This window comes from Ornithorhynchus anatinus, chromosome 2, assembly GCF_004115215.2.
Source record: "Ornithorhynchus anatinus isolate Pmale09 chromosome 2, mOrnAna1.pri.v4, whole genome shotgun sequence".
NCBI classification, from domain to species: Eukaryota; Metazoa; Chordata; class Mammalia; order Monotremata; family Ornithorhynchidae; genus Ornithorhynchus; species Ornithorhynchus anatinus.
This window is the reverse complement of record NC_041729.1, coordinates 156,133,979-156,206,067: the sequence shown is the minus strand read 5'-3', so window position 1 is coordinate 156,206,067 and position 72,089 is coordinate 156,133,979. Positions and strand designations below refer to the sequence as shown.

At 43.5% G+C, this 72,089-nt stretch overlaps 1 long non-coding RNA gene and 2 other non-coding genes across 3 annotated transcripts; 1 reads left to right on the top strand and 2 right to left on the bottom strand.

Moving 5' to 3' along the window:
- Positions 1 to 11,263: 11,263 nt before the first annotated feature.
- On the bottom strand, positions 11,264 to 11,401 carry LOC114809736. The gene has a single exon (XR_003757513.1). It is a non-coding gene; the product is annotated as a small nucleolar RNA SNORA7 (small nucleolar RNA).
- A 22,963-nt stretch (positions 11,402 to 34,364) lies between these two features.
- On the top strand, positions 34,365 to 34,502 carry LOC114809450. Its single transcript, XR_003757234.1, has one exon. It is a non-coding gene; the product is annotated as a small nucleolar RNA SNORA7 (small nucleolar RNA).
- Positions 34,503 to 44,239: 9,737 nt separating this feature from the next.
- On the bottom strand, positions 44,240 to 48,386 carry LOC114809258. The gene is made up of 2 exons (XR_003757035.1): positions 48,191 to 48,386; positions 44,240 to 44,551 (listed from the first exon to the last, which is right to left on the bottom strand). It is a non-coding gene; the product is annotated as an uncharacterized LOC114809258 (long non-coding RNA).
- Positions 48,387 to 72,089: the final 23,703 nt, after the last annotated feature.

Below are 72,089 nucleotides of genomic sequence, written 5' to 3'. Positions count from 1 at the left end.
GAATCCCAGCTCTGCCACTTGTCAGCTGTGTGACTGTGGGCAAGTCACTTAACTTCTCTGTGCCTCAGTTCCCTCATCTGTAAAATGGGTATTAAGACTGTGAGCCCCACGTGGGACAACCTGATTCCCCTATGTTTACCCCCGCGCTTAGAACAGTGCTCGGCACATAGTAAGCGCTTAACAAATACCAACATTATTATTATTCTCTACAATCTTGTATTTCCTCCGGCATTCGGGGCATCTCTACTTGGATGTCCTGCCAACACCTATCTTGTCCAAAACAGAATTCCTCATCTTCTCACCCAAACCCTGTCCTCTCCCTGACTTTCCAATCGCCTTAAGACAATACCTCCATCCTCCCTGTCTCACAAGCCTGTAACTTTGCCATCATTCTCTACTCTTCTCTCTCATTCAACCCACACATTCATTGTCATGAAATCCTGCCAGTTCTACCTTCACGACATCCTTAAAATCCACCCCTTCCTCTCTATCCAGACTGGTTCCATGCTGATCCAAATACTTATCCTTTCCCACCGTGACCACTGCAATCAGCCTCCTTGCTGACCACTCTGCCTCCTGTTTCTCCCCTTTCTGTAATTTATTTTAATGTATGTCTCCCTCTGTAGATTGTAAGCTTCTTGTGGGCAAGGATTTTGTCTCCCAACTCTATTATGCTATACTTTTCCATAGTCCTTATTAGAGTTCTCTACATACAGTGAGTGCTCAATAAATACCATCGATTGCAGAGCACTGTACTAAGCAGTGAACAGGAACATTCAGATGGGGAATAAACATGGTCCATGTCTCTGAAGGATCACAATAGCAATAATAATAATAATGGTGGTATTCGTTAAGTGCTTACTATTGCCAGGAATTGCACCGAGTGCTGTCGGGGAATACAAGCAAATCGGGTTGGACACAGTCGCTGTCCCACCTGGGGCTCACAGACTTAATCCCCATTTTACAGATGAGGGAACTGAGGCACAGAGAAGTGAAAGGACTTGCCCAAGGTCATAGAGCAGATGAGAGGTGGAGGCAGGATGAGAACCCATGACCTTTGACTCCCAGGCCCATGCCCTGTCCACTAGGCCAAGCTGCTTCTCTACAGTCCTTCATGTACAGCAGGCATTCAGATACCACTGATGATGGTGCTCTTCATCCTCCAAGCATGTCTGAGGGCTAGCTTTTTGAAAGAAATGATCATCTGATGTCATGAGAATATTTTGACGTGATGGAATTTGCTGTGGGGGCGGTGGAAGTGTTGAATATTTTTGAATCCCCTCAACATGGCAGAATAACAGGGAGCATCTTTTATATTCGAAGAGCTCAAATTCCAAGGCGGAAGTTTATGGGTGCATATCGCACAGGTGTTATAACCAAAAGAGGAAGGAAAGAAGCATATAAAGTGCATTATTTTATAATGTGCCCATATAATGCATGTATTTATGAGTTTTGCCTTTAGAACACCCATGTCATATGAAATATTGTATTTCACACTTAGTACAGTGTCTGGCACATAGTAATCCCTTTTAAAATACCACATTTATCATTAATATCATTATTATTATCATTAAATTGGGTCCAAATTCTTTGGCCTTTCTTTTAGAGAAACGGGTCAGTGGTATTTTGAGGGATTTATGGAGTGTGAATGTTTCACTCTGAATCAGGAGTGTTGAATGTGGGATTCATTCATTCATTCACATGTAGTATTTGAGCATCTACTTACTGTACTACGGGCTTGGGAGAGGGCAATATAACAACAAATAGATGCATTCTTGCCCACAACTAGCTCACAGTCTAGAGGGGGTTGAGTGACTTGGGTAGACTCTGTAGGTTGACAAGGAGACCTCTACAAACTAGAGCAGTATTTAACAGTTCAGAAGAGTTTCAGCACAGACAGGGGAATGGATTAGATGACCTCTAAGTGAGTCCTTCCTTGTCCATGACCATATGAAATATCAAATACAATTTCACCCAGGGAACCTATTAGGCAAGACTATCTAGTTGTCCTTCAGGGGTCAGAGATGATGTTTCTAGGAGTGAGATTTTCTCAGTATGAGCAAGATAAACTAATAAACAGAAGGGTGACTGACAACATTTTCTACAAAGTGCGTGCAACGACCGTCCCTTTCTGGACTGCGGCGATGGCTACTTGATGCCAACCAACTCACTTTCCTCCACTCTCATCTCTCTTGCTATCAACCTCTTACTCGCACCCTATACCCTGCGTTAAACTTTCACTGCTTTCCATTCAGCAGTTCACTGCCCTTCCCCTCTTCACTGCCTGGCTAAACTCATCTCTTCCAGAGGTTTTCCCTGATTAGGATCTCATCCCCACCCTCCACTTTATTTCCTCCCCTTCTGCCACTCCAGCACTTCCAAACTCCTAAATACTAGATACTAAACTCCCTTACCCTTAATAATGATAATAATTAATAATTATGGTTTTTGTTAAGCACTTAATATGTGTCAGGCGCTTTACTAAGCGCTGGGGTCGAGTTGAACACAGTCCCTGTCCCACATGGGCACTCACAGTCTCAATCCCCATTTTATAAAGAAGGTAAATGAGGCCCAGAAAAGTGAAGTGCTTGCCCAAGGCCACAGAGCAGACAAGTGGTGGAACCAGGATTAGAACCCATGACCTTATGACACCCAGGCCTATGATCTGTTCAGATATATATATATATATATATATATATACATGCTTATATATATATATATTATATATAAACTGTTACTGCCTCCGGTGTCTCAAGTGGAAAGAACCTGGGCTAGGGAGTCAAGGGTCATGGCTTCTAATGTTGGTTCCACCACTTGTCAGTTGTGTCACCTTGGGCAAGTCTCTTCACTTCTCTGTGGTGCCTCAGTTACCTCATTTGTAAAATGGGGATAAAGACTGTGAACCCTATGTGAGACAACCTGATTACACTTAACAAATACCAACATTATTATTTCTCTCTGACCTCCCTTCCTCCTCTCTCGCCCCGCTCCAGTCTATTCTTCACTCTGCTGCCCGGCTCATCTTCCTGCAGAAACGATCTGGGCATATCACTCCCCTTCTTAAACAACTCCAGTGGTTGCCTATCAACCTCCGCTCCAAACAAAAACTCCTCACTCTAGGCTTCAAGGCTCTCCATCACCTTGCCCCTTCCTACCTCTCCTCCCTTCTCTCTTTCTACCGCCCACCCTGCACGCTCCGCTCCTCTGCCGCCCACCTCCTCACTGTCCCTCGGTCTCGCCCATCCCGCCGTCGACCCCCGGGTCACGTCCTCCCGCGGTCCCGGAACGCCCTCCCTCCTCACCTCCGCCAAACTGATTCTCTTTCCCTCTTCAAAACCCTACTTAAAACTCACCTCCTCCAAGAGGCGTTCCCAGACTGAGCTCCTCTTCTCCCTCTACTCCCTCTGCCATCCCCCCTTTACCTCTCCGCAGCTAAACCCTCATTTTCCCCTTTTCCCTCTGCTCCTCCACCTCTCCCTTCCCATCCCCATAGCACTGTACTCGCCCGCTCAACTGTCTATATTTTCGTTACCCTATTTATTTTGTTAATGAATTGTACATCGCCTCGATTCTATTTAGTTGCCATTGTTTTTACGAGATGTTCTTCCCCTTGACTCTGTTTATTGCCATTGTTCTCGTCTGACCGTCTCCCCCGATTAGACCGTAAGCCCATCAAACGGCAGGGACTGTCTCTATCTGTTGCCGACTTGTTCATCCCAAGCGCTTAGTACAGTGCTCTGCACATAGTAAGCGCTCAATAAATACTATTGAATGAATGAATGAATTACACCTGATTACCTTGACTCTAACCCCGCGCTTAGAACAGTGCTTGGCACATACTAAGCACTTAACAAACACCACCATTATTAATTTTAGCATCTCTCTCCCCTGTTAGATCATAAACTCTTCAGAAAAGTCCACTAATTTTACTGCATTCTCCCAACTGCCTGGTGAAATATTCTGTATGACGTTGTGTTCCATAAATACAATTGATGATTTATTCCTGATGTCTTTTTCTTCCTGTTTGAGAGATGATCATCTCAAGGTCTCTACTTAAAGAAAGTCATTCCATTTCTAATAGCTGTCTGAAAGAAAGCAGAGTGACCTAGTGGAAAGAGCCAGCATGTGTGACTTTGGGCAAGTCACCTCACTTCTCTATGCCTCAGTTACCTCATCTGTAAAATGGGAAATGTACACAAGTGAAGCAGGGATGGGAGTAGGGTGAACATCAAGAGGGATACAGATCCACATGCTTATGCGGCGGAGAAAGGAAGGTGATTAGGGGAAATGAGGCTTAATTGGGAAAGACTTCTTGCAGGAGATGTGATTTTAGGTGGTGAGGAGATTGATGGCCTGTTGGTTATGAAGATGGAGGGTATTCCAGACCAGAGGGAGGAATTGAGCATGGGGTTCACAGGGAGACACGTAGGCCCCCAATAATGGCTTTGCTTCCATTTATTAACTATATAAAATCTTTCTTCTTCCCATCTGGCTTTTGGCTTCTCTACTTAGCCTCACTGGGCAACAGCTATTTGGGTATCCCCTTCTAATCCAGAGATTGTGTGATTCACAGATAATGGTTGGGTATACTAACTCCAAGGTCTCGTGTATACTTTCTCCAATCAATCAGTGGTATTTGTTTAGTGTTTCCTATGTGCAGAGCACTGTATTAAGCACTTGGGAGTGTACAATACACCAAAACTAAAGGAAACGTTCTCTGCCCATAATGAGTTTACAGTCTTTTTACAGATGAGGTAACTAAGGCCCAGAGAAATGAAGTGAGTTGTCCAAGGTCACACAGCAGACAAGTGGCGGAGATGGAATTAGAACCCAGGTCCTTCTAACTTCCAGGCCCAAGCTCTATCCACTAAGCCATGCTGCTGCTTCTCTCCTCTTTCCCTTCCCTCTTTGATTCCTTTCCCAGTGGTGCCCCCATATTCAAAATTAAAATTACAAATTGGTACCCAGGACAATACCATAGAAACACATCTTGCCCCTAGGGCCTTGAAGCTTCATTGCAAATGAAGTTGGGTCCTCTCAATCGGTCACAGTATTAATCGTTTCCTTCCTATTTGAGACCACTGTTCTATGCACTTGGGAGAGTACAATACTACAGAAATTAGCTTATGGGCTAGAGAGGTAGAAAGACATTAATATAAACAAATAAGTAATTTACATTATATAATTTAAAGATATGCACTTAAGTGCTGTGAGTTTGAGGGGTGGGTGAATGACAAATGTTCAAAGGTCACAGATCCAAGTGCATAAAGGATGCAGTAGACCATGAACTCGTTGTGGGCAGGGAAATGTGTCTGTTGTTACATTGTACTCTCCCTAACACTTAGTACAGTGTCTTGCACACAGTAAGCGCTCAATAAATACAATTGAATGAATGAATGAACGAGAGTAAGTTGAGGAAAGAGGCCTTATTCGGGGATGCTCAATCCTAGCACCATGAAGGGTCAGTTGGTTGGAATCCAACTTCAGAATGTCAAAAACAGTGGAACTTTATCTGCAACTGATTCCATATGACTTTTCACAATAAACTGAGAAAGAAGCAGAAAAATAATTAGTCACTAGGAATGACACTTTTATTCAAACCAGAAGAAAATTCCAAGGAAATTTGTATCCCACTTCAAAACGCAAATAATTTTTCCAAGTTGCCTCTCTTATTAAAAGGCTCACGCTTCTGCAGGAAACACTGCTGTCCATGGAGCCAAGACTTTAAATATACAAGCCCCTTCATACCTAATGAAATCAAATTACAAAAGAGGAGAGAAATTTCTAAACAATTCCCCTTAGTGAATTGCCTATTAATACGCTAGGCAGTATGTAAAAGCTTCCATGCATATTATTTGCTGTGTATTTGTCACAGTATTTACAAATAATTTTAAAAGTGTCCCCGATCCTTTAAATCAAAGCTAGAGAAAAACAGAAGCAAAGGTCAAGGTTTAGATATCAAAAGCGAATAAAAACACATCGCTTTGGGTAAAATGCTGTGAAATCAGCTGTCAAAGTCCACTTTCTTCTATATGTTACACTGCAAGAGCGTGAAGGGAACCAAAGTGGCTGCTGATGGTTGTCTTAGATTCCAATACACCTAATCATTTTCACAATACTGCATTTTTTCATCACTGCAGGAGTCGACCGGTTTTTTTGACAATTCTGGGAAATGCTTTCAGATGGTCCCTTTGGAGAATTATTAATGTCTCACTGAGCACCACAGTAAATGCAATCAGTTTGTTTTCCACAGACACAGGTGCTGGCTTTTTTGATGCTTGGTGACTTTTTCTTTGAAGACAGCATTGTGGTTAATGGTCTTGGTGAATGCAAATTGCATCCATCAGTTAATCAGTAGTATTTACTGAGCACTCTGCAAGGAGCCTAATACTAAGCACCGGGAAAAGAACAACAGAATTAACAGACTGCCCTCAAGAAATTTACAATGTAGGCAGCAGAGATGGTCATTAAAATAAATTAGAGGATGGGGAAGTTTAAAAATGTATAGGTCAGTATTGTTGGCAGGAAGGAGTGGGGTATATACCGAGTGCTAAGGTGGTGCAGGAATAGGGAAATAGTTTGGAGAAAGGAGATTTGGTCAAGAAAGGCATCCTGAAGGAAATGTGATTTTAATCGGGTTTTGAAGATGGGAAGATTGCTGGCCTGTCTGTTGTAAGAGGGAAGAAGTTCCAGGTAAGAGGGAGAGCATAAGCGAGAGGCTGACGGCAAGAGAAACGAGAGGGTGGGTCAATGAGCAGGTTGGCAGTAGAGGCACTGGAGTGTGCATACAAATTATAATGAAAAATAGTTTCAGTTCAAAGACTAAATATGCTCTTCTGGTTTTCATAATTGTACCTGAATTTTTCCCAGGGAGGTGCCAAGTCTTTTCCTCATAGAATATTAAACTCACATCTTGGCTAGATGGGCAGAAGTAGAAAAAAATTGGCCTTCCCCATCAGCCAATCAATTAGAAGTAATTATTGAGCCAGTGTTTACTGAGTGAGGAACATCATATTGAGCACTTGGGAGAGTACAATGCGATAGACTTGGCAGACATGACCACTGTTTACAGTTAACCACTTGGGATGAAGTCTGAGAGTGCCTGCAGTTGGCAAATCATGCCTGGTAAAAGCAAAAGTATTATGGAAAGATGAGTATATGGGGAATCCGCGGTTTCAATCCCAAAGGATAGCTTTACCATTCTTAATTGTTCTTCACCCTGAGTCTCTCTAAGACCAGATGCTCAGAGAGGTAAGCAAAGTGCAGTGACCAGAGTAAGCCCATCCTTTTTTTTTTCTTTGCTTATTTTGTTTTTACTATGGTATTTGTTAAGCGCTTACTATGTGCCAGGCACTGTACTAAGTGCTGGAGTAGATATGAGCTAATCAGTTTGGACACAGTCCCCATCCCACGTGGGGCTCACCGTCTTTATCCCCCATTTACAGTTGTGAAAACTGAGGCACAGAGAAGTCGAGTGGCTTGCCCAAGGTCACACAGCAAAGTGGTGGAGTCAGGATTAAAACCCACGTCCTTCTGACTCCCAGGCCTGTGCTCTATTCTCTAGGCTGCTTTGCCTTAAAGGAGTGGGTGGTAGGCTGAGGTGCAGCCATAGAAATCCACAGTTACTTAAAATAATCTACCTTGGTGGATAAAACGGTAGTAATGTGATTACCCTGGATTCTCAACACCGTAGTTAGCAAAACTGTGATGGGTGAGGAAAGCCCATAGGTGATATCATTAAAGTAGGACCATCCGAGTCCTAATGGAAAAAAAAAATTACTAAGAAATTACCGAACAAACATCAGTTTTCTGGAGAATGAAAATATAATGTAAATCAGATTATACTGTGAACCTGAACCCCCCTTTCCCTCTGCTCCTCCTCCCCTCCCCATTGCCCTGACTCCCTCCATCTGCTCTCACACCCACCCTGCGCCACAGCATTTGTGTATATATGTACATATTTATCATTCTATTTATTTTATTAATAATTTCATACGGCTGGAATTTTTCCCCACTTTGAATTGAATTCAGTTGAACAGGTGTTGGAGTTGCCTATCGGGAACATTGGATGAACCTCATTACTGAGACTTTGGGTTTGACAATCGTCTGAGCTCTTAGTGTGCGCAAAGGACAGTACGAAGGGCTTGGGAGGATGCAGTACAACCAAGTTGGTAGAATCATTCCCTGCCCATGATATTTCCTGATCCTCATGACCCAACAGGTCCCTACCATAGAGGATCAGTGATGTCAATCAAGCAAAATGCCATTTGCTTCTTTCTGATAAGACTGTGGTTTTAACGATGAATGGATGCACTCGAGCATCTTATCTACACTGTAGCATCATTCTCATTGGTTTTCTTTTTCCCACGTTGAAATTCAGTACAGAAGAAGATTTACATCCTTTAGGTCAGTCTTTCTCCCTATATGTAGAAGAGAATAAATTACAGTTTGGGTATTTCCTCGGATTTCCGTGCCTCTTTACATATTTTGTTTCAGCCTCAGCCCGATACGCAAGCCATACGCTAACGCTTGGGAATTTTCTAAATGGCAATAGTTTCCTTAGTTTTTAAAAGTATAATATTAACGACATGGTAAATGGGTATATACATTCATAATTTTGAAATATTATGCTTTTACAATAGCTCACTTGATTGCTTTTCAAACTCTCATCATCCCCTCCTAATTTTCCTTCTTACTGCATCCCCCTTGAAGTCAAGTGCTTATTCCTCACACCCCATAGGTAAATCTCTTAATTCATGGTTACTTCAGCTGCCTATAATTCAATGTCTACCTCACCTGCTAGACTGTAAATTTCTTGATGGCAGAGATTGTGTCAGCTAACTCAATTGTACTCACCCAAGTGCTTAGTTCAATGCTCTCTATTCACTCAATACCACTGGAACTATGGTATTCATTCAATCGTATTTATTGAGCGCTTACTTGGTGCAGAGCACTCTACTAAGCTCTTGGAAAGTGCAATTTGGTAACAAATAGAGATAATCTCTACCTAACAACGGGCCCACAGTCTAGAATGGGGGAGATAGACAAGAAAACAAAGCAAAACAAGTAGACAGACATCAATAGAATCAATATAAATAAATAAAATTATAGATGTATATACATTATTAATAAAATAAATAGAATGATAAATATGTACATATATACACAAATGCTGTGGCGCAGGGAGGGTGCGAGAGCAGATGGAGGGAGTCAGGGCAATGGGGAGAGGAGGAGGAGCAGAGGGAAAGGGAGGTTCAGTCTGGGAAGTACCCAGTACCCAGAGGCTGTCTCAACTGAGAGCTTCTGAAATGTAACTTCATCTGGGGACGGAAAAAAATATTATTATTTAATATATTTGGCAACATTAAGAAAATAGGGCCAGTCAAGAAGTAAGGAAGTCATGTAATTCATGTCAGGAGAGAAGATACCTCTGGATTGGAATTTGACTAGAAAACAGAATTTGACAGCTTTAAAAATAAACATTGAAGGTTCTGTTATAATCATAAATATAAGTCCTGGAATTTCTGCACATAATTCTGGAAAATATTTTATCTTCAGCAGGACAATACTCCTGACTTCTCGGGTGCCTAATGGCAAGCAAAGATATCTGTGACCTAAACATCAAGACAATTTCATGTTGCAGTTGTGTTCCTACCAGAGGGCTTATCTTAATAAATTCCAATCCCACAAAATCTGTAAGATCACATCCCAGGGTGCAATTGTTAACAGCCATGAAGGAAAAATTCTCTTCCTTCCTTTTTATTTCTCTATTACCTTCACTGCAAGCCTGAGGCAGAATGCAGACAATGATAAGTAATTTTTCTTTTGGGGGGTAATATATTCAGTTTAAAAATTGCTGAGATACTATGACTTGAGGTTCTTTATGGGCAAGCATATCCATGCTTAATTGTAATAGAAGTGCAGTTGTATAAGACAAAAGAGAACTTAGAGGAGATATGTATATATCGGTATATTATATAGATCTATCTCTGTAGATAGATCTATATACATATATAGAGAGAAATAGATATGCATACCTAGTTTTTTTTTATTAGGGTGAAATATTTTAAGCAAAACTGATCTTGTTATCTTGATCTATCCCAGCGTTTACTGCAGTGCTTGGAATATTACAAGCACTTGCCAAATGCCACAGTCACTATTATGAAATATTTATAATAGATTTTGTTTCAAACCGAGGCTCTGACCTCCAGGATATATATTATTCTGAAGCAGTAAATTCATAGTCAGAAAATATCCAGAGTATTTGGATATGTATCACCATTCACAGGCATCATGCATTTCCATTAATGGAAAAGAAAACATTATGCTGTTATTTTTCTTATTTGATGTACACACCCCCTTGAATTATCTTTATACCTGAATTATAAATATTGGCTAAGAAACAAAGATAGGTTCAACACGACAGACACCCGCTAACACAACAAGGATTTATCCTTAGATGCAAAAGGGTGGGTCTAATGTGAAAGTTGATAATAAAGATAATAATGATGGTATTTGTTAAGCGCTATGCGTCAAGCACTGTTCTAAGCACTTGGGTGGACAAAAGGTAATCATGTTGTCCCACATGGGGCTCACACTCTTAATCCCCATTTTACAGATGAGGTATCTGAGGAACAGAGAAGTTAAATGACTTTACCCAAGGTCACACAGCAGACAGGTGGCAGAGCAGGGATTAGAATCCATGATCTCTGACTCCCAAACCTTTGCTCTTTCCACTAAGCCATACTGCTTCTCACTCCTTCCAGAGAGTTTAAATAAATTCCAATCCCACAAAATCTGTAAGATCACATCCCAGGGTGCCTCCACCCACAGTGAAATTCACCTCTGAGTGAGCTTATGAATGAAAAGATCGATGGATCGACAACCCACAGCGGAGACCTCACCTCACATACACAAAGTCACTTCTTCCTGTGTTGTCACAGTAGTTGTTGTCTGGGACTGGCGATCTTTTCTTTTCACCAAGGAGGGACAACCATCAAGTCAGTCAACCATATTCATTAACAGCTTACTGTGCCTTGTCTTGTCTTCTGCAGTCATGTCATCTCCTACCCGTAGCGATGCCGTGGACACATCTCTCCCAGAAGGACCCACTTCTAACTGCAATCATTCTGGGAGTGGATCCACAGAGTTTTCTCGGTAAAAATCTGGAAGCAGTTTACATTGCCTCTTTCTAAGCAGTAAACTTGAGTCTCCACCCTCGACTCTCTCCCATGCTGCTGCTGCCCAGCACAGGGGAGTTTTGACTTGTAGCAGATGGCCTTCCGCTCGCTAGCCACTGCCCAAGCTAGGAATGGAATTGATAGGTGTCTGCTTGACTCTCCCTCCAGTAGTCGAGACTGGTAGAGTACTGGAAACTCTCCAGGTGCTACCCTGAGAGGGGGTTTAGTGTGTACAGAACACTATTTTAAGAGCTTGGAAGAGTAATAATAATTATGGTACTTGTTATAAGCATTACTATGCACCAAGAACTATTCTAAGGGCTGAGGTAGATACAAGTCAATCAGGTTGGACACAGTCCCTGTCCCAGATTGAGCTCACATTCTTAATCCCCATTTTTTACAGATGAGGTAACTGAGGCACAGAGACGTTGAGTGACTTGCCCAAGGTCACACAGCAGACAAGTGGTGGTGCCGGAATTAGAACCCATGACCTTCTGACTCCCAGGCCCATGGGTTATCCACTAAACCATGCTGCTCCTACAGTATAACAGAGTTGGGAGACAGATTTTCTACCCAAAAGGAGTGTCTAGAGAGGGAGACAGACATTGATATACATAAATGAATTATGAATATGTACATGAGTGCTGTGGGATCGAGAGTGGCGTGAATAAAGGGGTCAAGTACAAGGGCAATGGAGTGGAAGAAGAGAAAATGAGGGGCTTAGTCGGGGAAGGTCTTTTGAAGGTGACATGATTTTAATAAGGCTTTGAATGTGGGGAGAGTGATTATTTGTCAGATATGAGGAGGGAGGGCGTTCCAGTCCAGAGGCAGGACATGGGAAAGGAGTTGGCGGTGACATAGATGAGACTGAGGTACAATGAGTGGGTTTGGCATTAGAGGAGTGAAGTGTGTGGGATGAGCTGTAGTAGGAAGTCAGAGAGGTAAAATAGAAGGGGGCAAGGTGATCAAATTCTTTAAGGTAAATGATAAAGAGTTGCTATTTGTGGAGGTGGATGGATAACCATTGGAGTATCTTGATGAGTGGAGAAATAACAACTGAATGGTTTTGCAGGAAAATGATCTGGGCAGCAGAGTAAAGTATGGACTGAAGTGTGGAGATTCAGGCATCAGGGAGGTCAGCAAGGAGGTGAAGTAGTAATCAGGACGCTATAGGATAACTGCTTAGATTGAAATGGCAGCAGTTTGAATGAAGAGGAAAGGGCAGATTTTAGTGATGTCGAGAAGGTTGATCTGACAGGATTTGGGGACGTTGGATATGTGGGTGGCATGAGAGAGGTGAGTCGAGGGTAATGACAAAGTTATGGGCTTATGAAACGGGGAGGAGGGTGATGCTGTCTACAGTGATGGGAAAGTCAGTGGGAAGACTAGGTTTGGGAGGGAAGATGAAGAGTTCTGTTTTGGACATGTTTAGTTATTGGGGTTGGTGAGATATTCAAGCAGAGGCGTCCTGAAAGCCGAAGGAGATATGAGACTTCAGAGAAGGAGAAAGATCGGAGTTGGAGTTGGAGATCTGGGAATCATCTACATGGAGATGGTAGTTGAAGCCATGGGACTAAATGAGTTCTCCAAGAGAGGTGGTATATATGCAGAATAGCAGGATACCCAGAAGTGAGCCTTGAGGTACTCCCACAGTTAGGGGGTGGGAAGCAGAGGAGGAGCCCGTGAAGGAGACGGAGAATGAGCAACCAGAGAGATAGAAGGAGAACCAGGAGAGGATAGTGTCAGATAAGCCCAGGTTGGATAATATTTCCAGAAGAAGGGGGTGGTCACAAGTGTCGAAGGCAGCTGAGAGGTCGAGGAGTATCAGGATAGAGTAGAGGCCAGTGGATTTAGCAAGAAGTGATTTTTGAGGGGGCTGCTTTGGTGAAGTGAAGGGAAAGAAAGCCAGATTGGAGTAGATCAAGGAGAGAAGTAGAGGAGAGAAAATGGAGGTAGCTGGTATAGACAATTCGCTCAGGGAGTTTGGAGAGGAATAGTAGGAGAGAGACAGGACAATACCTGGAAAGCGATGTGAAGTCAAAGGAGGTTGTTCTTTGTTTTTTGCTTTTGGGGGGTTTATTTGGATAGAGGTTAGATCCGAATTGTACTTTCCAGGTGCTTCGTACAGTGCTCTGCACACAGTAAGTGCTCAGTAAATACGATTGAATGAATGAGCTTGGGGAAGAAGCCTTTTTTCATGTGATTTGCTACCATGTTACTATGTGTTCAGCGCTGTTCTAAGTGCTAGGTGATACAAGTTATTCAGGCCAGATACAGTCCCAAGCCCTCATTCATTCATTCAGTCAGTCATAGTTATAAAGTGCTTACTGTGTGCAGAGCACTGTATTAAGCACTTGGGAAAGAATGGGAGAAAAAATATTGAGGAAACTTAGGCACAGAGAAATTAAGTGGCCAGCCCAAGGTCACACAGCAGGCAAGAAGTGGAGCCAAGATTAGCACCCAGGTCCCCTGGCTCCCAGCGCCATTAGGCCATATGACTTCCTACTGGAGAGTGAACAACTGAAGATGGTGGTTAGGGAGGGGAGAAGGGAGGGGCAAGTGTCTTGATAAGGTGCAAAGGGATGGAGTTGGAGGCACAGGAGGAGGGGGTGGATTTTAAGAGGAGACAAAAGATCTCCTTTTGAGATACTAGTAGAAAAGCTGGAAAAGTCCAAGAAAGGGCTCGTGGAGGGAGGGACTGGAGAAGAGTGGAGGAGATTTTAGGGAGATCACACCTGGTTGTTACCGTTTTTTCAGTAAAGTACTTGGCCAGGATATTAGGGGCAAGAGATAGTGGGTGGGAGGCCAGGGGTGTTGAGAAGGGAGATAAACATCTGAAACAACTGACAGGCCAGTCGGTGTGGAGAAATAATGTTGCCAGGCAGAGTTTAAGTAGGCAAGGTTGAAACAGGCTGGACAAGGTAGGCCCGATATCTGGATTTCTGTCATCAGCGTTCTGCGGCTCAAGAACAAGAGTGAAGGAAGTGGGCCGAGGAGGTGAGGGTTAGTGGTAAAAGATCAACGAAGGGATAGGGGAGCATGTGAGTTGGATTAAGTAGAGAGGGTGGTGTTGAAGTTGTGTCAATTTGATCATCAAGGAAAAGTAGTTTGGGTATGGAGACTAAATAGGGCATGAAGACTTGAGAAAATTGGTGTGGGTCAAAAGATGGGAGGTCTCTGTCAGGGAACAAGACAGATAATCTCACCTCCACCACTTGCCCGTTATGTGACCATGGATAAGTCACTCAACTTCTCTGTGCCTCAGTTTCCTTATCCGTACCATTGGGGTTCAGTACTCTTCTCTTTTCTCCTTTAAAGCACTCAATCAGCTCACCCCACTCTATCTCACTTCACTAATCTCCTGCTATAGCCCAGCCTGCACATTCCACTCCTCTAGCACCAGTTTATTCACTGTGACCCAATCTTGTCTATCTCACCACCAACCCCTTTCCCACATCAACACACTAGCCTGGAACTCCCTCCCCCTCCATTTATGCGAGACCACCTTTCCCTCCACCTTCAAAGCATTACTAAGGTCACATCTCCTCCAAGAGGCCTTCCCCGATTAAACCTTCTTTTCCATGGCTTTCTCTCCCTTCTGCATCATCTACGCACCTCAATCTGTGACCTTTGGACACTTGATATCCTCCCCACCCCCAATCTCACAGCACTTTCATTCATTCAATAGTATTTATTGAGCGCTTACTATGTGCAGAGCACTGTACTAAGCGTTTGGGATGAACAAGTCGGCAACAGATAGAGACGGTCCCTGCCGTTTGACGGGCTTACGGTCTAATCGGGGGAGACGGACAGACGAGAACGATGGCGATAAATAGAGTCAAGGGGAAGAGCATCTCGTAAAAACAATGGCAACTAAATAGAATCGAAGCGATGTACAATTCATTAACAAAATAAATAGGGTAACGAAAATATATACAGTTGAGCGGACGAGTACGGTGCTGTGGGGATGGGAAGGGAGAGGGGGAGGAGCAGAGGGAAAAGGGGAAAAAGAGGGTTTAGCTGCGGAGAGGTAAAGGGGGGGTGGCAGAGGGAGTAGAGGGAGAAGAGGAGCTCAGTCTGGGAACGCCTCTCGGAGGAGGTGAGTTTTAAGTAGGGTTTTGAAGAGGGAAAGAGAATCAGTTTGGCGGAGGCGAGGAGGGAGGGCGTTCCGGGACCGCGGGAGGACGTGACCCGGGGGTCGACGGCGGGATAGGCGAGACCGAGGGACGGCGAGGAGGTGGGCGGCGGAGGAGCGGAGCGTGCGGGGTGGGCCGTAGAAAGAGAGAAGGGAGGAGAGGTAGGAAGGGGCGAGGTGACGGAGAGCCTCGAAGCCTAGAGTGAGGAGTTTTTGTTTGGAGCGGAGGTCGATAGGCAACCACTGGAGTTGTTTAAGAAGGGGAGTGACATGCCCAGATCGTTTCTGTGGGAAGATGAGCCGGGCAGCGGAGTGAAGAATAGACCGGAGCGGGGCGAGAGGGGAGGAAGGGAGGTCGGAAAGAAGGCCGACACGGTAGTCTAGCCGGGATATAATGAGAGCCCGTAGCAGTAAGGTAGCCGTCTGGGTGGAGAGGAAAGGGCGGATCTTGGCGATATTGTAAAGGTGAAACCGGCAGGTCTCGGTAACGGATAGGATGCGTGGGGTGAACGAGAGAGACGAGTCAAGGATGACACCGAGATCGCAGGCCCGAGAGACGGGAAGGATGGTCGTGCCATCCACGGTGATGGAGAAGTCTGGGAGAGGACCGGGTTTGGGAGGGAAGATGAGGAGCTCGGTCTCGCTCATGTTGAGTTTTAGGTGGCAGGCCGACATCCAGGTGGAGACATCCCGGAGGCGGGAGGAGATGAGAGCCCGAAGGGAGGGGGAGAGTACGGGGCAGAGATGTAGATCTGCGTGTCATCTGCGTAGAGATGGTAGTCAAAGCCGTGAGAGCGGATGAGTTCACCGAGGGAGTGAGTGTAAATGGAGAACGGAAGAGGGCCGAGAACTGACCCTTGAGGAACTCCAACGGTTAAAGGATGGGAGGGGGAGGAGGCTCCAGCGAAGGAGACCGAGAATGACCAGCCAGAGAGTATATATCTTTAAATTATATCATGTAAATTACTTATTCATATTAATGGCTGTCTCCCCACCTGGACTGTAAGCTCATTAAGGGCAGGAAACGTGTCTGCTGATTCTGTTGTGCTGTTCTCTACCAAATGCTTAGTACAGTGCTCTGCACATAGTAAGCACTCAATAAATACAATTGATAGATTTATTAGCCCTAGCGCAATGCTTGGCATATTAGAAAAGCTTAACTAATACCACAATTATTCATTATTATGCTTATTATTACCCTTAATAATAATAATGTTGGTATCTGTTAAGCACTTACTATGTGCCGAGCACTGTTCTAAGTGCTGGGGTAGACACAGGGGAATCAGGTTGTCCCACGGGGGGGCTCACAGTCTTCATCTCCATTTTACAGATGAGGTAACTGAGGCCCAGAGAGGTTATCATGAATATTATCGGAAAACTGTAGCAGGACTCCCAAACCTGGATAGCATTTCCAGAAGAAGGACCTGTCCTTACTTGTCAAATAAATTAGGGAAGATTGGAATAGAGTCTGTTAAATTAGATGAGACAGAGGCTGTTGGTCACCTTGGAGAGTACCGTTTCAGTGGAGTGAATGGGATGAAAACTAGTTTGCAGGGGTTGAGGAACAGAAATAGAGAAGAAAACAGCATGACCTAATGTCCTAGAAGTCAGAGGAAATGGATTCTAATCCCAACTCTGCCATTTACCTCCAGTCTATTCTTCCTTCTGCTGCCCGGATCATCTTCCTGCAGAAGCGCTCTGGGAATGTCACTCCCCTCCTTAAAAACCTCCAGTGGTAGCCTATCAACCTCCGCATGAAACAGAAGCTTCTCGAATTGCCGAATTGTACATTCCAAGCACTTAGTACAGTGCTCTGCACATAGTAAGCGCTCAATAAATACTATTGAATTTACCTGCTGTATGACCATGGGTAAGGTCCTTAACTTCTCTGTGCCTCATTTGCCTCAAGTTTAAAATGGAGATTCAATATCTGTTCTCCCCACTACTTATACTGTGATTCCCATGTGGGACGATGTCTGACAATTAATTTGTATCTCCCCCAGCAGTTACGATGGTGCTTGACACGAAGTAAGCATTTAACAAATACCATATTCATCAAAAATTTGGACTTCCACCTCAATGTCAAAAAGCAAATATATAAAATTCTGCTTTCATAGATGTTTAAACTGATTAAGTTTCACAAAGTTTCAGAACAGGGTGTTAGCCAGCTCTAGCTCATGCTGACTCTTTTCCTCATCTTTTAATAGGAATTGAGAGTGTGAGCCCCATGTGGGACAGGGACTGTTTCTAACCTGATTAACGTATATCTGCCCCAGCATTTAGAACAGTGCTTGGAAATAGTAAGTACTTAAGTAACAAGTACAAGTATTATTATCATTATTGTTATTAATTAGCAATAAATTATAATGAATAATGCAATATAGGTTTTGAAAAAAATATGAGTGAGAAAAGCTAGGCCTGGTAACAACAGGTGTTCATAAGGGGAGAAATAGAGAGCAATTGAGCAGTCTAAATCATTTTAGCTCAGCACATCTTAAAGTTGAGATTTTAAATTTCCTAATTAGCATTTCTTCTCATTGACAGCTATGCCAGCTTTTAATTTATCTCTTTTCCTCAGAGAAAATCATTTCTTTTTGCTCAGCGTCAAGAGAATGACATCCTAGGTAGCATCTGGTGCAGAAAGCCCTAACCTACTTTTCACAATCTATCAATCAGTAGTATTTATTGAGCATTTATTTGCTGTAGAACATGGTACTATGCTCTTGGGAGTGTACAGTAGTTAAGAAATCAACCTACTATATGCAAGATTAATTACATGTTTCATGTATATATGAAAAATCAACATACCATACATGAGGTTTATTATATCTTTTATATACATATAATAAGTTGATTTCTTAACTACTGTACTCGCCCAAGACCTCTATAGCAATGTAGTAATTTGGTATAATTCCGTGTAATCCTAAATATATATAGATATATATATGCATATGTTGATAGATATATCTATATACATATTTAGGACTACACAGAATTACACTTAATTAAGACTTCGCTGTAACTCTGTATATGTGTATATATATGTATATACATGTGTATTTATACTCTGTGTATAAATAAATATATATATATATATATATATATATATATATATGTTTAGGATTACAAGGAATTTAGATTTAGTTCCCAAATGACATCACTTTGCTGAATCTTCCCCTAGTGTAGGCAGGGATTAGTTGAGGGGACATAGCTGCTAATCAAATTTTACACCAGCAAACCTGGTTTGAAGAGGAGATGTAAAAATCCCTCGATTGTCATGCATTTAGGCATCCATTCATAAGAATGCATACTACCGGGCACATATTGGGCAAGATATCTTGCAAAGCCAAAGGCGATTCTTCATGCTGTTGAATTCATGCAACTCCTGCTGCTATTCATAATACATGTCTGAATGTTCAGACAGGGGAAGTCGCTCTCTGTAGAAATGCTCGTCTTCTGTTCAAGTCAAAAGGTCACGAGTTCTCCAATTCCCAGTCAGTGGTAATTTCTCAGTCCACAAAAAATTCACCGGGAAAGATTGGTAGGTTGGTTTTGGCTTTAAATCAGCCTAGGTAATGCACATTACAGAGGGAAAGAAGGGTTAAAAAGAAGATGAGGAGAGAAAGCAAAACAGACTCTCCACAAGGATGAATGCCTTATCCCCATCCACCCTCCGGAAATGAAATGATTCTGACAGGGTTGGAGCCTCTGTTTGGCAAACCTTCTTAAATTAATTACCTTCTTGACATTTTCAAGGAAGGTTTCAGATTGTAAATTTAACCCAGACAAAGCATTCTTTTTAATCTTGTCAATATGCAAACTACTTTGCACGCGGTCTGTGAATTATTTATCTCAGGGATGACCCCAAAGGGTGAAAGGAGAAGCAGGCGGATTTGATCTAAGATGCTGCAACTAGATCTACTACTTTGCCTCAGATCCGTACCTGTTGCAACTGCTTAATTTTTTTCCATGTTTTTTACAAGAGCGTGTATATCTTTTATCTCAAAACCTTGATATCAAGGCAGAAAATGATGATTTGAAGCATATTAGTCTAGATTATTCAAAAATAGGTCATCATGAGTTTTATATGGCTGCCTGAATGTAGTAAGTGAAAGAAAAGCCATCCTCTTCTCCCACATCCTTTCACATTAGAAATGCTAGACAGGTAGCATTTAAACTTACTCTTGCGCCCAAGTGAAAATAGAATCTGCAGAGACTGATCATCAGGGAAATTAACTCTTCCAAGCAGCAATAAACTAGCGAACATAATTTTTCAAATAACATTAGCAGATAAGTTTAAGGCTTAAAGCAGGCCAGAATTTACAATGCCCAGAATCAATAAAATCAACTTATGGTGTGACTCTAGTATCCAGTGGTTCTTATATTAAATGATCTATGAATAAAAATACACAGGCTCGGTTATGCTAAGAAATTTTGAAGTATCATGATTAAGTGTAGAACTCCAATTCTGTTCTTCTCTCACCAGATTACAGTCCTGAATAGGCATTTTTAGGTCATGTATTGATCAAATATAAATTACTCTTTTTCTGGTTTTAATTTTTCACAAGTTGCTTGACCACCTTCTTTTCCCTCTTAAACTATCTCATTGCAACCGATGGGAAAAAAGCTGTTTTCATCTCATATATAGATGTGATTATGATTTTGATTTTTTTCAAGGGTTTGTGAAATAGGTTTTTCCCTAACTGGTCTTCATATCTAAGTGTCATACATTAATATACCATTCCACCAAAATTGGACACTTTATATGTAAACCAAACTAATAAAGATCACCTATAAATCGTAACAACTGTGATATTTGTTAAGCGCTACGTGCCAGGCACTGTATTTAGTGCTGGAGTGGATACAGGCAAATTGGGTTGGACAGAGTCCCAGACCCAAATGAGGTTCACAGTTTTAATCCCCATTTCACAGATGAGGTAACTGAGGCACAGAGAAGTGAAGCGACTTGCCTCGGGTCTCCCAGCAGACAAGTGGCAGAGCTGAGATTAGAACCCAGATCCTTCTGATTCCCAGGCCAGTACTCTATCCATTAGGCTATGCTGCTTCTCTAAATCATAGCTGTGATAAATGCATATTACAAAATAATTATTTTAGTCACTACTGAGGAACAGTATACTCTGCTAACAGTAGCTGGTAAACAACTGAGGTTTGGAATTCAATCTGCCCTCAGATGCACTATTGAGTGACCTGGAGAACAAAGCAAACTAATCTCTTGACATAAAGTGCTCAACCATATTAATTGTAATAACTAGGAACATTTGAGATTACTGCCGTTTATTCTTAGTGTTAAACAAATATTTACTGTGATATTGCAGATCCTTTCCCATAGAAACCTTATCAGTCAAGCAATCATTTAGTGGCATGTTTTGAGCACCTAGCTGAATGCTAAATGCTGAGAAAAAAAGGGGGACTTTACAAAGACACCTGCTCCCTTACCTCTAAAGTTTTAAGATCTAGCCGGAGAAACAGACGGGACTTATTTATAGAGAGTATAAATAATTTGCAGAACTGCATGCTCTAAAGGCAAGAAAGTGAACCTGGGAGTCAGAGGAGCCTGGTGCTAAACTCAGTGACAACATTGCCGGCTATATGTTACCTTGGATAAATCGGCACCTCAGTTTCCTCATCTCTAAAATGGGGATTTCATACTTGTTATTCCCTTGTAGGACAGCGACTGTGTCTGACTTATCTTTGCACACAGTAAGTATTCAGTAAATAATACTGATTGATTATTCAAATGATTGATTTAAAAATGAGGAAACAGGCACAAAGAAGTTGTGACTTCTCTAGGCTATAAGCTATTGAGAGTAGGAAATGTATCTTTCAACTCTGTTGTATTTTATTCACCCAAGCACTTAGATGTTCTGCACGTGGTAAACACGTAGTACCACTGGTTGATTTAAAGATGAGGAAATGGGCCCAAAAAGTTAGCGACTTACCCAAGGTCACGCAGTAGGCAAGTGCTAAAATAAAATACATTCGCTACATACATGCTTTTGTTTCAGTTATGAATTTTACAACTTGCTTTCTAAAATCACAAATTGTTCAAAACTGAAGATGTTTTATAGATATTTAAAAAACCCATAAACCTGTCTACTCAGATTCTTAGAGTAAAAGAGGGAAAGAGGTTTGGGTGGAAAATTGCCTCCCTTCTCCACTTCACAAAGCAGGTGTAATCTGGGCATGAAATATGTAAGGATAAGAAATATATTTTTATTTATCAAACTTTTCCTTTTGTAAAAGGCTTTTATAAAGCATCTGTAGTGGACCAACTCAGCACCCATATCACCTCACTGCTGACCTCCCTGCCTCCATACTCTCCTTTCTCCAGTTCATATCCACTTTACCATCCAGATCATTTTTCTAAAAAATGGTTCCGTGTAAGTCTCCCCACTTCTCTAAGATCGCCAATGGTCCCCATCCATAGAGAAACAGTGTGGCTCAGTGGAAAGAGACTGGACGTAGGAGTCAGAGGTCATGGGTTCTAATCCCTGCTCCACCAACTGTCAGCTGTGTGACTTTGGGCAAGCCACTTAACTTCTCGGTCCCTCAGTTACCTCATCTGTAAAATGGGGATTAAGACTGTGAGCCTCACGTGGGACAACCTGATTACCCTGTATCTACCCCAGTTCTTAGAACAGTGCTCAGCACATAGTAATCGCTTAACAAATCCCAACGTTATTATCATTATTATTATCTCACTCACAATTGGCTCTCTCATGCCTATCCTTGCACCTCTTCACTATAAACCGGCCTGAACATTTTCCTCCTCTAACACCAGCCTACTCACAATACCTCCCTCTCATTCTCATTCCCTTGTTGTCTCTCTCTCACCCTCTCTCTCTCTCTCATCTCCATCGAGCCCTTGCTCAGGCCTCCCCTCCCCATTCACACCTGACAGATCATCACTCTCCCCTTCTTCAAAGTCCTACTAAAATCACATAGTAATAATAATTACGGTTATTTGTTAAGCACTTAGTATGTGCCCTGTGCTGTACTAAGTGCTGGGGTGGATACAAGCCAATTGAATTGGACACAGTTCCTGTCCCACAGAGGGCTCATAGTCTTATTCCAGCGTGATTTAGTGGAAAGAACACAGACTTGGGAGTCAGAGGGCCTGGGTTCTAATGCCGGCTCTGCCACTTATCTGCTGTGTGACCTTGGGCAAGTCACTTAATTTTTCTGGGTCTCAGTGACCTCATCTGTAAAATGGGGATTAAAACTGTGAGCCTCCCCGTGGGACAACTTGACTACCTTCTATCTACCCTGGTGCTTAGAACAATGCTCGGCACATTGTAAGCGCTTAACGAATACCGTAATAAATATTATTCCCCATTTTACAGATGAGGAAACTGAGGCACAGAGAAGTGAAATGACTTGCCTAAGGTCACACAGCCAAGTGATGGAGCTGGAATTAGAACGTGTGACCTTCTGATTCACAGGCCCATGATCTATCCATTATGCCATGCTGCGTCCCCTCCAGAAAGCCTTCCCTGACTAATCTTTCATCTTCTCACCCCGCTCACCCTGTGTTCTGTGCTGGCTATATACTTGAATCCATATCCTCCATCCACCTTTGCATCAGCTGGATAATCTTTACTATATGCTTTAAAGCACTCAGTCACCTTGCCCTCTTTCTACTTACCTCATTTCTTTCCTACTAAAACTGAGCCTGCACACTTCGCTCCACTAATGCCAAACTACTCACTATACCTCGATCTTGTCCATCTTACTGCCGACCCATTACCCACATCCTGCCTCTAGTGTGGAATAATAATAATAATAGTATTTGTTAAGCGCTTACTATGTGCCAAGGACTATTTTAAGTGCTGGGAGAGATGCAAGGTTAACAGGTTGTCCCAGGTGGGGCTCAAAGTCTTAATTCCCATTTAACAGTTGAGGGAAATGAAGTAAAAAGAAGTTAAGTGATTTGCCCAAGGTCACACAACTGACAAGAGGTGGAGTTGGAATCGGAACCCACGGCCTCTGACTCCCAAACCCGTAACATGTCCAAGACTGAGCTCCTTATCTTCCCTCCCAAACCCTGTCCACTCCCTGACTTTCCCGTCACTGTGGACGGCACGACCATCCTTCCTATCTCACAAGCCCGCAACCTCGTTGTCATCCTTGACTCTGTTCTCTTATTCACCCCATACATCCAGTCCCTCACCGAAACCTGCCGGTCTCACCTTTCCAACATCACCAGGATCCTCCCTTTCCTCTCTTTCTGCCATTTCCAAACTGCTACCTTGCTGGTACAGTCTCTCATAATATCCCGACTGCAATACTTCATCAGCCTCCTCTCTGATCTCCCATCCTCCTGTCTCTCCCCTCTCCAGTCTATACTTCATTTCGCTACCTGGATTATTCTTCTACAGAAACGTTCTGGACATTTCACTCCCCTTCTCAAAAATCTCCAGTGGTTGTTTATCAAATTTAGCATGAAGCAAAAACTCCTCACTCTTGGCTTCAAAGCTGTCCATCCCCTTGCCCCCGCCTACCTCACCTCCCTTCTCTCCTTCTACAGCCCAGCCCGTACACTCCGCTCCTCTGCCGCTAAACCCCTCACTGTGCCTTTGTCCCCCCGTTCCGCCGTCGACCTCTGGGTCACGTCCTCCCGCTGTCCTGGAACGCCCGCTCTCCTCACCTCTGCCAAACTAACTCTCTTCGCCTCTTCAAAGCCCTACTGAGAGCTCACCTCCTCCAGGAGGCCTTCCCACACTGAACCTTCCCTTTCCCTCTGCTCCTCCTCCTTTCCCCATTGCCCTGATCTGCTCTCTTTACTCCCCTCCCCTCCCCACAGCACTTGTATATATTTGTGCATATTTATTGCTCTATTTTATTAATGATGTGCATTTATCTATGATTCTATTTATCTATTTTGATGGCCTCTCTACTTGTTTTGTTTCGTTGTCTGTCTCCCCTTTTACACTGTGAGCCCGTTGTCAGGCAGATATTGTCTCTGTTGCTGAAGTTGACTTTCCAAGCACTTAGTACAGTGCTCTGCACACAGTAAGCGCTCCATAAATATGATTGAATGAATGAATGCTCTTTCCATTAAGCCATGCCTACAGACGATCACTCTCCCCACCTTTCAAAGCCTTATTAAATTTGCATCTCCTTCCAGAGGCTTTTCCTGACTAAGCTCTCATTTCCTCTTCTCCTACTCCCTTATGCATTGTCCCTGCACTTAGATTTGCACCTTTTATGAATGAAAATAAAAAATGATTTATTTTTTCCCCTTTATCCACTCCACCCTCAGCCCCACCACACTTATGTACATATCCATAATTTATTTAGGAATATTACTCTCTGTCTTCCCCTCTAGACTGTCTGCTTCTTGTGTGAAGGGAATGTGTCAACCAACACTGTTATACTGTACTCTCCCAAGTGCTTAGTACAGTGCTCTACACTCAGTAAACATTCCGTAAATTCTATTGATCGGTTGATTGAAAATTCAGGAATTGTGTGTTTGTATGTAAGGTATATTTTTTTCTTTGAGAGGGGAGAAAGGGACAATAGTTCGGGAAGAAGGGGGTTAGGGTTAAATCTAACTACTGTTGCCGGAAATTAGCAAGGCACCCCTCTCCTGTGACGACGTGTGCTCTATTAAGCTGACGTCTTCTGTGAATCAATCAGTGGTTTTTATCAAGTGCATTCTGTGTGCAGAACACTATTCTAAGCACTTGGAAGAGTTCAGTATGACTTAGTTGGTATTTGTTAAGCGCTTACTATGTGCCGAGCACTGTTCTAAGCGCTGGGGTAGACATAGGGGAATCAGGTTGTCCCACGTGGGGCTCACAGTCTTAATCCCCATTTTACAGATGAGGGAACTGAGGCACAGAGAAGTTAAGTGACTTGCCCACAGTCACACAGCCGACAAGTGGCAGAGCTGGGATTCGAACTCATGATCCCTGACTCCAAAGCCCGGACTCTTTCCACTGAGTTGACATGTTCCTGTTCCACTTCATCAAAAGGGTAAACTTACGTGCTATACCTTTCCAAAGATTTTCCCTCAGGGTCTTGACAGCAGCTGCACCACAACATCACTTTCCAATCAACTCACAAAGAAATGCTACACCTTGGAAAACTGGACATCCCATTTCTCAAAACGAAGTTTACAGATTTTGACTGTGTGCACCATTGCATAACCAATCCATTGCATGAATGACCAAGTTCTCTCTGACGTTTTCTACCATTTCAGACTTCAAAAATTCCCCCCAAAGTGGCCAGTCATCTGACGTTGGATAAGGGAGTCCAAATCCGCCCCCCCTCCATCCCGCCACTCCCCAAGAGACACCTGAGTGACAGGTTAGGAGTGATGGCAGCCATGCAGGTGGTTGTTTTAACTATCCAGACTTCCTGTTCCTCAGTTTCAGTGATCAACTCTATGACTTTTTAATTGTGTATTTAAAAATAGTATAAGATAATAATAGTAATGATTTTAGTATCTGTTCTAAGCACTGGAATTGACACAGGCAAATCGTGTTGGACACAGTCCCCGTCCCACATGAGATTGACAGTCTTAATCCCCATTTTACAGATGAGGTAACTGAGGCTCAGAGAAGTTAAGCGACTTGCCCAAGGTCACACAGCAGGCACGTGGCAGAGCAGGGGTTAGAACCCAGATGCTTCTGACTCTCAGGTCCATGCTCTGTCCACTAGGCCACGCTGCTTCTCTTATTTCTCTTCTCTTCTTTGTTAAAAGCTTACTATATGCTAAGTACTGTGTTAAGCACTGGGGTAGATTCCAAGATAATCAGGTTGAAGGCAGTCCATGTCCCACATGGGGCTCACAGTCTTAATCCACATTTTACAGGTGAGACAACGGAGACAGAGAAAACTTAACTGATTTGACCAAGGCCACACAGCAGGTAAGTGGCAGAGCCGAGATTAGAAGCCAGGTCCTGTGATTCCCAGGCCTGTGCTCTCTCCACTGGCCCTTGCTTGTATTAATAATAATAATAATGGTATTTGTTAAACGCTTACTATGTGTGCAGCACTGTTCTCAGCGCTGGGGTAGATACAAAGTTATCAGGTTATCCCACGTGGGGCTCACAGTCTTCATCCCCATTTTACAGATGAGGTAACTGAGGCACAGAAAAGTCGAGTGACTTGCCCAAAGTCACACAGCTGATCAGTGGTGGAGCTGGGATTAGAACCCACGACCTCTGACTCCTAAACCCGTGGTCTTTCCACTACGCCAGCTGCTTCTCTATACTCAGTACAGTGCTCTGAACTCAGTAAATGCTCAATAAATGCCACTGAGTGAAAACTTTATGGGCACCCTCGCTTTACGTAACTTAAATGTCCTAAGGAATGTTATTATCTGGGTTAGCAAAGAACATATTTGATATCCTTTCACACCATCAGTAGCTACCCTAGTTTCAATCCCTTCTGAAATCCTCTAAGAAGCCAGTCCTCGGAACTGTTCCCTTCTTCCTGTGAAGGAGGCTTTTAATGTTCCATAAGAGAGGAGGACATCACATTTTATGATGTCTAAATTTCTCCAAGACACCTCATTTCCCTTACAAGGTCATAAAATGTCTGAATCTTGTAAGTAAAATTTTAATGATGCAACAGAAAATCTCCATGAAAGGTAGAGAGCACACAGATGATTTTGTGGCTACTAATTAGCAGAAAATGAGGTGAAGCAAGCTATATTCCCTTCCCATTCGCAACTGAACTATGGAAATCCACTTTTGTGTACTGAAAAATTTAGCAGAAAGGCTCTACAAGCATAAAATTGCTTGAGCTCACATTTGGGGCAAAATTTTCCACAAGGCCATTAAACTGTGAGTTTGTTTATTTACTTAAGCATTAAGTGGGTGAAAGATGGTAGAAAAATCAACGTTTCTTGTAGAGTGGATTAACCTTTTCCATGTTATGGGCTTCCTGCTGCATATAGCAGTTGTAGAGGGTATTAAATGTATTAAAAACCCTGATTAGATTGTAAACTCCTTGTGGTTAAGGAATATTCTTCTTACTTCTTGAGCTTGCCCTGCATCCAGTATTACGTGCTGCTTTCAGTAGGGTCCAAATATAAATTATTATTATTAATTGCATTTATTGAGCTGTTACTGTGCGCAAAGCATTGTACTGAGCGCTTGGGAGAGTACACTATAACATCATACCATGAGGATCATCAGGGCCTAGTGGAAAGATCTCGGACCCGGAGTCGGGGGATCTGGGTTCTAATCCCTGATCCATCACTTGCTATATGTATGAACCTGGCAAGTCAATTCTTTTTGCCTCAACTTCATCATTTGTAAAATGGTGATAAATGTGTGTTCTCCCTCCCTGTTAGACTATGAGCCTCATTCATTCAATAGTATTTATTGAGCGCTTACTATGTGCAGAGCACTGTACTAAGCGCTTGGAATGGACAAATCATAACAGATAGAGACAGTGCCTGCCCTTTGACGGGCTTAATGTGTTACGGGAACTGTGTCTGACCTGATTATCTTGTATCTACCTCAGCACTTAATACAGAGCAAAGCACATATTAAGAGTTTAACAAAGAACATAATTTTAATAAGTACCATTATTATTACTCTATTTGCTGATATTACTATTTCCAACTCCATCGTGCACTCTCTTTCGTCAATTCACCGGCATCTCGTATTTTTCAATTCAACCTTTTTCTAATCAGGATAGATATTATAAAGGAGATGGCAGATAAATGATTATGGTGGCTTTATTTTTGGCTGAAGCATTTTTTCTCCGATAATTAGTTTTGCTGCATCTGTGTTTACTTTAGAACCTGTGGCTAAGGTAATTAGCTGGCAGCTGGCTAGCTATTTGATAATAATGTTCCTGACATTTTGTGTATATCTTTTAAACAAATCATCTTTACTTTGTATTTCCTACATATTTAACCAACAGTAATGGGAAATCATCACAGGATTCACTGTAGCCTAGGAGATGTTTACCTTTATAAATCTGACTGAGTACAATGTGGAGATTTTAGTTTGGAAGTCAGTATGCGTATGTGCCTGATCTGTAATATATGCTATTTAGGGATAATATGTGTCCTGATTTGGTGGTGGATGTCAGTGAGGTTATGATAAGGTGCACAGATTTCCAGTCACTTTAGGAAGAACTACATAGGAAAGGTGGAAAAAAATAAGGCAAGGAAAAGAGGATGGAGAGTGTTTACTGTGTGACCTTGAACAAGTCACTTAACTTCTCTGTACCTCAGTTACTGCATCTTTAAAATGGAGATTATATCCTCCTTCCTCTGACTTAGACTGTGAGCCCCATGTGAGGTCAGGAACTGTGTCCAAACTGGGTATCTTGTTTGCACTCCAGCACTTAGAACAGTGTTTGTTACATAGTAAGCACTTAACAAATACCATAAAAAGGTGAAAGTGGAGAAAATAGAGAGAGATCGAAAGGAAAGGAAGGAACAGGGGATTTTTTTTTAATGGCATTTGTTAAGCATTTGAGAAGCAGCGTGGCTCAGTGGAAAGAGCACGGGCTTGGGAGTCAGAGATTATGGGTTCGAATCCCAGCTCTGCCCCTTGTCAGCTGTGTCACTTTGGGCAAGTCACTTAACTTCTCTGTCCCTCAGTTACCTCATCTGTCAAATGGGGATTAAGACTGTGAGCCTCAGTAAGACAGCCTGATCACCCTCTCTCTACCCCAGCACTTAGAACAGTGCTCTGCACATAGTAAGTACTTAAAAAATACCAACATTATTATTATTATTATTAAGCACTTACTATGCTCCAGGCACTGTGCTAACTTCTGGGTACGCACAGGCTAATCTGGATGAACACAGTCCACGTCCCACATGGAGCTCACAAATCTCATCCCCATTTTACAGATGAGGTAACTGAGGCACAGAGAAGTTAAGTAACTTGCCCAAGGTCACACAGCAGGCAAGTGGTGGATCTGGGCTTCGAACCCAGGTCTTTCAGGCTCCCAGGCCTGTACTCTCTCCAGAAAATGAAGACATTAAAAAGAGAGGTGTGGGGGGTGGTTCGGGGGGAAGAGAGAAGATGAAAAGGTAAGGAGGAGAGAGAGATTCATCATTATCAATCACTACTTCTGCTCATCATCAAACCTCTCTTCAGACCCTTCGAGTGGCAAGACAAAACATCTGTGTGGGTTACTTAGCCAGTATAGTTTCAACATTATGAAAGCCTGACCCTTTTGTGCTCATGATATTAGTTCACTTTCTTGACTACTACTTTTGATTCATTTTAATTCCAGAACTCCTAATAAAATCTGGTTCAACCGGGGAGTGTTAATGAATTTGTGTTTGAAAGACTCATAAGTTAATTGTGACAATTTTCTCTCCATGCCAGATCTTGAAATTGAAATTCTGTTTCATTGGAATCACGGGATTCTTGTTCTTCTATTAGCTGGGAGTAGAGAGGAGTTATATGAGCAAAGCAGTCGTAGCTCTGATCCATGACAAGTACATAATGCTGCTGTTGGCCCATGCCTCAGTTTCCTCATTGTATAACAGAGATTAAATGCTTAATCTCCCTCCCCCTTAGATTTTCGGTCTATCATAGTTATTGAGCGCTCACTGTGTGCAGAACCCTCCACTAAGCACTTGGGAGAGTATAATATAACAATGAACAGACACATTCCCTGACCACATAGAGGGCTTACAGTCTAGAGGGAGAGACAGACATAAATATAAATAAGTAAATTGCAGATATGTACATGTGGGACAGGGGCTGTACCCAGTTTGAGTATCTTGCATCAACCCGAGTACCTAGTATAATGCTTGGCATGGAGTAAGCACTTTTTAAATACCATAGTTATTATTGTTCAGTCATTCAGTTATATATATTAAATGCTTACTGTGTGCAGAGGACTATATCAAATGCTTCAGAGAGGACAATACAACAGATACATTCCCTACCCTCATTACTACTCTTCTCAGGTATGATAGCGGTTAAGTAGTTTTTAAACTCTTCCCCTCTCTTACTTAATCTAGACTAACTTGTTTCACTTAATAGCTCATCTGGAATTTCTCAAATTTGCTAATGCCGCTTTCAATTTTATGAATACTTTGGCCAAACGTACTTCAGTGAGCCAGTGTGCCAGCGATCGGCCCAGTATAGACCTGCCGTGAAGGACTCAATCATTATGACCCTTAGCCCATTTTGCAGTATTCATTCAATCATATTTATTGAGCACTTACTGTGAGCAGAGCACTGTACTAAGAGCTTGGAGAGTATAATACAGCAATAAATCCCTGCCCTCACTGGGCTCCCAATCTAGAGGGGGGCTCACAGTATTTAAGTGACATCAAAATATTCAAGTAAAGGTGATAAAGGTTGTGTAAGGAAGGTAAGGGGAAAATTGGACGTCTCAGTAGGTCACAATAATTTCACAGCACTCAGAGATATTCCTGGGCGAGGCCAGGCTCTCCCAAGTCATTTGGAAAGTTTTGCAGGGAATTCTCTGCTTTCCTTTTCAGATACTGGATCTGGCGGCAATGTTCTGCTTTGTTCTGAGACTTTGCCTGCAACGAGAAGCAGCACGGCCTAACTGATAGAGCACGGGCCTGGGAGCTGGGTCCTAATTCTGCCTCTGCCACTTATCGGCTGAGTGACCTTGGCCTAGTCACTTAACTTCTCTGGACCTCAGTTAGTTTATCTGTAAAATGGGGATTAAGACTGTGCATCCCTTGTAGGACAGTGATTGTACCCAACTTGATTTGTATGTACCCCAGCACTTGGTAGAGTGCCTGGCATATAGTTAATGCTTAACAGATACCAAAAAAAACTGTGGTGAGTTGCCTGTTCTTAATCTTTGCGGGGAAGGCTAATTAAGGTAATTAGGGGCTGGCTTACTTATTTTGTCCTATCTCTTTCTGGTGTGTAGTTTCCAGGTGACTTTCCTCCTGAATTCTTTTCAATTGTAATACTGATTAAAACATCATTTGTAGGCAGACATTTTGAATCAGAGTTTTCCAATTCTTTAAAAGACTCGGGCAGAGTTTTCTTTAAGATTCTGGCCCAATTTTGCATTTCCTCTGATTCTGATTCTGGAGGAAATTAGGGATCCTCCACCTTCTATTCCCAGTCCCTTCAGGGGGCCTCTTTCTTGCAAACTGAGTGGGTCTGATAGTGTTTCCAGAGAACTTTTAAATCAACCTACTGTGGGAAACAACTCCTGTTTATGGAGTGGCTGTCCTAACAATGAGCAAATCGTTTCCCTAATGTATAGAGAAATGAAGGCAGCTACTGGTCCCTTCACTCATCCAATATTAAGTCTGAGTTCTCCTGGATTAAGTCAATATCCACAATTAACTGGAGCAAGCTGTCAACCCACCATGATTCCTTGGCTAATCCTGAGATTCTGATCATACTCCCGATTGGATTTTGAATTGGAAGTGAAGCCAACTGAGTTTCTGCTGCCAAGATTCCGTGAAGAAAAGCCGCTTGTTCCCTGTTCACGGTAGTTCTGAAGAGTGATGCATCACTTCCAAGTCTTTGGACACTGAGAGGTAAGCAGCAATCAATCAATCAACCCTATTGATTATTTACTTTATGCAAAACATTGTATTAAGAGCTTAAGGGAGTTCAATGTAATAGAGTTAGTGGACATGTTTCCTGTCCCCATTGAGCTCACAGTCTAGAGATGCAAGCAGAGACATGAAGCTACTTCATCGGCCGTGATTCTCATTTTGGATACAAAGTCCGGGGGTGTAGGGGATGTCAGATGGTGGTAGCTGGGGCATCACAAGGAGAAGTAGATTGCTGTGAGCTCCTCCTCTAGACTGTAAGCTCATTTTGGGCAGGGAATATGTTGTTATATTGCTCTATTATACTCTCCCAAGCATTTAGTCCACTCCATTTTTGACTCCGCCGCCCAGATTATCTTTCTACAGAAATATTCAGGGCATGTCACCCCCCTCCTCAAAAATCTCCAGCGGTTGCCTTATCAACCTTCACATGAAGCCCAAACTCCTCACTCTTGGCTTCAAAGCTGTCCATCACCTTGCCCCCTCCTACCTCACCTCCCTTCTCTCCTTCTACAACCCAGTCTGCACACTTCACACTGCACACTGTGTCTCGTTCTCACCTGTGTCACCACCGACCCCTGGCTATGTCCTGCATCTGGCCTAGAACGCCCTCCCTCCTCAAATTTGCCAGACAATTACTCCCCCACTCCTTTCAAAGCTTTACTGAAGGCACATCTCCTTCCTCCAAAAGACCTTCCCAGACTAACCCCCACTTATCCTCATCTCCCACTCTCTTCCACATCTCTCTGACTTGCTCCCTTTGCTCTCTCCCCCTTCCAGCCCCATGACACCTATGTATATATCTGTAATTTTATTTACTTATATTGATATCCGTTTATTTGAACTGATATCTGTCTCCCACCCCCACTAGACTGTGAGCTCGTTGTGGACAGAGGTTGCCTTTCTTTATTACTGTATTGTACTTTCCCAAGTGCTGAGTACAGTGCTCTGCTCAGAATAAGTGCTCAATAAATATGATTGAATGAATGAACTTAGTACAGTGCCCTGCAAAGAGCAAGTTCTCGATGAATACAACTGACTGACTGACTGACTGAGACCTTACCCACCTTCTCCAGTTGTCCCCTATGTTACCCTACCTTTCAGTAAATTCCTCCCCTTTCCTCCTCTAAGTCCCAGATAAGGGCCCATCTAATTAAGAAGCAGCATGATGGAGTGGAAAGAGTTTGGGCCAGGGAGTCAAAGGACTTGTGTTCCAACTCTGGCTCCCCCACTTGTCTGCTGCATGGCCTTGGCAAGTCAATTCATGACTCTGTGTCTGAGTTCCCTCATTTGCCAAATGGGGATTCAATATCTCTTCCCCCACTACTTAGACTGTGAGCCTGGTGTGGGACCTTTTTATCTTTTGTCTATTCTATCCCTTAGTAATCAATCGATCAATCATATTTATTGAGCACTTTACTGTGTTCAGAGCATTGTTCTAAGTATTTGGGAGAGTACAGTATAGCAGAGTTGATAGAAAAGTTCTCTGTGCACAGTGGGAATATGAGGCTTTCTGATTTGGACCTGTTAAGCTTGAGGTAATAATAATAATAATAATAATGGGATTTTTAAGTGCTTACTATGTGCCAAGCACTGTTCTAAGCACTGGGGGGATGCAAGGTAATCAAACTGTACCATATGGGGCTCACAGTCTTAGTCCCCAGTTTACAGATGAGGTAACTGAGGCACAGAGAAGTTAAGTGATTTGCCCAAAGTCCCACAGCCGACAATAATAACGTTGGTATCTGTTAAGCGCTTACTATGTGCCAAGCACTGTTCTAAGAGCTGGGTAGATACAAGGGAATTAGGTTGTCTCATGTGGGGCTCACAGTCTTCATCCCCAATTTACAGAGGTAACTGAGGCACAGAAAAGTTAAGTGACTTGCCTAAGGTCACACAGCTGACAAGTGGCAGAGCCAGAATTAGAACCTGTGACCCAGATCTGACTCCCAAGCCAGTTGCTCTTTCCACTGAGCTAAACTGATTCTCTATGAGCTATATTTTTTCTCTGTGAGCTATGACTCTTTGTGAGTGAGACATAATAAAAATGGTATTTATTAAGCACTTACTATGTGCCAAGCATTGTTCTAAACACTGGGGCAGATACAAGGTTATCAGGTTGTCCCATGTGGGGCTCACAGTCTTAATCCCCATTTTACAGATGAGGTACCTGAAGCACAGAGAAGTCAAGTGACTTGCTCGTGGTCACACAGCAGACAAGTGGTGGAGCGGGGATTAGAACCCACGACCTCTGACTCTCAAACCCATGCTCTTTCTTGCTAAATTACACTTTTTGAAGTAGAATATAGGAGGAAATATGAGACTGCAGAGAAAGAGCAAGATCGGGGCTGGAGGTGTAGGTTGGAGAATTTTAAGTATAGAAGTGGTAGTCGAAACTCTAGGAGCAAATGAGTTCTCCAAAGGAGTGGTGGTGGGCGGCCAGAAAGACAGGAGGAGAACCAGATGAGGACAGTGTCTGACAAGCAAAGGTTAGATCTTGTCTGTCTTTCTGATTTCCCTCCCTGCTATCCGCCCCCCCTTCTCGGGGTGGCACCTGGAGAGTTTCCAGTCCTCTACCAGTCTCGACTATGGGAGGGAGAGTCAAGCAGAGGCCTGTCCATTCCATTCCTAGCTTGGCTAGTGGCTGGCAAATGGAAAGCCATCTGCTACAAGTCAAAACTCCCCCGTGCTGGGCAGCAGCGGCAGGGGAGAGAGTCGAGGGTGGAGACTCGAGTTTATTGTGTGGGAGAAGACAGTGGGAAATCATTTCCATATTTTTACCAAGAAAACTCTCTGGATCCACTACCAGAACGATTGCAGATGGAGGTGGGCGCTCTGGGAGAGATGCATCTTTGACGTCGCTATGGATCGGAGATGACTTGATGGCATAAGACAAGACATCCATCCCCCTCCCTGCTGATTCCATACACTGTAAAACCTACTCCTTGTCCTAATCGGATATTTAAAAACGTAGTTACCTTACTTTAATTAGAACTAAGGGATTGGCGTAGGAGTGTCATGAGGGAGAAAGCATCATTCTCTTGTCTAAGAAAGTTCATGTCGTTACAGGTGCTTTTTTAAGACAAAAAAATGTTTTAGACAAAACTGTTGCATATAATGCCTATTTCCTCAGTCATTTACAAAATCTACTGCTCAAAGAAAAACATAAAAATGTGGCTGCTGGTCATTATTTATGTCTTGAGTCAATAAATCTTGAAATTGATCAAAACCTAAATCATTTACTTTTCCATTCTTTCAGGCGGTAATAGTTCTGAATGCCTAGATTTTCACTGTAATTATTTCTTTTGTTATTGCATTTTGGCATTTGTTTTATGAGAATTTTAATTCAATCCCAGACACAGTTTGCCATATTGAGTATACTGTAATTTTCCAATTTTATCAGTTTTTCTTCTGTCAAGCAGGCATGTGAGGGAGATAAGCTATTAATGAGTTCTTCCTGTGAAGGTTAAAATTAAATAAAGTCATAGTACATGCAGTTGAAGAGATAATTGTTTCTCAGTGCACTCTAGTTTACCTGCCTGCCCCTTTCAAAAGTTCACAGTGCTTTGTAGACTTAACTTAGAAAATGTATGGGGCCAGATACTGAATTTCAAAATTGAAGTGAATAGAAAGGGACACAAGCAAGGAAGATTTCATTGCCTAATTCGAAATTGTTACCGATGTGGAAACTTTAAGATGTACATTAAAGAATTGTATTCCTTCCTTTATTCCTTGAGGAGACATTTATCATGCTTTCACGGCTTTGGCACGTAGGCTTTGCATATTAATTGTTATTTAAAGTGAAGCTCCTTATTTTGTACTTTTTTATTCAGCCTTTGATTGCATTTATCTCTCTGTTCTATTTGATTTAATTTATTCAAAAAATCAGGACACTTTAGGAGTGTGGGCAAGGAAATATTCTAAAAATATGAGAAATACAGTAGACGTGTTCAAACCATTAATAATTATTCTTTGTATTTAAGGAAAACCTCACTGATGGTGAAATTTACTCAGGGATTTAGGATGCGTTGATAAGGCTGAGGTGGAATTAGAGCTCCTCCCTCACTCTGCACAGACAAAGATTGTCCTGACTAGTCGTCATTTTTGTTGTTTGCTTTTGGAGTTGGTCCAATCATTTAATCGTCCCTAAATTTCTGCTCCAGATGGAGTACGTCTTTTAAGTCTTCGGAGTTCCCCCTGTAGATTGTATGCTCCTTCTGGTCAGGGAGTGTGTCCAACAGCTCTACTGTTCTGTCCTCTCCCAAGTGCTTAGAACAGTGAACCGCACGCAGTAATTGCTCAATACATATGTAATGCATATGGGAAGCGGCGTGGCTCAGTGGAAAGAGCAAGGGCTTGGGAGTCAGAGGTCATGGGTTCTAATCCCGTTCTGCCACTTGTCAGCTGTGTGACTTCGGACAAGTCACTTCACTTCTCTAAGCCTCGGTTACCTCATCTGTAAAATGGGGATGAATTCTGTGAGCCCTACGTGAGACACCCTGATTACCTTGTACTACCCTAGCGCTTAGAACAGTGTTTTGCACATAATAAACGCTTAACAAATGCCATCATTATTATTATTATTTATGCAATTCTTAAGATTAATTGATTGTAAGCCCAAAAAGAAAGGGGTCCCGCCCGGTCATCTCTAAACTGTGCACGCTATTCCTTCATTTATTCAATCGTAATAATTGAGTGCTTACCGTGTGCAGAACACTTTACTAAGTACCTGGGAGAGTGTAATACAACAATAAAGACACATTCCCTGCTCACAACTCTATGAAGGCAGGAATCATGCCTACCAGCAGTGTTTTAAAATACTTTCCCAAGAACTAAGTACAGTACTCTGTACCCAGCAAAGTGCTTGATAATTTTTGTTTTTTTAAAAGGCATGTGTTAAGTGGTTACTATGTGCCAGCAACTATATTAAGTACTGGAGTAGGTACAAGCTAATCAGGTTGGATGCAGTCTATGGAGTAATAATAATAATAATAATAATAATTACGATACCTGTTTAATCCTTACTATATGCCAAGCACTGGGATAGTTACAAGTTAATCAGGTTAGACAGTCCCTGTTGGACACAGCCCCAAATGGGGCTCAAGTTTTTATCCCATTTTACAGATGAGGTAACTGAGGGACTGAGAAGTGAAGTGACTTGCTCAAAGTCACACGGCAGACATATGGTGGAGTCAGAATAAGAAGCCAGGTCCTTCTGACTCTCAGGCCCATGCTCTTTCCACTAGGCCAGGCTGCTTCCCACATCCCACATGGGGCTCACAGTCTTAATCCCCATTTTAAAGATGAGGGAACAGAGGCACAGAGATATTAAATGACTTGCCCCAGGTTACATAGCAGCCAGGTTTAAAACCCAGGTCCCTCTAACACTCGGGCCTGTACTGTATCCACTGGAAAACATTGCTTCTCAGCTTGATTGTTTGATTCAATCAGTGGTTTGATGAAGAATTAGCTCTGTGCGGAAACCTGTACTCGGTGCTTGGGAGAAAACTGTAGAGCTGGGAGACATAGTCCTGATCTCCAGGAAGCAACATAGATTAAAGTTACGTATATAAGAGCTGTGGAAGACGGGGCAGGAAAAAGTAGACAAGCACTTAGGAGTGAAGACTCAAGTGAAAAGGCAGTGGTAGGTGGAGTGGGCGATGAGAGAGTAGCCAGGGAAGGCTTCCTGAAGGAAGTGTGATTTCAGTGGGGCTCTGAATTTGGGCACTATGGCGGTCTGCTGGAGATGAGAACAGGAAGGAGTTGCAGGAAATTAGGAGGATGTAAGAGAGAGAAGCAGTGTGGCTTCTGGTCAAGTGGCTAGAGCATGAGCCTGGGAGTCAGGAGGACCTAGGCTCTAATCCCGCTTGGCCACTATCAGCTGTGTGACCTTGGGCAAGTCACTTCACTTCTCTGTGCCTCAGTTCCCTCACCTGTAAAATGGGGGATAAGACCGTGAATCCTCTGTGGGACAGAGACTGTATCAAACCATATTAACTTGTATCTACCCCAGGGTTTAGTACAGTGCCTGGCACCTACTAAGGGTTTAACAAATACCATTATAAAAACAAGAATCCCCCTCTAGACTGTCATTCTGGGCAGGGAATATGTCTACCAATTCTGTAATACTGACCTCTCCCAAGCGCTTAGTACAATGTCCTGCACACAATAGGTGCTCAATAAATAAATACCATTGATTGATTGACTGATTGAAGAGAGAAGCAACCTGACTTGGTGGATAGAGCATAGGCTGAGAATCAGCGGACCTCATCCCAGATCTGCCACTCATCTGCTGTGTGACCTTGGGCAAGCCTCTTAACTTCTCTGTGCCTCAGTTACCTCATCTGTAAAATGGGGATAAAGACTGTGAGGCCCATGTGGGACAACCTGATTACCTTCCTTGTAACTACCCCAGAGCTTAGAATAATGATAATGTTGGTATCTGTTAAGTGCTTACTATGTGCAGAGCACTGTTCTAAGCGCTGGGGTAGATACAGGGTAATCAGGTTGTCCCACATGAGGCTCACAGGCTTAATCCCCATTTTCCAGATGAGGTAACTGAGGCACAGAGAAGTTGAGTAACGCCCACAGTCACACAGTTAAGTGGCAGAGCTGGAATTCGAACCCACAACCTCTGACTCCCAAGCCCATGCTCTTTCCCCTGAGCCACACTGCTTCTCAGCAACTTAGAACAGCCCATGGCACCTAGTAAGCGCTTAACAAATACCATTATTATTATGAATTCCAACTGCACTATGTGGCTGCTGTGTGATCTTGTGCTGATCCGGCATATAAGGCATTGAAGGCATGATATTACAAGGGATTAGACCGTCATGGTGGTAGTTTGGATGGAGAGGAAGGACCAGATTCTTCAGATGCTCTGGAGGTACAACCAACAGAGTTTAATGGCAGATTGAATATGTATTTGGGTCGAATGAGAAGCAGCGTGGCTCAGAGGAAAGAGCCCGGGCTGGAGAGTCAGAGGTCATGGGTTCGAATCCTGGCTCTGCCACTTGTCAGCTGTGTGACTGTGGGCAAGTGACTTCACTTCTCTGGGCCTCAGTGACCTCATCTGTAAAATGGGGATGAAGACTGTGAGCCTCATGTGGGACAACCTGACTACCCCTTGACCCCACTTCCCCCTCCAGTGATCGCCCTATCTCCCTACTACCCTTCCTTTCCAAAATCCTAGAACGAGTCGTCTACAATCGATGCTTAGAATTCCTTAACTCCCATTCTCTCCTAGACCCCCTCCGATCTGGCTTCCGTCCCCTCCGCTCTACCGAGACCGCTCTCTCTAAGGTCACCCGTGACCTCCTTCTTGCCAGATCCAAAGGCTCCTACTCCATTCTGATCCTCCTTGACCTCTCTGCTGCCTTTGACACTGTCGACCATCCCCTCCTCCTCCATACCTTATCTCACCTTGGCTTCACGGACTCCGTTCTCTCCCGGTTCTCCTCTTACCTCTCTGGCCGGTCATTCTCGGTCTCCTTCGCCGGAGCCTCCTCCCCCTCCCATCCTTTAACTGTTGGAGTTCCTCAAGGGTCAGTTCTCGGCCCTCTTCCGTTCTCCATTTGCACTCACTCCCTCGGTGAACTCATCCGCTCTCACGGCTTTGACTACCATCTCTACGCAGATGACACGCAGATCTACATCTCCGCCCCGTCCTCTCCCCCTCCCTTCGGGCTCGCATCTCCTCCCGCCTCCGGGACGTCTCCACCTGGATGTCGGCCCGCCACCTAAAACTCAACATGAGCGAGACCGAGCTCCTCATCTTCCCTCCCAAACCCGGTCCTCTCCCAGACTTCTCTATCACCGTCGATGGCACGACCATCCTTCCCGTCTCTCGGGCCCGCGATCTCGGTGTCATCCTTGACTCATCTCTCTCGTTCACCCCACACGTCCTATCTGTTACCGAGACCTGTCGGTTTCACCTCTACGATATCGCCAAGATCCGCCCTTTCCTCTCCACCCAGACGGCTACCTTACTGTCGCGGGCTCTCGTTATATCCCGGCTAGACTACTGTGTCGGCCTTCTCTCTGACCTCCCTTCCTCCTCTCTCGCCCCGCTCCGGTCTATTCTTCACTCCGCTGCCCGGCTCATCTTCCCGCAGAAACGATCTGGGCCTGTCACTCCCCTTCTTAAACAACTCCAGTGGTTGCCTATCGACCTCCGCTCCAAACAAAAACTCCTCACTCTAGGCTTCGAGGCTCTCCATCACCTTGCCCCTTCCTACCTCTCCTCCCTTCTCTCTTTCTACCACCCACCCCGCAAGCTCAGCTCCTCCGCCGCCCACCTCCTCGCCGTCTCTCGGTCTCGCCCATCCCGCCGTCGACCCCCGGGTCACGTCCTCCCGCGGTCCCGGAACGCCCTCCCTCCTCACCTCCGCCAAACTGATTCTCTTTCCCTCTTCAAAACCCTACTTAAAACTCACCTCCTCCAAGAGGCCTTCCCAGACTGAGCTCCTCTTCCCCCTCTACTCCCTCTGCCACCCCCCCTTTACCTCTCCGCAGCTAAACCCTCTTTTTCCCCTTTTCCCTCTGCTCCTCCACCTCTCCCTTCCCATCCCCACAGCACTGTACTCGTCCGCTCAACTGTATATATTTTCCGTTACCGTATTTATTTTGTTAATGAACTGTACATCGCCTCGATTCTATTTAGTCGCCATTGTTTTTACGAGATGTTCTTCCCCTCGACTCTATTTATCGCCACTGTTCTCGTCTGTCCGTCTCCCCCGATTAGACTGTAAGCCCGTCAAACGGCAGGGACCGTCTCTATCTGTTGCCGACTTGTTCATCCCAAGCGCTTAGTACAGTGCTCTGCACATAGTAAGCGCTCAATAAATACTATTGAATGAATGAATGAATGAATACCCCAGTGCTTAGAACAGCGCTCTGCACATAGTAAGCACTTAACTAATACCAACATTATTATGAGAGAGATGTGTTGAGGATGATGAAAGGCTGTGGGCTTGGAAGACAGGAAGGATGGTGGTATCGTCTATAGTGATGGGAAAAACGGGGAGGACACGTTTTGGGTGGGAAGATGAGGAGTTGTGTTTTGGACACATTAAATTTTAGGTGTTGGCGGGACACCCAATTAGAGACATCCTGAGCCCCATGTGGACACAACCTGTGTCTCCCTACACCGTCTCTACTTGCAACTGTGTTACATCCATTCAGAAATGCACTGTGGGAGGAACACTTCCTTATTCTTTTTTTTTTTTTTGCATCCTATCCAACTGATGAAATGAAGACACGAGGGAGCAGAACTGACTGCATTTCTTTCTCTAAAAATATAACAAGAGATACCTGCTTTTTGACTTTATCAGAAAATTAAAGTTGCAGTTGTCAAGCTAATCCAAAGGGGACAAACAGGGTTAAATCGTTTCTGCAATCCAGATGAAGCTGGATGGAAGTCTTTGCTCTCTTCAAAGGTAAGGAGAAGGATCATTATCTTGCTACAGAGGAGCTCAGAAGATGAAATAAAAGATAAAATACCAAGAATAATGACATTTTAACAGTAGAGTGATGGTCTCCATTTGGCAGGTAACCAGAGAATGGTTTTAGACAAGGTGCTGCAAATGCGAAAGGTGCTGCAATTCTTTGTTAGAATAATCAGGTAGCACATGTTTACGCCTTCAGAGTATTTTAGGTCATACCATTTGGAAAGAAATTCAATAGTATTTATTGAGCGCTTACTATGTGAAGAGCATTCATTCAATAGTATTTACTGAGCGCTTACTATGTGCAGAGCACTGTACTAAGCCCTTGCAATGTACAAATCGGCAACAGATAGAGACAATCCCTACCCATTGATGGGCTTACAGTCTAATCAGGGGAGACAGACAGACAAAAACAATAGCAATAAATATGTCGTTGGGAGAATTTTTTGTCTTGGGATACTGAGATTGAAGATCTAGTGAGGTCTTAAGTGTGAGACCTACCCGTAGGTCTCCCATTCGTTTCTCTATCCTCACTTTTCTTCCACTACAAGCCAAAGCACACACTTTCTTCCTCTAATGCCAACTTATTTATCGTGTCTCATTCCCTTTTTCTCATCAGTGACCCCTTGCTCAGATCCTCCCTCCTACCTGGAATTCCATCCCCCTTCACATCTAACACACCACCACTGTCCCCATCTTCGAAGCCTTCCTAAGATAATATCTCTTGCAGGAAGTCTTCCCTGACTAATCTCTCACCTTCCTACTCTAGTTCCCTCCCTCCTGCCTCACCTATATTTTTAAGTCCTTACTTCCTAAGCCCTTAAATACCCAGCCGGTTCTGTCTCCCCACAGCACTTGTGTATGTATCTTTATAGTCGGCTGCTTCCCTACCTGTAATTTCTTTTTGTACTATCTCCCTGATAGATTGTAAGCTCGTTGTGGTCAGGGAATGTCTCTACTAATTCTACTGTCTCGTATCCTCCCAAACACTTAGTACAACACTCTGCACACAAGAAATGTTCAAAATACCATTAAAGGATAGTCCTCTCTTTGGACACAATGCCATCAAAGTGGAAGATTTGAGGAGCAGTTTTATACAGTTTTGTAAAGAGCACATGTGGAACTCACATGGAGCAGGGCTTGGATCTGATCTGATTACATTATTTGAATTCTGGTACTTCTTAAGCACTTACTATGTTCTAAGCACTGGGGTAGAAAAAGTCAATCATGTTGAACACAGTCCCAGTCCCATGTGGGGCTCACATTCTTAATCCCCAATTTACAGAAGAGATAACCAAGGCCCAGAGAAGTTGTGACTTGCCCAAGGTTACACAGCAGACACACGGCGGGGTCAGGATTGGCACCCGGGTCCTTCTGTCTCCCAAGCCCGTTCTCTGTCCTCTAAGTCATGCTGATTCTCCTGTAGCCATCCCATTGCTTAGAACAGTGCTTGGCACATAAGTCATTTCAAATCCAAAATCATTTCTATAAGTATTCAGTTTTGAGAGGTGTACTGTATTCCACAGATGAAACCGAAGAGACTGCCCTTCAAATGAATATTAACTGAGAATCTTTCCAGCACTTATTCTTGATGCTCTGGAACTCAGCCCAATTCACAGTTCATTTTTCATCTGGACACCAGGTCTTGTCTGGGGATCAATAATGAACAAAGTTGCAAGGAAATGGCAGGGGTCTTGTCACTTGGTTGAATAAAAAATTCAATCAGATGGATCTGATTGATTCTGTCAAACTCTGCTCAACCTGAAATTTCCCTTCAGGTTGGGAAGGGTGGAAAGAGGAGGGAGGATGAGGATGAGAAGGAATTCAGGAAAGGTGAAGAAGAGGAAAGGGGAAAAGCAGAGTGGTCTAGTGGACAGCATGGGCCTGGGAGTCAGAAGGATCTGGATTCAAATCCTGACTCCACCATTTGTCTGCTGTGTGACCTTGGGCAAGTCACTTCACTTCTCTGTGCCTCATTTACCTCATCTGTAAAATGGGGATTTAGATTATGAGCCCTATGTGGGACAAGGACTGTGTCCAACCTGATTAGCTTGTATCTACTCCAGTGCTTAGTACAGTGCCTGGCACATAATATTAATTAAAATAGTAACAATGATAATAATATTTGTTACACACCTACTATGTATCAAGCCCTGTTCTAAGCTGTGAGCCCCTTGTCCCACATGGATCTCACAGTCTTAATCCCAATTTTACAGATGAGGTAACTGAGACCCAGAGAGATAAAGTGACTTGCCCAAGGTCACACAACAGACAAGTGGCTGAGACCTTAACAAATACCATAAAAAGGGAGAGGCTCTTCTTCCTGGATGCAGTGGAGAATGTGAAGGGGAAGGAAGGCAGGTAAGTGAATAATAATGTTGGTATTTGTAAAGCGCTTACTATGTGCAGAGCACTGTTCTAAGCGCTGGGGTAGACACAGGGGAATCAGGTTGTCCCACGTGGGGCTCACAGTCTTAATCCCCATTTTACAGATGAGGTAACTGAGGCACAGAGAAGTTAAGTGACTTGCCCACAGTCACACAGCAGACAAGTGGCACTGTGGTAAGTGAAGAGGCATTGTCATCACCACCAAAAGCTATGTTTATTGAGTACTTACTCTGTGCAGAGCACTGTACTAAGCACTTAGGGGAGTTCAATACAAAAGACATGGCAGATATGCTCCCTGCCAACAACAAGTTTACAGTCTAGAGGCAGTTACTTTGAAAAAAGCAGTTACCTTGCCAACACCTCACCCCTACAAGTCTTTCAAACTAAATATGTGATGCTGTTTCCATGTGGCTTTTGACAGGCCCTGCGGGTTAGGAGAGGACCTTGGCTGTTAAAACATTATTGAACTCAAAGGAAATTTATGCCGTGGCAAAGCGTACTGCTGAAAACGAGTTGCTAAACCAACTGTGTCATTAAAGTTTCATTTTTTGAAGAAAGGACACTGTAACACTCTCTCTTCAACAGTTCAGGGTAAAGATGTTTTATTACTATCTTGACAACTTGGTCAGGAACTTTTGAAATGCTTACGATAGTGTCCGACATTGAATTTAGGAAGTGATGACTATAGACAGTATTACCTTCTCTCCTTGTTTTTCTTCTTCTTTTCTCCTTTCCCCTTTATTTCTCTCCTTCCCCCCACTTCTTTGACCTTCTACTCATCCCTAGTTTTATTTCCTATTCTTCTGAACCCTTCTCGAGCTCCACCCCCATCTTGCTGAGGTGACACAGGATCTGTGGATGGCACATTCTCTGACTCCTTCCTCCTCCCCTGAAGAAGAAAGAAGAGCAGGTGGGTCAACATTGTTCCTTGTCTCTCATCTTTTTTTCCCACGGGTGTCTAGGGGGATCTCTGGGTAGATGTGTAGGTTCAAAGTTCAAGTACAGAGCTCTGCACACAGTTCGTACTCAATAAATATCGCTGATTGATTTACTGGATTTTTTTTCATGCACAAGTGTTTTATAATAGGGTACTACTGGGTATGTATCATGGCCTAAAGGATATTGACCAAGCCTGGGAGTCAGAAGGATCTGGGTTCTAATTTTTGGTTTGCCACTTATCTGCTGCTCTCACTACCTCCTTCTGTCTCTCCCCACACCACTCCATACTTCACTCCGCTGCCCTGATCATTTTTCTAAAAGATCATTCAGTCCACATCTCCCCAAGAACCTCAAGAACCTCCACTGGTGGCCCATCTACTTCCACATCAGTCAGAAACTCCTTACCACTGGCTTTTAAGTAGAGAAACAGTGTGGCTTAATGGAAAGAGCCCGGGCTTGGGAGTCAGAGGTCGTGGGTTCTAATCCCAGCTCCATCACTGATCAGCTCTGTGACTTTGGCCAAGTCACTTAATTTCTCTGGGCCTCAATTACCTCATCTGGAAAATGGGGATTAAGACTGTGAGCCCCATGTGGGACAACCTGATCACCTTGTATCTACCCCAGCGCTTAGAACAGTACTCTACACATCATAAGAGCTTAACAAATACCATTATTATTATTATTATTATCATTACTCAATCAGCTTGTCCCCTCCTCACCTCACCTCATGGATATCCTACTGTAACCCAGCCTACCTACTTTGCTCCTCCACTGCCAACTTGCTTACTCTGCTCTAATCTAGTCTAACTTGCCTCCACCCCCTTTTCCACCTTCTCCCTCTGACATGAACCTTCCTCCTCCTCTATACACTCTACACCACCACTCTCCCCACCTTCAAAGCCTTATTAAGGTCACATCTCCTCCAAGGGGCCTTCCCTGATTATGCCCTCCTTTCCTGACTCCCTCTCCCTTCTACATTTGGATCTGTACTCTTTGGGCACTTGGGGTTCATTCCCCCCCCCCCACCAACTCACAGCACTTAAGTGCAGAGCTGTAATTTATTTGTTTATATTGATGTCTCTTTCCCCCTCAAAAACTGTAAATTTATTACGGGCAGGAAGCTTGTCTACCAACTCTGTTGTATTATACTCCCCCAAGAACAGTTAGCTGCCAATAAATACTTCTTTTTCCTCTCCCTCCTTTCTCCTCCACCTCCTTCTCATTTTTCCTCCTCCTCCTTTTTTCTCTACTCCTCTTCCTTCCTTTTCCTTCTTCCTCCTCCTCCTTTTTCTTCCCCGTCTTTCTTTTTCCTCCTTATCATATATTTCCTCCACCTTATCCTATTCTTCCTCCTCCTTTTTCCTCTTCCTCCTCTTCCTCTTCCTCCTCTTCCTCTCACTACTATTTCTCTGTGGCTCATGGAAGACACCGTTCCTTAGATGGAGTTTTGTATTCTGTCCATGGAGTGATGGAGGGAGCCTTTTCATAAATGAGTTCATTTTCATTATTATTAACCATGACAGGTGTGCATTATGATGTGCAGCAAAATAAGCAAGAGTGGCAGAAACTTCCTATAGATTCGACACAGTGTTTCCCTTGAGGTCCCCTTGTATCCTGCTGACATATCTCAATCGTTCTTTCTTTCTCCCTTAGGGTCAGGAAATCAATTTGTTGCTAAGAGCCTTGACAATCTTGTTCTACTTCTTAACTTTCAAAATTACAGTGACATCATTTTTCCTGACAGGAACATATAGCTTCCTGGTTTATCTTTGGATTTTTTTTCTTCTGATCCCGGTTTCAGAACATTATGTTCGTTTCTTCATTTAGGGGGAAATCAGGCTATCACAAAGAGTTTCCAGCCCTCTCTAGATGCCTTTTAATAATTACCGTGGTATTTGTTAAAAGTTTACTATGTGCCAAGCACTTTATTAAACACAAGAGTAGAGTCAAGGTAATTAGGTTGGCCACAGTCCCTGTCCCACATGGTCTCACAGTCTAAGTAGGATGGAGAACAGGGATTAATTCCCCATTTTGTAGATGAAGCTACTGAGGCAGAGAGAAGTGAAATGTCTTGACCAAGGTCACACTGAAGGCAAGTGACACCGCCAGAATTAGAACCTAGGACCTCTGATTCCCACACCCTTGCACTTTCCCCTAGGCTTTGCTGCTTCTTAACTGACGTAGCTGAAGTTGACCAGTTGTCAAAATCTCAAAAATAACAAAATACAAAAACAAGTTAATATTTGCAAAGGGTAGTCCTTGGATACACCTAGAAAGGCAGCTCTTAGTTGGCAACATCTGTACCCTTCCCATCATTTCAAACATTCTGCCTGCCCTCCGCTCTAGCAGAGGGTGGGGATAAGGTCTCCTGATGTCCAACAGGAGGATACGAGAATAGTCAGAATTATCATGGTATTTATTTAGTGCTGATTATGTGGCAAACACTGTGGTTAGCAGAAACAGCCTGGGGTAGGGAATAGAGCATGGGCCTGGGATCCAGAAGGACCAGGGTTCTAACCCTGGCTCTGTCACTTGTCTGCTGTGTGACCATAGCTAAGTCACTTCAGTTCTCTGCACCTCAGTTCCCTCACCTGTAAAATGGGGATTGAGACTGTGAGCCCCTTGTGGGACAGTGACTGTATTCAACCCGATTTGCTTGTATCTATCCCAGTTCTTAGCACAGTGCCTGACACATAGTAAGTGCTGAAAAAATACCACACTCATCTATTATTATTATTGTTATATTAATAATGTTGGTATTTGTTAAGCTCTTACTATGTGCAGAACACTGTGCTAAGCGCTGGGGTAGATACAGGGTAATCAGGTTGTCCCACGTGAGGCCCACAGTCTTAATCCCCATTTTACAGATGAGGGAACTGAGGCACCAAGAAGTTAAGTGACTTGGCCAAAGTCATTCATTCATTCATTCAATAGTATTTATTGAGCGCTTACTATGTGCAGAGCACTATATTAAGCACTTCACACAGCTGACTGGTGGTGGAGTCAGAATTAGAACCCATGACCTCTGACTCCTAAGCATGGGCAACTAGTATCCACCCCAGCACTTAAACAGTGTGTGATACATAGTAAATGCTTAAAAAATGTTATTATTATCATTATTATTAAGGTTCCCTGCCCTCAAGGAGTTTATAAGATAGACTAGACCCAGTCCCTGCCCCACACAGAGCTCGTATTCTTTTTTTCCTGATTGCCGGTCTTTTGGGTAAAGTCATCATCATTCTTTAATGATTGTTTTTAGGACTTCGAATGAAACTTAAAGTCTGTTAAGTTGGATGTTTCCCAGAGATTCAGTGACATACTTTAACTCCCACATTCTAGTCTCCTGTTTCCTCTTCTGGCCTGACTGCATAGAAGAGCTTCCACACAATCTTACGTGGTAGTCTCTTTTTCATCTCCGTGAATATGCTTTTAAAAATGTCCTGGCTGCCTTCTATTATATGGGGGAATTTTTACTGAAAATTTTGACACCTAATCTATCAGAAAAAATAATGGAATCATTAAGAAAATGGCCCTTTAAAGCCATCTTTATCTACGGGCAATTACAAAAGTTCAGTTTTATAAATCAAACCTGCAGAAAGTGTGGAATGTGAATCAATGGCATGACCTCCATTCTCCCCTGGCTGAGCATGCAGGGAACAAATCCAGTTGGTATTCTGGGAAATGTTGTCACGTTCACTACAAATCTCTCTCGAAGGATCCTTATGACTCTTAGACTTGTAAATTGATGGGAAGGGGGTGGTGAGGGGGTCGGGGGGAGGAGGTCCACACCCTTAAACCCCAAATAAGAACACTTTTGAAATTCCATTAAACTCTAGACTGCTTCTAGATTGTGAGATCTCTATGGGCAAGGAACTTATCTATCATCTCTGTTGTATTCATTCATTCATTCATTCATTCAATAGTATTTATTGAGCGCTTACTATGTGCAGAGCACTGTACTAAGCGCTTGGGATGAACAAGTCGGCAACAGATAGAGACGGTCCCTGCCGTTTGACGGGCTTACGGTCTGATCGGGGGAGACGGACAGACAAGAACAATGGCAATAAACAGCGTCGAGGGGTAGAACATCTCGTAAAAACCGATGGCAACTAAATAGAATCAAGGCGATGTACAATTCATTAACAAAATAAATAGGGTAACGAAAATATTAGCCCAAGTATTCGCCCAAGTGCTTAGTGTACCATGCTCTGCACACAAAAACTACTCATAATTACCTTTGATTGATTCACATATTTCACATTTATTCAGTATTAGTCATCTTGCATCTAGCTCAGCACCTAGTATAGTACTTAGCATCTAGAAGCAATGTGATCTAGTGAAAAGAGCACAGGCCTGGGAATCTGTTTACTTTTTTTGCTGTCGCCCCGCTTCTAGACTGTGAACCTCTTGTGGGCAGGGATTGTCTCTTTGTTCCCAAATTGCACTTTCCAAGTGCTTAGTACAGTGCTCTGCACACAGTAAGCGCTCAATAAATACGACTGAATGATTGAACGGATCATTCAATTCATTCTAATCTCATCTCCGCCACTTGTCTGCTGTGTGACCTTGGGTAACTGACTTGACTTCTCTGTGCCTCAGTTATCTCATCTGGAAAATGGGCATTAAGACTGGAAGCCCTATGCGGGAAGGGACTGTGCATAACCTACTGATCTTGTATCTAACCTACTGTTGGGTACAATGCTTGGCACACATTAACTGCTTAACAAATACGATAAAAAACATTGTGTCATTAATACCAACATTTTTGTAACAGTAGTCGACGAGTATTTGATGAGAGGATCTACTACCTCCAGCGTGGGTGGGTGTTATTTAAATGCCCTCACAGCCACACAGGCCACTGGTATAACCCTACCATAAATATCAACTCACATACTCCGCTTCCTCCCCCAACCATGGAAGTAGTTATTCATCGACACATCCATTTTTCCTCTCTCCTCTTCAGCCTGTGAATTATTTAGTCTTTGCCTTCCCTGCTAGACTAAAATCTCCTTGAGGGAAGGGACCACGTTTTCTAACACTATTGTCTTCTACCTGATGTTTAGTACAGTTGTCTACTCAGAACAGCTGCTCAATAAATGCTATTGATGAAGTGAAATTAGTTGACCAATGACAAAACAGATTTTCCTAATGTAAGGAATGTTTTTCTTGGAGTGGCTGCCTGCCTGCTGGATGTCTCTTTGGGATCACGTAGATGCACTGACTGCATCTACTATTTTAGGGAGGTTGAGATCAGGTTTCTAGGAGGTCTCAGAAAGCACCCCTAAAAAGCCCCAAGTCATGGGAGGGACCTGAGATGGGGAGAATAAACGATTTGGCCCCAGATCTTCCCAGCTTGCTATCCACTTGATCCCTCTTTTCAATTTAAGACACCATATTAGAAATGTCTGTCTATAATGATCATAATAATGGTACTTGTAAAGCACTTTCCGTGTGCTAAACACTGTTCTAAACCCTGGGGTAGATACAAGTCGATCAGGTTGGACAGAGTCCTTATTCCGCATGAGGCTCGTACTCTTAATACTCATTTTCTGGGTGAGGTAACTGAAGCCCAGAGAAGTTAAGTGACTTGCCCAAAGTCACACAGCAGTCACGTGGCAGAGCTCTTTATCTAGATACACTGTATACTATTATAAACAGTATACATACACTATAAATTGTAGCATATGTATTATATTAATATATTATCCGTATTATACAGTATAAATTATATACAATATATATGGTATATAATAATGTAATCATAAATCATTATATACAATTCATTCCAAACAGAATATAGCAGTATATCTACATCTAGCAGTTAGACATATATATATATATACTGGTTTTGTTTTTTGTTATTCTTCCTTCTTTCCATACAGTGGAAAAGGCCATTTTGCACATTTTTCTAAAGTAAGTTCTGTACGAGAATTGCTTTTATTTATAAGTATGGAGCTGGTGTTTTAGCCTTAATATTTGACATGATATTGAATAAATCAATGAGCGTGAGGCTTGCTTAGCTCCCGAGAGTCGTGTGAAATATGATGTTCCATAAAAAATGCATGAAGAGAAAATTTGGATATTTTAAACCAAATAATCTCAGGGACTGGGAAGGCTGTTTCTGAACATGCAGCCATTATACCCGGGGGCTGGAGTGTGTCACGTTCTGCTGCCAAAGAAAAGAGCCATTGCATTCTGCCTAATATTCTTGTGTGCCTCGTGTCCTATTTCCCAATGAGCCTATTTAATCGGTGGAAACATAAGTTGTAGAATGAAGCTCTGTTTTAAGGAAAGTTTCATTTCCTTGCAATCCTATCAGTTGGTTCAACGAAGGAATGATGAATGGCATGGATGATTCATATTCATTTTTTCCTATTATAAACTCACTCGGCAATGAATTTTCACAGAGACCTGGCACAAAAGTTTTTCTAGATGTCAAAATGGTGCCTCACCCATGTCAAATTCATTAACTGCCCAAATAGTGTTTCTCAGATTCCAGTTGCAGGGAGTCTCCAACCCTGTGAACTAATGGGAAGAACCTGGGAGAGGATCTTGGAAGACCATGTTCTAGTCTTAGCTCTGCATCTGGGGCTCTGGGTGATATTACATAAATTGCTTCACTTCTTGGAACTCCAGCATCCTTATCTGTAAGGTGGAAAGTCAGTGTCTCCTCTCTTTCCTCTTCGATTATCCCCTCACTTGGGCGAGGACAAGGGAGAGGACAATCCAACGGAGTTGATAGCCATATTCCCTGACCAGAATGAGTTTACAGAACTGGGGTAGAGTGTAGAGACACTTAGCCAAAACCTGGAGAAACCTGGACTGAAAGTGACAGGGAGTGGTCTTGTTGTGTTGTATTCTCTTGAGGTCATGATGCAGCGCTCTGCACCCAAGAAGCACTCAGTAAATACCATTGATTGATTAACTGAGAGATCAGGTAAGAGTCTAGTCTGCTATTAGAGCGGGCCGGGGTGGGGGGTGGGGGAGGCACCACCTTGTGCTCATTCACCACACCTGGTTCACGAGTCCTACTGTAGTCTCTTCTTGTCTTGTCTTCTGCTGTCGAGTCATCTCCAACTCATAGAGACGCCATGGACACATCTCTCCCAGAAGGCCCCACCTCCATCTGCAATCGTTCTGCTAGTGGATCCAGAGAGTTTTCTTGGTAAAAATCCGGAAGTGGCTTACGATTGCCTCCTTCTGTGCAATAAACTCGAGTATCCACCCTTGACTCTCTGCCTTGCCTCTGTTGCCCAGCACAGGTGGGCTTCCAGTTGTAGCAGATTGCCTTCAACACTCTAGCCACTGCCCAAGCTAGGAGTGGAATGGGCAGGCCTCTGCTTGACTCTCCCTCAGCGTGGCTCAGTGGTAAGAGCATGGGCTTTGGAGTCAGAGGTCATGGGTTCGAATCCCAGCTCAGCCACTTATCAGCTGTGTGACTGTGGGCAAGTCACTTAACTTCTCTGCGCCTCAGTTACCTCATCTGTAAAATGGGGATTAAGATTGTGAGCCCCACGTGGGACAACCTGATTCCCCTGTGTCTACCCCAGCGCTTAGAACAGTGCTCTGCACATAGTAAGCGCTTAACAAATACCAACATTATTATTATTATTGTTATTATTATTAGTCGAGACAGGTAGAGTATTGAGAACTTTCTAGGTGCCAACCTGAGAGGGGTAGTCTCTTCTACTAACTGAATGCTTAGCAAAGTGCATACATAGAAAGAGCTAATGAATACCATAACTTAAAATTGTTATATATAATTATACCTTTTCTCATGATCATATGATCATTTTTTATATTCTATCACGTCATAAGGTGTTTTTCATATTACAATTTAATACTATGATGATCATAGAAGATAGCTATTATATACTGACTCCCCACTTCGAGTTTATGCTCCTTCTGTGAAGGGAAAAGTGTCACTTCTTTACTCTGTACTACTTGAACATCTAGTACAGAGCACAACACCAAATGGGTGTTCAGTAAATGCTATTAGTATTATTTACCACTACTATGATTGTCTTTACATAGAATTGGAATTTTGAAGAATAATAATGATAATAAATATGGTACTTGTGCCAAGCACTAGTCTAACTGCTGGAAGAGTTATAGACAAATCAATCAGGTCGGACACAGTCCCTGTCCCACGTGGGGCTCACAGCCTAAGTAGGAGGAGGTAGGATTTCTCCCCATTTTACAGATGAGAAACTGGAGGCACATAGAAGATAAGTGTCTTGCCCAAGGTCATAAACAGAAACTCCTCACCGTTGGCTTTAAAGCACTCCATCACCTTGCCCCTCCAACTCTTCTATTCCAACCCAGCCCCGTACACATAGCTCCTCTAATGCCGACTTTCTCACTGTACCTCTATCTTGTCTATCTTGCCACCGACCTCTGGTCCACATCCTGCCTCTGACCTGGAACACTCCCTTTTCTCATATTGATCAGACAATTACTTTCCCCCTCTCCTAAGCATGATTGAAGGCATATCTCCTTCAAGAGGCCTTCCCTGACTAAGCCCTCCTTTCCTCTTCTCCCACTCTCTTTTGCGTCTCCCTGACTTGATCCCGTTATTCATCCCCTCTCCGAGCCCCACAGCACTTAATGTACATATCTGTCATTTATTGATTTATGTGAATATCTGTCTTCCCCTCTAGACTGTAAGCTTGTTGTGGGCAAGGAATGTGTCTGTTCATTATTATATTTTATTCTTCCATGCACTTAGTACAGTGCTCTGCACTCAATAAATAAATACAATTGACTGACTGACGGCTGACAATTGGCGGAGCGAGGATTAGAGCTCAGATCCTCTGACTCCGAGTCCCCTGGTCTTTCCATTAGGCCACGCTGCTTCTGTGCACTAAACCGGAACTATCAGAACACTTTATCAAAGAATGGTAGAGATGCCAATTTTAAGGACTCTGTGTGGACCAACCATTTACTTTCTTCATCAATTTGATGATGTGCTCTGATTTTATCAAACTGTTTTTTCACGAATATGTAATTCCAAAACCTTTCTGCAAAGGAAAGCAATATCCGTGGAGGAAGAAGGAAAGTCATTTTGGTCTCGATCAATAATCCTTCTTCCAAGTCCCAACCCCTGAATTCATCCTTTTTACTAGTGAATTATTATGGGATGAGCAAAGAGAGGAAATCCAGCACCCAAGCTTGCGTTTCTCAGCAGAAACTAGAAAAACTGAATGAATGATCCCAGAGTTGAAGTATTTTGTCTCGACATGCCGGTTTCTACATTAATGAATCTCTTCTTCGGATTTCCAGCCCAGAGATTAAACAGCAGCTGAGGAGTTGAAGCTTTTTACCACATAGCAGCTGAGGAGTAATGTGGTCAAAAGCTAAAAAAAAAGCTAAAACCTAGTGCATGCTGTGGAAGATGAAGAGAGATGAAAGTGCAGTTTATCTTCTGAAATATAATCAGCCTAGAGCACAATGGGCAAACACGTTAATATCATTATAAGGGCGCAAAGAAGAGTTTTGGTCTTGGATTTGTTATGTTACAGGTGCTCTCTGGAGGAAGAAAAAACAGATCTTTGTGTGAGCATTGGAATAATTTCATATGGAAGCCACATGCCTTTTCCTACAGGCAAATAGTATAACCCTCTGTGCCTACATTTCCTTGAATGAATGTTTATATTAACGTCTATCTCTCCCTGTAGACTATAAGCTCACTGTGGGCAGAGAAGCAGTGTAACTTAGTGCATAGAGCACAGGCCTGGGAGTCAGAAGGACCAGGGTTCTAAACCCGGTTCTGTCAATGTCTGTTGTGTCATATTGGACGAGTCACTTCACTTCTCTGGGCCTCAGTTACCTTATCTGTAAAATGGGGATCAAGAGTGTCAGCCCCTTGTGGGACAGGGGCTGTGTCTAACCTGATAAACCTATATCTACCCCCGTGCTTAGAACAAGACTTGGCATATAGTGAGCACTTAACAAGTACTATTATTATTATTAATAATATTATTGTTATACTGGACCCTCCCTAGTGCTTAGTACAATGTCCGGCACACAGTAAGATCCCAATAAATATGGTTGACTGCCTGACTGAATTAATGGCATTTAATCTCACTTGAAGTATCTGCATTCTAGAAGCAGCGTGGCTCAGTGGAAAGAGCATGGGCTTTGGAGTCAGAGATTATGGGCTCGAATCCCCGCTCTGCCACTTGTCAGCTGTGTGACTGTGGGCAAGTCACTTAACTTCTCTGTGCCTCAGTTCCCTCATCTGTAAAATGGGGATTAAGACTGTGAGCCCCACGTGGGACAACCTGATTCCCCTGTGTCTACCCCAGCTCTTAGAACAGTGCTCTGCACATAGTAAGTGCTTAACAAATACCAACATTATTATTATTATTATCATTACCTCAGGCTTTCATCTCTCCTATATTGTGTCCGTGATTTGTTCGACCTACATGTGAGCCAAATATTTCCCTTGTGAATCTGATCTGTTCTCAGATTGTTTCAAATGTTCTCAAAAATCGATAAGGAAAGGAGAACTGTGGTAGCATTACCATGATAAACTATCTCCCATGTGCTCAACATTCTGAAGTTGTGGAGAACTGAAATGGTGGGTGGGGTAAATGCTCCTTAATTCTGGAAGCTTTAAAAAAGGTCTTTTATTTGGCCATGGCTAGCTTTTCAGACAAATAACAGTGTTATCATTAATGATTGAGGCATGTATAAATATATATATATATGTATTTGTTAAATGCTTAGTATGTGCCAAGCACTGTTCTAAGCACTGAGGTAAATCAAGGTAATCAAGTTGACCCATGTGGGGGCTCAGAGTCTTAATCCCCATTTTACAGATGAGGTAACTGAGGGCCAGAGAAGTTAAGTGACTTGCCCCAAGTCACCCAGCTGATAAGTGGTGGAGCCGGGATTAGAACCCAATTCCTTTAACACCCAAGCTCAGGGTCTTTCCACTAAGCCACTCCACTTCTCTATATGCATGATAGTTTTATAGTATGTTTATGAAAGCTAAATTTTTGGTTAATGTGAAATGATACATAACTGAAAAATCTTTAATTAGTCAATCAGTGGAATTTACGCTACTTGTGGACAAGGATCATGTCTACCAACCCTATCTTAGTGTACTGTCCTAAGCGCTTAGTACAGTGCTTTGCACATAGAAATTGACCAATAAATACCACTGAGTCCTTACTCTAGGTATAGCACTGTATTCAATGCTTGGGAGAGGCCAATAGAGTAAGCAGACACAGTTTCCTCCCTTGAGGATTTTATAATCTAGTGGGAAGCTAGGAGTTTAACAGTTCTTCAAGAAACTTAAAAATCTTCTTAGGGGTTTAGTAGCCAAACAACATATAATGCTATCCATCTCCTAGTTCCTTTTCTTCAAATGCCATTTTCTGGCCAAATATATAAAAAAATAATCCTGTGCCAATCAGTCAATTAATGTGATTTACTGACTGCTGACCATGTGCAGAGCATTGTACTAAATGCTTGGGTGAGTGCTTGTTGGGAAGCAGCATGGCTCAGTGGAAAGAGCCCGGGCTTGGGAGTCAGAAATCATGGGTTCGAATCCCCACTCTGCCACTTGTCAGCTGTGTGACTGTGGGCAAGTCACTTATCTTCTCTGTGCCTCAGTTTCCTCATCTGTAAAATGGGGATTAAGACTGTGAGCCTCACGTGGGTCAACCTGATGACCCTGTATCTACCCCAGCGCTTAGAACAGTGCTCTGCATATAGTAAGCGCTTAACAAACACCAACGTTATTATTGTTATTATTATACAACAAACTTGGTAAACATATTCCCTGTCCACAGGGAGTTTACAGTCCAGAAGCGGAGTCAGGCATTGATCTAAATTCATGATTTACAGGTATGACATAAGTACTGCTTAGCTGGGGGTGGGACACATACCAAATGCAGAAAGGGTGTGATCTAAGAGCATCGAGGACATAGAAGGGAGAGGGAGTTGGGGAAGGCTTCTGGGAAGAGGTGTCATCTTATTAAGGCTTTAAATATAGGAAGAGGGATCCAGATAAGAGGGAGGACATGCTCTAGAGGAATGAAGTGTAGGGGCTGGGCTAGGGTAGGAGATTATGAGCTAAGGTAGGATGGGACATGTTCACTGAGTGCTTTAAAGCCTGTGGTGAGGAGCTTCTGTTTGATGTCGAGGTGGATGGTCAATCACTGGAATTTCTTGTGGAGTGAGGGGACATGGACTGAACTTTTTTTAGAAAAACGATCTAGGCAACAGTGTGAAATATGGACTGGAGTGGGGACAAACAGGAGGCGGGGAAGTCAGCAAGGAAGCCGATGTAGTACTTAATAATAATGTTGGTATTTGTTAAGCGCTTACTATGTGCAGAGCACTGTTCTAAGCGCTGGGGTAGATACAGGGTCATCAGATTGTCCCACGTGAGGCTCACAGATAATCCCCATTTTATAGATGAGGTAACTGAGGCACAGAGAAGTGAAGTGACTTGCCCACAGTCACACAGCTGACAAGTGGCAGAGCCGGGGAGTCGAACTCATGACCTCTGACTCCGAAGCCCAGGCTCTTCCCACTGAGCCACGCTGCTTCCATAGAGAAATAGAATCAGAGATCTATACTTATCATTAAATATTTATTCTAGAATAAATAAAATTTATTCTATTGATCACAATAGATAAATAGAATCATAGGTCTATACACATCATTAATAAAATAAGTATTCTATAGTTAAGTGGGACAATCTGATGACTCTGTATCTACCCCAGCGCTTAGAACAGTGCTCGGCATATAGTAAGTGCTTAAGAAATACCAACATTATTATCATTCTTATTGGTGGGTAGAACATGTGCATCGGAGTCCGAAGGTCATGAGTTCTAATCCCACTTCTGCCACTTATCTGCAGTTCGACCTTGGGCAAGTCATTTTGTTTCTCTGTGCCTCATTTACCTCATGTGGAAAATGGGGATTGAGACTGTGAGCCCCACTTGGGACTGGGACTGTGTCCAAACCAATTTGCTTGTATCTACCCCAGCGCCCAGGACAGCGCCTCGCACATAGTAAGAGCTTAACAAATACCACTATGATTATTGTCAGGATAGGGTAAGTGCTTGAATCAGAATAGTAACAATTTGGACGGGGAAGAAAGGGTGGATTTTAGGGATATTGTGAAGGTAGAACTGACAGGATTTGGTGACAGATTAAGAGAGAGATGAATTGAGGAAAATGCCAAGGTTATGAGCTTGTGAGATAGAGAGGATAGCGGTATTTTCTACAGCGATGGCAAAGACAGAGAGTGGGCAGAGTTGGGGTGAGAAGAAAAGGAGCTCTGGTTTAGACCTGTTGAGTTTGAGGTCTTGGTGGGACATCCAGGTAGAGATGTCCTTAAGGCAGGAGGAAATGTCTGAAGGAGTAAAATGGAAAGAATTCCCTCAGTGTCGAGGCCCATGTTCAGTTTGCTGTCCCTGCCCAGGACTGGGGTGGCTTAGCCTGGTTGCCCGAGGGAGAGGCCTGGCCCCAGAGAAGTGATCTGGACCACCAGGCTGGCCCTGGGACGCTCATCAGGGTGGGTGAGGGGATGGGCGCACGGGAGGGCCGTGTTCTGTGTTCCTCCTCTGTGTTCCCTGTCCCCCGGCACTTGTTTTCCCTCAGAGAAGCTGCATGGCCTAATGAATAGAGCACAGGCCTGAGAGTCAGAGGACCTGGTTTCTAATCCCGCTGTGCCACTTGTCTGCTAGTGACTTTGGGCAATCACTTCACCTCTCTGGGCCTCAATTCCCTCATCTGTAAAATAGGGATGAAGACTGTGGGACCTTGTCTGTTTCGATTATCTCGTATCGACCCCAGTGCTTAGTATACCCCAGTGCTTAGTACAATGCCGGGCACATAGTAAGCGCTTAACAAATACCGAAGTCATCCGTCAGCATGCACACCTCCCCGGGCTCCCACCTAGGCAGCTGTCCCTGGCAAGGCCCCACTTCCACCCTCCACCCCGGTGCCAGGATGCAGGCGGGCCGTGAGCAGCCTGCTGAATGGCTCCTCTGAGCTCCCCAGCCCCTGATTCTGCCCCTCCGGCCGGCCCCGTCGGGGGCAAAGGAAAGGGACAAGAACTGGGGCCGCTGTGGCTCTGCCATCTTTCTCTTCTTTACGTCCACTGGCTGGCTGAGCAGAGCAGATCCATGCACAGAACCTACCCCAACCCAGAAGCCAACAGGTTAGAAACTAATCCCATCTAATCAAGTGTTTAGTACAGTGCTGTGCATGCAGTAAGCACTCAGTAAATGTCATTGATAAATTCATGGATTGTTTGATCTAATCCCTTGCTCCCAGGGAGTCTGGTCAGTCTTTCCACATGGGGACACATCTGGGTCTTCATTAGCCCTCTTGGGGGAGGGGAGGTGTATGTGTGTGTTTGTGTGGGTCCACGCACATTCTCAGCTGCGTCTCCACTAGCTCATTTAACTCTACCATCTCCAAGCTCAAGGTGGCCGTCACCAGAAGCTATTTTGCGGGGACAATGCAAGAGGATCAGTTTGTCCGGCATGGGGAGTTACTAGTGAAGACAGTTTTGTCTGCCCACCCCTAGACTCAGATGGTTCCAGAAACAGCACGGTCTAGCGGCTAGTGCCCAGCCCTGGGAGTCAGAAGGTCATGGGTTCTAATCCCTGCTCTGCCACTTGTCTGCTGGGTGTCCTTGAGTAAGTCACGTCACTTATCTATGCCTCAGTTACCTCATCTGTAAAATAGCGATTGAGACTGAAAGCCCCTCGTGAGACAGGCAGTGTATCCAAACCAATTTGCTTGTATCCACCCCAGCGTCTAAGACAGTGCCTGGCCCATAGTAAGCACTTCACAAATCCTCCCTCCCTCTCTTTCTTCTTCCTCTTCTTCTTCTTCTTTTACTTCTTCCTCTTCTTCTGCTTCTTCTCATTTTTTTCTTCCTCTTCTTCTTCTTCCTCTTCCTCCTCCGTCTCCTCCCGCTCCCACCCCGGGGTCAGGGGCAGGGAAGTTGGACACACTCGTATCGTCTACCTCCCAACAGGCATATGCATCCTCACACACACTCTGTTCAGATGCCTAGCGGAGTTGGGTGGAGGGAGGCGGAACTCACATGGCCTAGTGGACAGAACACGACCCTGGGTTCCAATCCCGGCACCGCTAACTGTCCGTTGTGTGACCTTGGTCAAGTTACTTCACTTTTCTGTGTTTCATCTGTAAAATGAAGATTAAGACGGAGAGCCCCACTTAGGACATGGATGGCGTCTAACCCAATCAGCCTAAATCTACCCCTGTGCTCAGTACAGTTCCTGGCATGTGATAAGTGTTTAACAAGTACCATAAATAATGTAAGATTGCAGAGGAGAGGTCAAGACTGGGGAGGTAAATTTGGGAATCATCAGGCAGTGAGTTGTATTTATTGAGTATTTACTGTGCAAGGAGAACTACTGTACTAAGTGCTTGGGAGAGTACGATATAGCAGAGTTGGTTGACACGTTGCCTGCCCACAACAAGCTTAAAGATGGTAGTTGAAGGGGTGGGAGCAAATTAATTCTCCAAGGGAGTGGATGTAGATGGAGAATATAAGGGGAACCTGAACTGACCCTCGAGAGCCCCTCACTGTCAGAGGGTGTGAGGCAGAGTAGGAGCCTGCAAAAGAGACTGAATAAGAGCACTGAGAAAGCTAGGAGGAGAACCGAGAGAGGACACAGTCAATACCAGGTATCGTAATCGCTGTTTCACAGGAAGAAACTAAAACAGATCACTCACAGATTGGAGAGGAATAATGATGGTGCATATTTCAATAATAATGTATGACAACATTGCATCTGTATAATAGTTTGTGCTACTGGCTTCATGCTTCAATTCATAAACTCATGTTTGGCATTTGGAGCTTTTTCATAAAACTGAAATGGAAAGGATTTATGCAGGTGGACAATCCTGACATTATCCTGATCCATGATGAACTCACTGGAGGCAATATTTCTTATGGATAGTGATGGACATCTTATGAAGAAACTATTAAATCTTTACCTCGGGGCAGCTTTTTTGCCATTTCCAAAGCTGGCCATGGAAGATAACTTCAATGTCAATGATCTTGTAACCCCTGGCTCATCCTATGTGAAGATTGTTCAACAACTTGCAAAAAAAAATAACAAAAATGAAGTAACTATACTGTTTACTAGTTCCTTTATTACCAGATATTTGACAATATCATTGATTATTCCTGTAAATGACTCTACCAGGTCAATCAGCATTACCAAGGATGAAGATAGAGTGCATAAGAAGCTGAGACAGAATAGGAATTCAAATCTGACCTGCCTCCCAAGTTTTTTTTTTAGTTTATTAATAGTAATAATAATAATGTTGGTATTTGTTAAGTACTTACTATGTGCAGAGCACTGTTGTAAGAGCTGGGGTAGATACAGGGTAATCAGGTTGTCCCACGTGGGGCTCACAATCTTAATCCCCATTTTACAGATGAGGTAACTGAGGCACAGAGAAGTTAAGTCACTTGCCCACAGTCTCAGAGCTGCCAAGTGGCAGAGGTGGGATTCGAACCCATCACCTCTGACTCCCAAGCCCATGCTCTTTCCACTGAGCCATGCTGCTTCACTATAATGGTATTTGTTATGCGCTTACTATGTGCCAGGCACTGTACTAAGCTTTGGATTGGATACAAGTAAATTGAGTTGGACACAGTCCCTGTCCCATTTGGGGCTCAATCCCCATCTCAAAGATGAAGCAACTGAGGTCCAGAGAAGTAAAGTGACTTGCCCAAGGTCACACAGCAGACAATTGGAGTCGGATTAGAACCCACTTGTCAGCTGTGTGACTGTGGGCAAGTCACTTCACTTCTCTGTGCCTCAGTTACCTCATCTGTAAAATGGGGATGAAGACTGTGAGCCCCACGTGGGACAACCCGATTCCCGTGTCTACCCCAGCGCTTAGAACAGTGCTCTGCACATAGTAAGCGCTTAACAAATACCAACATTATTATTATTATTATTCTGACTCCCAGGCCCGTGCTCTATCCACTACGATTTATAAGCACAGAGCAAGTTCTACTGATCACATCCCTGCAATCTTTTGGGTTCAATGTTGGGATTAGATACGATAGCAACTTTTATTAAATTTAAAATAGTCTACATTGAAAATGTGTGCATTACTTGTCATCTCTGCGTGCTAAAATGAATTGCTCGTAAAGTTTAGCAGAGTTCTGCTATGAACGATTTGAAAACCTTCTCCTATTTGGAAAGGCAAATAACATGGGAATCCCATGGATTAGAGAGATTTGTGGAATGCTGGAAACATAAGACGATTCTAATTCTTCTACCTGGGGTAGTCTCACAATTTTCCAGCCAGTCCTGACCAAAACAGTTAGAGCTTCATGGGAACTGATTTGTTTTTCAGAACCCATTTGCCACTGAGATTCATTCATTCAATAATATTCATTGAACACGAACTGTGTGCAAAGCACTGTACTAAGCTTTGGCGAGAATGCAATATACCCGTAAATGGACATACGCCCTGCCCACAGTGAGCTCACTACCTAGAAGGAGAGACAGATATTGATATAAAGAAATAAATTACAGATATGTACATAAGTGCTGTGGGGCTGGGCTGGGGGATGAATAAAGCGAGCAAATCAGGGCGACACCAAAGGGAGTGGGAGAAGAGGAAAAAAGGGCTTAGTCAGGGAAGGCCTCTTGGAGGAAATGTGCCTCCATCTGCATCTGCTGGATTAGAGAAGAAAAATAATAATAATGTTGGTATTTGTTAAGCGCTTACTATGTGCCGAGCACTGTTCTGAGCGCTGGGGTAGACACAGGGGAATAAGGTTGTCCCACGTGGGGCTCACAGTCTTAATCCCCATTTTACAGATGAGGTAACTGAGGCACCGAGAAATTAAGTGACTTGCCCAAAGTCACCCAGCTGACAAGTGGCCGAGGCGGAATTCGAACCCATGACCTCTGACTCCAAAGCCCATGCTCTTTCGCGTTCCAGGCTAGAGGCACGATGTGGGTAAGGGGTTGGTGGTGAAATAGACAAGACTGAGGCACAGTGAGAAGGTTAACACTAGAGGAGGGAAGTGTGTGGGCTAGGTTGTAGTAGGAGAGTAGCAAAGTGAGATAGAAGCGGACAAGCTGATTGAGATGAGGAACAAATATATTAGGCATACCAAAGAAAATTCCGTTCTCTTTGACGTATAGACTGTTCAATGTCTTTTGTCTGTCTTTCCAGTGTAATAGGTAGGTTTTGTTTCCAAATATTCCAAAGTCATAGGCTAACTAGGATTGATGTTCTCCCTATTAGACAATGCCTCTTTCATTTTCTTAATATTGGCATTCATTCAATAGTGTTTATTGAGCGCTTACTATGTGCAGAGCACTGTACTAAGCGCTTGGAATGTACAAATCGGAAACAGATACAGTCCCTGCCCTTTGACGGGCTTACAGTCTAATCGGAATCAGTGAATGGGAAATGTTTTCTTGACCTTAATTATCAGTACCAACAGAAAACATATGACAAGCACAATTAGCTTAGAGGCATCACTGTCTAAAAGGGTAAGGGGAGAGATAGGTTTATTTTGTTGTGAGAACTAACATGGCCTAGTGGAAAGAGCACAAGCCTGGAAGTCAGGAGACCTCAGTTGTCACTCTGGTTCCGTCATTTCTCTGCTCTATAGCCTTCAGCGAGTCTCTTAAATTTTTTGTGCCTCAGGTTGCACAAATTAGGAGAAGATAGTTCTCCATCCCCATTAGACCGTGAGTCTTAGTGGTCTATCATATTTGGAGAAGACACCTCACAGTCAGTCAGTCAATCAGTCGTTTTTACTGAGCACTTACTGTGTGCAGAGCATTGTACTAATACCTGGAGTTGGTAGACATAATTCCTGCCCTCAAGGAGCTTATGGTCTACAAGGGGAATGAGTGCACTGGGTGGCTGAAAAGACCAAACTGGTATCCATAGTACTGAGAAAAAGCTTATGCCTTGTGCTTTGCTTAATATTTGAAACATCTAATGCTGTTTTCCCCTTTGTCTCCTTGTTTCTCTTTCCATACAAAGCTTTGACAGGTAGAGTTGGTAGGCATGTTCCCTGCCCACAAGAAGCTTACAGTGTGGATGGGGAGTCGGACATTAATATAAGTAAAAAATCACAGATACACACATGAGTGCTGCGTTGCTCCTCTAATGCTAACCTTCTCATTGTACTTCCATCTTATCTATCTCGTCGCTGATCTCTTGCTTTCGTCCTGCCTCTGACCAGGAACACCCTCCCTCCTCAAATCTGACAGACAATTATTTTTCCCTCCCTTCAAAGCCTTACTGAAGGCACATATACTCCAAGAGGGCTTCCCTGGCTTGCTCTTCTCCCTCTCCCTTCATCATCACCCTGACTTGTTCCCTCTGTTCTTCCCTCCTCCTAAACCCAAAGCACTTATGTACAAATTTCTGATTTATTTTAGTATATTAACGTCTGTCTCCCCCTCTAGACTGTAAGCTTGTTGTGGGGAGGTAATGTGTCTGTTTATCTTTATATCGTTCTCTCCCAAGCACTTAGAACAGTGCTCTGCACTCAGAGAGCTATTAACAAATACTACTGAATGTAAGTCAATATAATAAATACAAGTAAATAAATTATGGATACATACATAAGTGCTGTGCTGCTCCTCTATTGCTCTCCTTCTCACTGTATATCGATATCTCACTCTCATCTATGAACTGTGAAGATCATCATTTGTGATCTCTTTCCATTTGCTATGGTGTTTTGGGTTCGTTTATGGCACTTGTTAAGCATTTACTATGTGTTAAACATGTTCTAACAGCTGGAGTAGATAGAAGTTAAATAGGTTTGACCCAGTCTCTGTCCCTCATGGGACTAACGGTCTAAGTAGGAGGGAGAATAAGAGAACCAAGGCAGAGAGAAGTTAGGTGACTTGGCCAAGGTCATGTGGCAAGCATTTGACTGAGCTGGGATTAGAGTTGGAATGAGGAGCAGTGTGGCCTAGTGGAAAGAGCACAGGCCTGGGAGTCAGAGGATGTGGGTTCTAATCCAGGCTCTGCCACAAGACTGCTGTGTGGCCTTGGGTAAGTCACTTCACTTCTCTGGGCCTCAGTTACCTAGACTGCAAAATGAGGTTTAAGACTGTGAGCCCCATGTGAGTCAGGGACTATGTCCAACCTGATTAGCTTGTATCTACATCAGTTTTTAGTACAATGCATAGTAAGCACTTACTAAATACCATAATTATTAATTATTAATAATTCTGTTGTACTCTTCTAAGCACATGGTACAGTGCTCTGCACATAGCAGGCATGCAATAAATACCACTGATGGATTGATTATGCTGCAGTCACTTGGGTTGTAAGTATATCGTTCCTATAAAAGCAAGAAAAAACTTTGTATACACTTGGGGAAATGTGATGCAACCCTGCCTAGATCCTTGGATGATTTACTTAGAAAAGATAATTGTGAAAGGAAAAATTAGCCTGGGGATTAGGAAGAGGGATAGGAGAGGGATGATCTCCAAGGATTTTTATAGCGTTTAGGAGTTTACTAGAAGCATCTACCCTTGTGAAGATGAAATTACAAGGTAATATATATGTGACTCAAAAGTGAAAACTCAGTTGACTCGGTTTATTAAGTTTGATATCTGTTTATGATAATCCTTTTAACTTTACCGTATCGCCTCTGCCCAAGTGTATATTGAATTTCGTTTTATTGAACTAGAAATTTTACAATTACCATTGTAGATATTTTGAAGAGTGTCAGAATGTCACCGGCATGAGTACAGCCTTGCAATATGCAACAAAACAGGTGATAGAAATGGAAGGTAAACATTTCCTTGGGATTATGACAGAGAGCAGCCTGGCCGACTGGAAAGGAACAGGCCTGGGAGTGAGAGAACCTGGGTTTTAATCCCAGCTCCGCTACTTGTCTGCTGTGTGACCTTAGGCATGTCATATAACTTCTCTGTGCATCAGTTTGCTTATCTGCAAAATGAGGATTAAACCCTAGTCTCTGAGGGGCTGCGAGCCCCATATTGGACAGAGACTGTGTCTAATCTGATGATCTTGTATCTACCCCAGAATTTAGTACAGTGCTTGGCACAAAGTAAGTGCTGAACAAGTACCATATAAAAGATGTTCTACTTTTCTCTTTGAAGCCAGCTGAGAATCCCAAACGACTAACATGAGAACACTAGCAGTTGTGTAGGTGAAAGTGTGATTTAATAGACACCTTGAGATGCTCTCTGTCCAATGGGAAGCCATTCCACTTCATGGACATTTCAGAAAGGCTTCATTTCCATTCACAGGGATGAGAGACTGATCCAGAATCGAGAGGTGGAAGGAGGTAGACATTCCTTCCGACACGCAGGAGTCATCCACTGGGTAGGTCCTCAGGCAAGTTAGCCACCGATAACAAAATCCCAGTAGATATCTTTTGTCTGTCCCACTTTCACCTAAAGGTTGTCAATTCTACGAAGCTCAATTAGAGCCAAAATGGCTGTTTCACAGAATGATCAAACTCTAGGTGGGCATCATTAGTACCATTAATTACACAACTGCAGTCCAAAACCTATAGTCAACCTATGATTCAGAACAGCTTTTGGAACTCAATAGAAGGTTATGTCGAATGATCTCAACACCCCCAAGAATTCCACTGTAATGCGAATGGATGGTATTTCAATTTCCTGGAAAAAATAGACCGGTATATGTTATATGTCATGGGCCTTCAGCACTTCACTCTGCTGCCCAGATTATCTTTCTACAGAAATGTTCAGGGCACGTCACCCCTCTCCTCTCAAATCTCCAGTGGTTTCCTATCCACCTCTGTATTGAACAAAAACTCCTCACTATTGGCTTTAAAGCTGTCCATCACCTTGAGCCTTCCTACGTCACTTTCATTTATTCAATAGTATTTATTGAGTGCTTACTATGTGCAGAGCACTGTACTAAGCGCTTGGAATGAACAAGTCGGCAACAGAAAGAGACAGTCCCTGCCGTTCTTTCCTCCCTTCTTTCCTTCCACATCCCAGCCCACACACTCCACTCCTCTGCCATTAACTTCCTCACTGTACCTCCTTCTCGCCTGTCCTGCCCTGGCCCACATCCTACCTCTGACCTGGTATGACCTCCTTCCTCAAATCCACCAATCACTCTTCCCCCCTTCAAAGCCCTACTGAAGGCTCACCTCCACCAAGAGGCCTTCCCAGACTAAACCCCCTTTTCCTCAGCTCCCCCTCCCTTCCGCATCACCTCAACTCTCTCCCTTTGCTCCTGCCCCTATTCCCCACCCCACAGCACATATGTATATATGTATATGTCTATAATTCTATTTATATTGATGTCTATTTACTTGTACTGATGTCTCTCTCCCCCCGCACAACCCAGACTGTAAGCCCATTGTGGACAGGGATTGCCTCTCTTTATGGCTGTACTGTATTCTCCAAGCACTCGGTACAGTGTTCTGCACATAGTATGCGCTCACTAAATACGATTGACTTGTACTGTGTCCAATCTAATTATCTGGTATCTATCCCAATGCTTAATACAGTACCTGACACACAGAAAGTACTTAAATACCATAAAAAAGTGTCTACGACCTGCAGTGTGCTGTATTCTTCCAAGTGCTTATTATAGTGCTCTGCACACGTGCTCAGTAATTACTGCTGATTGATTGTGCTAAAAGGGAGCACAATCCCGTGATGCAGGACAGGGATAGAGGTGGAAGAGTGAAAAATTGTTTTTAAAAGGAATAAGGGGAAAGCCCAGGCCTTCAGGGAAGGGAAGTGAACATTATAAACCCAAGTGTCAAATCCAGCCCACACACTTCACTCCTCTAATGCTAACCTTCTCACTATTCCTTGATCTCCTCTATCTCGCTGTGACCCCTCTCCCACATCCTCCCTCTGGCCTGGAAGACGGTCCTTCCACAAATTCAATGGACAATCACTGTCCCCGACTCCAAAGCTTTATTAAGGGCATATCTCCTCCAAGAAGACTTCACTGACTGAGCTCTCCTTTTCTTTTCTCCCACTCCCTTTGGTGTCTCCCTGACTTGATCCCTTTCTTCATCCCCCCTTCCAGCCACCCAGCACTTATGTACAGATCTGTAATTTATTTATTTATTCATATTAATATCTGTCTCCCCCTCTAGACAGTAAGCTTGTTGTGGCCAGGGAATGTGTCTGCTTATTGTTCTATTGTACTCTCCCAAGTGCTTAGAACAGTGCTCTGCATATAGTAAATGCTCAATAAATAAGATTGAAAGACTGAAAATGACAAGGGGTGGGATATAATAATAATTATTATTGTCATATTTGCTAAGCATTGAACTAAAATCTGGGATAGATACAATATAACCAGATCAGAAACTGCTCCTGTCCCACACAGACTCACAACAGGCAAAATAATAATAATGATTGTGTTACTTGTTAGGTGCTTAATATGTGTCAGGCACTGTACTAAGCGCTAAGGTAGATACAAGATAATCGGGTCAGATGAGGTCCCCATCTCACATTGTGCTCACAGTCTTAATTCCCATTTTACAGAAGAGGTAAACGAGGCACAGAGAACTGAAGTGACTTTCCCAAGGTCACATAGCAGAAAATAGAGGATCTGAGATTAGAACTCAGGTCCTCTGACTCCCAAGCCCGTGCTCTTTCCAATAGGTCCTGCTGCTTCTCTCAGGTCATATTTAAAATGCCTTCAAATATCAAAAATAACATTGACTAAACCAATATCAGAACTTGTACTTTTATTTCAGACTATAATTTTCTACTTAAATAATTCAATGTTCAAAACTGTACGTGACACAACAGTCAGAATACACATACTGTCACCACCTGTGATTTTGAGCAGCTTTCTAAATTTAAGTCAGAATATATAGTCAGCTCATTCGACATTTTCATTTGCTTAAATCACTGATGTATTGAAAAATGAAAAATTCATCTTTTTTTAAGTTTCTTTTTCAAACGTTTTTTCAAGGGACTTTTTCAAGCTTCTTCCTTCCATGCCCAAGGAAACTAAGACACAGGCTTTGGGAAAAGAGCTTATCTGCACAAGGTGAAAAGAGGAAGAAGAAATGGAGGAGAGAAATTTGCAAAAAGAATGAAGAGTCTGATTCATTCATTCAATAGTATTTATTGAGCGCCTACTATGTGCAGAATACTGTACTAAGCGCTTGGAATGCACAATACGGCAACAGATAGAGACAATCCCTGCCCAAAGACGGGCTCACAGTCTAATCAGGGGAGACGGACAAAAACAAGACAAGATAATCACGATATGTTTGCTTTTGTCTGATATAACACTGTTTGGGAAATTACCTAATGTATCTGGTCATTATAACACAGCACCAGCTAGGCATAGCTATCATTAAATTACTGATTACATTCTGTTTATTCTTAGCATAGGCTTACTTTTGAACCATCCCATTTTATATCTCCTGTAAGTGTGCATATGACACGGACCTATTTATTGGCCACATGTTTGATGAATGCACAAACGTTATTAAAGGAGCAGAGTGGCCAAGTTGAAAGAATATAGGCCTTGGGGACCAGAAGACTTGGGTTCTAATCCGGCTCTGCCACATCCTTGTGATCCTGGGAAAATCACTTAACCTTTCTGTACCTCAGTTTCCTCAGTGGTAAAATGGGGATTCAATCCCTGTTCTCTCTCCTATTTAGACAAGGACTGTGTCTGACCTGATCAACTTGTATCTTCCCCAGTGCTTAGAACAGTGCCTTAGTGAGGGCATATCTCCTCCAAGTAGATTAAGTCCTACGTTTTCTCATCTCCCACTCCCTTCTGCACTGAGCTCCTCATCTTCCCTCCCAAACCCGGTCCTCTCCCAGACTTCTCTATCACCGTGGATGGCACGACCATCCTTCCCGTCTCTCGGGCCCGCGATCTCGGTGTCATCCTTGACTCGTCTCTCTCGTTCACCCCACGCATCCTATCCGTTACCGAGACCTGCCGGTTTCACCTCTACGATATCGCCAAGATCCGCCCTTTCCTCTCCACCCAAACGGCTACCTTACTGTTACGGGCTCTCGTTATATCCCGGCTAGACTACCGTGTCGGCCTTCTCTCTGACCTCCCTTCCTCCTCTCTCGCCCCGCTCCGGTCTATTCTTCACTCCGCTGCCCGGCTCATCTTCCCGCAGAAACGATCTGGGCCTGTCACTCCCCTTCTTAAACAACTCCAGTGGTTGCCTATCCACCTCCGCTCCAAACAGAAACTCCTCACTCTAGGCTTCGAGGCTCTCCATCACCTCGCCCCTTCCTACCTCTCCTCCCTTCTCTCTTTCTACCGCCCACCCCGCATGCTCCGCTCCTCCGCCGCCCACCTCCTCGCCGTCCCTCGGTCTCGCCTATCCCTCCGTCGACCCCGGGGCCACGTCCTCCCGCGGTCCCGGAACGCCCTCCCTCCTCACCTCCGCCAAACTGATTCTCTTCCCCTCTTCAAAACCCTACTTAAAACTCACCTCCTCCAAGAGGCGTTCCCAGACTGAGCTCCTCTTCCCCCTCTACTCCCTCTGCCACCCCCCCTTTACCTCTCCGCAGCTAAACCCTCTTTTTCCCCTTTTCACTCTGCTCCTCCACCTCTCCCTTCCCATCCCCACAGCACCGTACTCGTCCGCTCAAATGTGTATATTTTCGTTACCCTATTTATTTTGTTAACGAATTGTACATCACCTCGATTCTATTTAGTCGCCATTGTTTTTATGAGATGTTCTTCCTCTCGACTCTATTTATCGCCATCGTTCTTGTCCATCCGTCTCCCCCGATTAGACCGTAAGTCCGTCAAAGGGCAGGGACTGTCTCTATCTGTTGCCGACTTGTTCATCCCAAGCGCTTAGTACAGTGCTCTGCACATAGTAAGCGCTCAATAAATACTATTGAATAAATCGTCCCGACTTGCTCTCTTTGCCCTTCCCCCTTCCCAGCCCCACAGCATTTATGTATGTGTAATTTTACTATTTGCATTGATGTCCCCCTCTCTAGACCGTAAGCTGATTGTGGGCAGGGAATGTGTCAGTTCATTGTTGTACTTTCCCAAGTGCTTAGTATGATACTCTGCACACAGTAAGAGCTCATCAAATATGATTGAATGAATGTTTGATACATAGAGAAGCAGCGTGGCTCGGTGGAAAGAGCCCAGGCTTGGGAGTCAGAGGTCATGGGTTCGAATTTGAGCTCTGCCACTTAGCTGTGTGACTGTGGGCAAGTCACTTAACTTCTCTGTGTCTCAGTTCCCTCATCTGTAAAATGGGGATTTAAAACTGTGAGCCCCACGTAGGACAACCTGATCACCTTGAATCCCCCAGCGCTTAGAACAGTGCTTTGCATATAGTAAGCACTTAACAAATACCACCATTTATTTATTTTTTTTTACTGTAATTGTAAAAACAACATTGTATTGTAAATACCAAATTGTAAATATCAACATTATTATTACTAAGCGGTGGGGTGGATACAAGCAGTTTGGGTTGGACACAGTCCCTGTCCCACACGGGGCTCACAGTCTCAATCCCCATTTTCCAGATGAGGTACAGAGAAGTGACTTGCCCAAAGTCACACAGCTGACAAGTGGTGGAGTCGGGATTAGAACCCATGACCTCTGACTCCCAAGCCCACGCTCTTTCCCCCGAGCCACACTGCTTCTCATAAATAAAAAGATGTTAGAGGAACAAAGTATGGAAATTTAGGGTGTGTGGGAGATGACTGAGGTTATTTAGTTAGATGACTGAAGTTGGGAAAGCTGACTGAATGCATTAAAAACAATGGTAATTAGTTTCTCTCCCAAATTGTCTGAGCCCTTCTCTTTCCTGGCTCTGTGATGGGATACTAACTGTCAGAGGCCAGCTTAGGCAGCTTTGTGTGAGACTCAAGGTTTCTACCCTGGCTATTTGGTAAACCAACTTTGGCATTGTCCTCAACTTACAGAGATTCAACCATCACATTCAATCTGTCATGAGATCCTGTTGATTCCATCTTCACAATATCTCTAGAATCCACCCTCTCATTTCCATCCAAATTGTGACTATTCCAATTCAAGCAATTACCATGTCCTCCTGCCTTGATTACCACATCAGCCTCCTTGCTGACCTCTCGCCTCCTGTTTCTCCCTTCTCCAGTCTAGACTTCACTCTGCTGCACGAATGATTTTTCTGTAAAGCCATTCAATCCCTGGGTCCCCACTGGTTGCTCACGATCCTCCACTTCAAACAGAAATTCCTTATCATTGGATTTAAAGCACTCAATCATTTGTCTCCCTCTTTCCTCTAATAATAATAATAATGATGATGGCATTTAAGTGCTTACTATGTGGGAAGCACTGTTCTAAGCGCTGGGGGGGATACACGGTGATCAGGTTGTCCCACGTGGGGCTCACAGTCTTCATCCCCATTTTACAGATGAGGTAACTGAGACCCAGAGAAGTTAAGTGACTTGCCCAAAGCCACAGAGCTGACAAGTGGTGGAACCAGGATTAGAACTCACGATTTC